Source organism: Centroberyx affinis, unplaced genomic scaffold, assembly GCF_046629955.1.
Source record: "Centroberyx affinis isolate AG114_WGS23_722 - 3 ecotype Tasmania unplaced genomic scaffold, CSIRO-AGI_Caff_v1 ptg005694l_1, whole genome shotgun sequence".
NCBI lineage: Eukaryota > Metazoa > Chordata > Actinopteri > Beryciformes > Berycidae > Centroberyx > Centroberyx affinis.
Window position 1 is genome coordinate 1 of NW_027282871.1, and position 52,474 is coordinate 52,474.

Below are 52,474 nucleotides of genomic sequence, written 5' to 3' on the forward strand. Positions count from 1 at the left end.
TCCCTATTCACTCACTACCTTCTGATTAACTGAAGACAAATTAAAAGAACAATTTTAGCAGATCTTCAGATCTAGAGAAGGTCGTCTGTGCTTTCATCTCTTCTCTTCTAGAACAGTGGTTCTCAACCTGGGGGTTGGGACCCCCCAGGGGGTCACAAGATGATTTATTTAATAAGGAGAAAACATTTCTATTATATGAATTTATTATCATTTTTCTCTAATTTTTGCTTTTTTTCTTGTGAAATACTGAATAGTTTTAGCCTCTCTGCCTCCTCTGATAATGAATCAAATGAAACTACCTGAAAAAGGAAAATCAAGTAGGTACTGCTTCGTTTTAGTGCGTCACAAGCCAAAAAGGTTGAGAACCACTGTTCTAGACTACTGAAACTCGCTCTATTTCTGCCTCAGTCAAAAGTCTCTCTGACGTCTCCAGCTGGTTCAGAATGTGGTATTTTGGGTTTGTAATCCCCAAGAGCCTGTCATCAGCTCCGCCAATCAGAGGTATTGTATAAACATGAGAGTCAGTTAAGGCCAAGCTGACTAGCTGCCCAAAGTTGAAACATGAGATTATTTACTGGAGACAATAAAATGTAAAACCTCAAATGGGTTTAAATGCACGTCATAGCCAAATTGTTAAAAAAATATCACTGAGATGAATAGCTCACTATTGTCCTTTTACCAACAATATATTTGCATTAATTTGTGTTAATCTGACCACAACTGCATATCAATATTCCTTCACTCTTTTTACTCTTGGTTTCAAAGGCACAGACATCTCCTTCTTGCGCTGGAGCCAACAATATATCAGAATTAGGGATTCCTCAACTTATATGGTTTCAAGATCAGTTACCAGTAATGTGGCCTTGTCTGATATTTCACAACAGCAATAAATAGGAGTGGAGAGAAGTACAGCATGGTAACAATAGAGGATATCATGTTTCTGTATCCAGTGTTACCCCCCACATGTGTGCAGCTGTCCCCACTGAGTAACACTTGAAGAGTGCTGAGGTGTGCAGCTTTGTTCGTTGTTGCTTTGGCCATTGCTTTCGGCTTGTGTGGCAATATGGAGGCAAACCAGTCACTTGCAAAGCTGCTGAATTTTTTGAAGCTCACAGATAGCTCAAAGAAGACAGTCATGACACAGAAATACTGAGCTGAAAAGATTAGATTGTGAATGAGGAAACTTCTCTATACATACATTTCCTTTGCTAGTTTATATAGTGTGCCTGTTCAGTTATATAATTCATCTTAATTGGATGAGAGGTAAAAAAAAAATTCCACACAATTCCCAGCAGAAATGCTTGTAAAACAAAGTACAATCACTGTTCTAATGTAATGTACTGTACTGTATTCCCAGGCAATGCTTATGCTGCCTGCCTCACCCTCAACTCCACAGGGTCACATCTAAGCATGACACATGCAGCAAAAACGAATTAATATAGTAATAATTTGTTGGTATCACAGCTCTCTGTACTTGCCACAAATTTACTTTCTTCAGCAAATGAGTGCATGCATCCTATGGCTAGTTCAAAAAATTTGTAGAAATAGTAAAGAAATTTTTCCTTGAATGAGAATGATGTTCTCATTTTGGGATGGAGGAGGTTTTCCGGGTATTTATTACCCTAACTCTAATGCAGTGGATTTTGTTTGCAAAAACTTTTTTATTTTGCTAAATTAAAATTAGCCTAAGCCTGAATCATGGGGTTTTTTTCTAGACCTATGTTAATATCAACAAATTATTTAACAGATTCAACAGTAGCTCTTTACAGCATTTGGTGCAGTTAATTCCCTTTTATCAGAATAAATTGCTCCTCTGTGAAGTGTAGGAGCAGAGGTCTTGTCTTACAATACCTTTTGAGTCTGTCAGTGACAATTTTCCCAAGAAAATTAGAAGCACAGTCACAAGTCCGTGTGTCTCTGCCATTTCAGAAGTCTGCGCTGAGGTGTTAATCCTGGGAGTATGTACACACTGGCATGCATGTGTGTGAATGCACATTGGTGTGCAGTGAACTGTGTGTGTCTGTGTGATTCCACTTCAAATCTTTCCTTACACTAATGAAACACTGACTAATTAACCAGGCAGGTAAAAGTTTAACCAGCTGAATGGCCAGCCACACAACGGCCTCTACTGAAATAGTTTACGAAAACACCAAATATTAACTGAAAACACAGTGTTTACATGTCATTTTACATGTTTGAATTGAGAAGATGCCTAAAAAGTATTTATTTATTCTTTAATCTTTTGCGCAGTAGTTCACCAGTGCAGCACACAGGCTAAACCCAAAAGAGAAAACAATAGTCATCTCTATTGTTTGGAGGACAAAGTTTTGCACACAATTTGTTTTAATTTGTTTTAATTGTCCCAAGAATTTTACACTGAAAAAGGAAACAGCCCCCCTTCCTCTATCCAGTCACATACCCACATAGGAAGTGGTACTATGTTTTAGAGGTTACTATGTGTCTCTATTCCAACATATTCCCATGAGATTTTGCCAACTGAAATGAACATCAAATGTGTGAAGTGAAAGGAAGGGGGGTCCAGAGAAAGTGTGGGTGTACCTGGGTGGAGGCTGGCTGGTTAAAGGGTAGCAGAGTTTTAACAGCAGGAGAACCAGACTGTGATGTAGGATGTTAGGATGCTGCTGCAAAACACTGAGCCTCCTCAATTGCCACATGAAGAACATCATTTGTTGAGCGTTCTTAATGAAGCAGGAGATGTTCTCATCTCATTTGAGGGTATTGGTGATGGTGGAGCGACTCGGAGTCCATCCTCATATCATCATTTTGATTGTTTTCAGCTCCAGGTTGTGAGCTGGTCCGCATCTTTCCCTGTACATGGACTCATCAGTGGTGGCAGTGCACTCTCAGAAAACAAGGTACCTGAATGTACTTAATGAGGTACAAATGCTTGCCGCTGGAACTGTACCCTATTAGGTACGAATATTGTACCCTTAGGAATGGTCCATATTTGTACCCTCTGTACCTCTGAAGGAACAACTATGTACCCCAAGTAAGAAAAATGTACTTTGATACTACGGTACACAAATGTGCCCTTTGAAAAGGTACAGATATGCTCCTGGTACCGCCCCAGTCATTTGTACGTGGCAAAAGTATACCTTGAAATTCAAAGAACACTATGTTCACAATATACATATACGTATATGTACCTTTTGTTGTCAGAAATGTACCATGCACCTTTAAGTGCAAAAGAGGTATTCAGTTAGGACTACTAGCATACCTTTGAGGGTGTATTTATGACAAGTGCACCTTTGGGGACAGAAATGGACCTGTACTGTACCCCTATTTCTGACAGTGTACATGGACTCATCACTGAGGACAGTGAGGGGATCAGGTAGATGGGGTTAGGTAAGGTCGCAGTGGCACTAATTACCCTCTGTCTGTCAGGAAGTCTGTTACCCATTCACAGATTGAGTGGCTCCGGTGTGATATCTTCCTTTGTGCTGGGTTCTTTTCCAGCAATGTCTGAGGATGGTGTTTTCTGTGCATATTGTTTCAGAGTAACAGGCTCTGACCTGATGTCAGAAGAGGACAAGTAAAAGGAAGAGATGGAGCACTCTTATTCTTACTGTCCATATTGCCCATCTTTATTAGCTCTGGAACTGCTGTTAATGTTCTACTACTATGTATATTTTTGTTATTCTTGCCCTTATTTGTGACTCTTTTTAACAATTTAATATTTGATTTTTTTTTTTATGCCTCCTATGTAGTTGTTGCTTGCCATTGTCCTAAGAATTTCATTGTTCAGAATGACCTTGTGTTATACTGTGCATTTGATAAATAAAAACACTTTGACTTTGACTTTGGAGGGAGCAGCACAACGGTTTTGCTGGAATACACATTCCTGATTGGACTGACCAACAAAGGCATACTGCAGTCATCTGATCCCTTTCCATGTAACCACACACATCTGGTTATGTGCTGTAACTTGGAAAGGAATCTTTTCTTCTCATTACATCCACATTACTCTCTGAGAACAATTGACTTATCTTTTATATTATGCATTTCTTGGGCATGTGTGCACATGTGGTAAAGTATTGTGGTGATACTCTATGGATATGGATACAGTGAAGATTTCAGCTTGTTTTCAGCATGTTAGGCTATGGCCCATTTTTACTCTTAAACCCAATAAAATGTATTATATAGCTTTAATATTGTATTGGAATGAAACATATGTAATATACTAATATATTTTATTAAAATAGTATAGCCTAGGCTTATAGCTTAATTGTGATGCTGAAATTCCCTTGAAAAGCTATAGGCAAGGAAACACATCAAATACATCAAACACGGGTGAAGGATTTTGGGTATTAATTAAATATTTGTCAAATGCTTACTATATATATATATATATATATATACACACACAAAAAAAGCTTAAAATAGCCTATATGCCTTTTGGCAATTTTTTTGCAAAGGTGATGCACAGTGACAGGACTCACTGCAAACCCCAGTCCCCTGAAAGTTTATTTTGAAAGCACCGCACACATGCAGCTCTAGTCTGAATATAAAACACTTTCCCTGCACTGTAAAATAATGCCCATCTTATGTCATGTCAGAAGTCATTCAGTCTCATATTCAGTCTTAAAATGTTGTGCAGTTTCAGTGCTTTTATCACAATGTACTTTCCATTTAAATCATATCACACTGCTACAGAATCCAAATTGAAAAACTGATTTAGCTTTTGTTCATACTAGTAGGCTGAAACAGAGTTTACTCATCATTAATGTTTGGTAAGTTCAAACAAGGTACATTGAAATGTGCCCACAAATGCAATGAATCACCCCATTGTTTCACAGTGGTGACTGCATGTTGTTCACTGATATAAATCTAGCTCAAAAATAATGAAACAATGCCTTTTGTAGAGAATACATCTAAAACTTTGGAATATAACTATTTCTGATCGTGTTCAAACTTTAATATCAACTCATTAATTTTGTCATGACCCCCAGTTACACCACATATATGAGGTTTTGTTCATTAATAAAAACTATAAAGCTCATGAAACTTTGGGAGAGGATGACCTCTAGAGGGTGGAGTGGAGAGATGACACAGCAAACGGAGCAGAGTAGCCCCGCCCACTGACCCGGGGTTTGACTCTAATCTGTTATCTCATACATTAGATGTAAACATATGTATGGCTGCCTGTCATCCACAGGCTGTGGGATCACATGTGCGAGGGAACAAGCTCCATGTGCACGAATCTTTAAGATGGCACGACTCATCTCTGCCCTCAATCAACTTTAATCCCAGATTAAAGGGACCGTGCCACTAGAATGGAACCATGCTGTAGTTGATTCTGTACGAGTTTCTCCTTGTCTGCTCCTGGTTTTCATTCCCTCCTCCATATAATATAGTATAGTAAAATTTATTGATTTATTGAGGACTTCCATTGCTTCAATTTATTGTTTAAGCTATATCTCACGTGGATGCACATAGGGCATTAGCACATAAACAAATCTGCCATTTAATTCTGTTAATGTATACCGATGTGTAGTGTACATGTATATGTAGACTGTATGCCGATGACTTCATGGTTGTTATACACATTAGTTTCTAGCGCTTGGAGATCTTTGGAAAACAGGCACAATCACAACATTGTGCATCAGTCTTGTTGATAGGGCGTCCTGTCGATACATGTAGTTCTACCTAGTTGCTTTGTGTGTATGTGTGTGTTTGTGCGTGTGTGTGTAGAAAATGTGTTGTAAATGACACCTTTTCACTTTTGTGTTCAAAAGTCAAAAGTCATTCAAAAGTGTGAACTAGAAAAAGGAGTTTTTCAAAGTCTCTTGAAAGTTTATATTGTTTTGTCCATGTTTTAAAAAAACCAAGGGATCGAAATTAAGAGTGTGTAATAAAAGTGGCTTTAGTTGTGTGTACTTCAGAATGATCAAAAGCCCCCTGCCCAAGAGGCTTACGAGGTCTGTGATCTGGCATGGAGCCTAAATGGCAAATAAGCCTAAAAAGTAATCAGTAAAATGTTAAACTAAATTGTAACCTAAAATGTGACTAAGACAAAAAAAAAAAAAAAAAAACATCAATATAACAATAAGACAGATTAAATTTGTCATATTTTCCAGTTTGATAACCACATATCTAAGCACAACATGACCACATTCTCCTTTCTCCAGATTTGTTTATCATTTGTCATGTAGGCCTAAGGACTGGCACTTTGGGCACGGTGGGAGCCTGAAGGTTAGAGAAGTGTTTTTTTCCCCAGCTGGTTCAAATCCTCGAAACAGCTGGGAAAATCTGGGTGGGGAAAGTGGACGAGTAACGCTTTCCACTCCCTCAACAACTTCTGAGAAGCTGCTCAGTGGCCGACAGTAGAGGACGGTCATATGAGCTGCAATTGTGGGAATGGGGATGTATTATATTTTCAGGCTTTTTTTCTAAATATATTTGAAACCTTTCATATGCAACATTTTTTGACCTTTAGCTACAGCACCCTCCTCTGAAACATTGGCTCCATATTGTGGATAATGTTGTTTTGCATTGGATTAAACATGGCTGTTTCACTGATAGAAAGGCATTAGAATGATTATTATTATTACTGTTATTATGACTGTTACTATTATTGTTGTTGTTCTCATTTGATTGAAATAACCAGTGTTACCCAGGTTGGGAGTCTCAGTTTAAGACACAGATCAACTGACTGGAACAAAATCTGAACAGGAGTCATAAGTGCAATGTTTGCTGATGTGGCCCAAACATATGTTTACATCTGTCTCCTCTCCAGTGGGATCATTTGTTTCCTCCCACCATCATAGTACAGCTCAAGGGAAAATCCTGCAATGTACACTTTGAAAAAGTAGGCTACGGGCTTTTTATTTTTATCTGCTCAGAATGATGATGAAACTGCTGGTTGTATTATCCCCACCCCGCCCTCTCCTGCCTCCAGTTTGTAGGTTACTGAAAGATTTCACCAACCGCAGATAAGAAGATTAGAGAGGAATTAATGGCATTCCTTTGTCATTATAGGAATAAATTGATATTTGGTTTTAAATCAGAGGGAGGAGACAACGGGGAGCCGGGGCAACATGTTGTGCCGGGAGACATAAGCGGTGGGATGGCACAGTGACAGCCAGGGGAATGCCTGTGCGTCGGAGCTAAGCATTGGATATCTGGACTGATGTACACCATGTTATAGGAGATGAGAGGGTTGGATAACACAGGAGTTACTGGGCGTGTGCGTGGCGAGGCAGAATGAGTACTGCTGGGATATGGACGTGCCGGTAGACGGCGGGGACAGCTGCGGCATTCCCGGGGCGAGAAACTGACGCAGTGGGAGGACCTTGGTGGTTCCTCCTGTCTCTCCAGCCCCAGCTCAACCATGAATGTGGCCCTCCTGGCCCTAAGACTGATGTGCTTGGCCTGGCTGTGGCCCGTCACCCAGCTCAACAGCAACCACTTCCCAAATAAGAGGAGACACAAGGATGTTTATCCTGGAGAGAACACCAAGCAAAAACATGGAGGGTGAGCCAAAGTGGGATTTCTAGCGGACTCATTTCTTGGGTTGCTTCTGCTGCTGACATTTGCTTTTCGACAGCTGGCAGCTACTGTTTTGTTGGCTTTGTTGGAGGCTTTGTTCTGTTTAATAGCAGTTAATAGTTTGCTGCTTTAGGATGTCATTAAACCATGGCTGCATGGTTAGCCTTGATGCTTTCCATTAATGTCTTGGTGGATCAAGGTAAAGGCAGGTCATGGGATCATGTGGGGTGACAGGTGATGCATATAGGAGATCACAGCAGTGCTGATGTTCAGGTAATTTTAGATGGCTTCAATTGATCAGGGGGTTGAGTGTGTAGTTATGATTCTCAGTCTTATTTACAATTAAAAATGAGTTAAACATACTAGGAAAATGGTTTGTTTTGGGCAGACATTGATACTACTCAAGTGCTGTAAGCTTGATGGATTTGTGTTGCCCAAAATTTCATGTGGATTGTTGTTGAATGAAATCTAGGTTCTCTACAACAATAAGAGGACTCATTTTGACCTTTGACGTGACATCAATTATTATATGAGGATTTCTGGGAAGGCAGTGGAGGTCAGGTAGGCCTCTCAGTGGAAAAACTCAACTCATGAGATATTCTGACTTAAATGGCAACATAGCAAATATTGTTGGTCTCCATGATAGCAGCGAGGCCCTGCAGCATCTCTGACCCAGTTGTGAGTCTGTTCATGAAAATCAGTGCAGACAGAATGTCAGGAAAAGAACTTTCATTTCCTTTATACCCTTGCTTTTGGTTTTAATCAGACTGCTAAATTTCAAGTAATCATCACTAACTCCAAAGACCAGATGTCAGTCGTGCTTCAAGTGTGTGTGTGTGTGTTTGTGTGTGTGTGTGTGTGCTAGAAAGAGAAAGAGAGAGAGCCAAAGAAAGAGCTTTTTTGTAAGCTCTCGTACATCCACAGAACAGCTGATGTGCTGATTTGTGTCTCCTTTGGTTCCCAGACGAGTGGACCTTAAGATGAAAAAGCTGGACAGCACCAAGTCCCTGCTAATTAAATCTGAGCAGCTGCTTCGTATTGAAGACCATGATTTTGCAATGCGGCCGGGCTTTGGAGGTAAGGCCAATATCCTAATCCAGTTGGCTGGAATGCCATACAAAACAATGTTCACATTCGTGTTATTTTAGTATGTATTCATGATCTATCTATCTATCTATCTATCTATCTATCTATCTATCTATCTATCTACCTATCTATCTATCCTCAGTGTTCAAGTTTCACGATTATTCATGTACATGTAAAATAAATAAATAAATAAATAAATAAAAGCAGAGTGCGTTACACCTGTATTAAAAGGACAGTAAAAACAACAAAACAACAATCGCATAAAATGGAAGGAGCTAGCAGTCTTTGTCAGGCTTCATTTTATTAATAGATTTTGCACTATTCCTCTTCTTCAAATTATTATTACTATGAAGCATGTGCTTGCCTGGCAACTCAGTAAGCTTAATGTAGGTTACAGTGCCATCTTTGGCATTACGCTACCCAAAAAACCCTTACTGACCCAGATTGTCTCCAATGTTAAACAGACAACGACTGCAGCCGGTAATACAGAATTTTTTTGATACAATAATCTGGACTGTGTATCTCATTTTGAGGAGAAAAAAACAAATAAATCCTGAATGCTACAGGATATTCAAGGAACTGCTATAATACTTAAGTTTTGTGCCCATCAGCAAACTCATGAGTGGTAGAATGTTTTGTTGTTAGTTTCCATATCAGATGGTATATATTATATATATAATTTATCTATGTTGTCCTGGTTGGGTTGAGCTGATGTGAAGTTAATCCTGGTAAATGAGGAGCATGACTTTATGGAATGAGATCACCCAGGTAGAAGAAAACAATACATTCAAAAAGGGCATTCAGTTCAGTTGTCTGAGGCATTACGTTCAGTCTCTTTTAGGATTCCCTTACTTTAAAGCAATCATTTCTTTCACACTCTTTTTCACATCCAGAGCCTTGTAACAGCCAGACTTAAAAGCCCCTTTTCTCCAGTGAGACAAGTTTGTAGGTTCAGGTTATGAATGAATGATTGCTGGGTTTTCAGAGCAATAATACATCTGCAGATACCCACAGTGGGCAGTTTTCTCAAGCTGAATTTCTGTAAGATTCATTAACAAAAAGACATTTTTAAAGTTGAGCGACTTTGCTGCTGCCACAGGACTGTTGTAGAATCATGATTTCTCTCATCGACTTAGATGTTTCAAAAACAGATGACAGTGTACCACATGCTTGTCTGAGTCGTGTGCAAACACTGTCGGTTTTAAGTGCTTACCACTGGATAATAATACTCACAGGATGGGACAAATAGGACACATTTATTCTGCCATTAGGGGAAATGGCACAAGGATCATTCTGGCTAATATATATGAAATATACTTACAGTGTGCCAATTTTGATATAGCATTGGAGCAGTGTGTCAATTTCTTGAGCAAAACTTTGAACTTTTGAACTTTGTTATACAAATTTGTGTTATGAAACTGTTACTCCTGTCCTTTTCATCCTTCTCTCTGGACATGTGCTTGCAGTCTAAGTTTAACTAATTTGTTGGTACTAGTTTCCAAGTGATTTCAGGGCATAGGTAAGCATTTTCTATTTGTGTCATTATTGTATCTACAACAGGCGGCACAGTGCCTCATGTGGTTAGCACCGCTGCCTCATAGCAAGAAACATCTGTCCCTTTCTGTGTGGGGTTTGCATGTTGTGCCTGTGTTTGCGAGGGTTTCCTCAGGGTGCTTCGGTTTTCTCCCACAGTCCCAAGACCTGCAAGTCAGGTGAATCAGAGACTCTAAATTGTCCACATAGGCGTGAGTGTGAGTGTGATGGACTGTCCACGGTGTTTCCCTGCCTTACTCCCATTGCATGCTGGGATAGGCTCCACCCCCTCGTGACTCTTAATACAATAAGCGGGTAAAGACAATGAGTGAATGAATCTCTACGTAGGTGCTCACCGAAATAGCACAAGCGATAGTTACATCAGAACCTGTGCACTGGTAAATACTTGCTTATTATCAACTGACTTTTGTTTCAGTGCATAAGTTCTACATCATGGACCACTGGTTTATATTGTACTTTAGGATGAGTAACTGCTAAAGGTTTTTATCAGTTTTCTCTTGGACAAATCTCCCTCTCACCAAGTTAACCAACTGATCCTTGAGCACTGATGAAACTTTAACCACACACTGCTGGACCTGGAGTGTCTGAGGAAGGTTCTGAGAACCAAAAAGTCATGTTACACCATGTTTTCTCACAGCTCTACTGATTTACTCTATATTATTATTCTATAGGAACATTTCTGGAAAACAATGAATTTTCACAATTAACGTTTTCTGACAGAAACGCTCAGTGGACTGCAGTAAATCAGTGTTATTGACAGTGAGCCACATCTCACAAATACTGTAAAATCAGCTTTCGATCTACTGTGTAGTGACTGTCTGTGGCAGTCTTAGTTTACCATGATTATAATGAGATAGGATTTAATGGTGCTTTGCTGTACCCTAATGTGAGCAATCACACAATGTTGGTGAATTAATTTAATTTTACATGCTCTCATAAGATACTTTAGCTGCAGGTTTTATTCATTGTGCAATCAGTTATCTGCTCAAAACATACTATTTTTTAATGGAAGTAATACAGGCAATCAATGAGAATTTTTCTTGGTTCATTATCTATATATTAAAGCCGAGCTCGCATAATTTAATTTCTCCAAAATATTCAGTTTTGATATTCTAAATATAGCAGCCAAGCCAAGCATTTATTCCTTATACATTTGATGAATCTCGTTCAGAAATTAAAAAGTTGCAAGTACAATTTTATGAGGATGAGGATGAGGATGAGGATGAGGATGAGGATGGGAAGGAGGTAACGGACAGGATTAGTGCTGTGTCCAAGGGCAATGGTGGAAAGTAACTAAGTACATTTACTCAAGTACTGTACTTACGTAAGTACAATTTTGAGATACTTGTACTTTACTTGAGTATTACCATTTGATGCTACTTTATACTTCCACTCCACTACATTTCAGAGGGAAATATTGTACTTTCTACTCCACTACATTTATTTGACAGCTTTAGTTACTTTTCAGATGGAGATTTGACACAATGGATTATATAACAAGCTTTTAAAATACAAGACATTGTTATAGATTAAACCAGTGGTTTCCAACCTTTTTGGCTTTTGACGTCCTACAGAAAGCAGTGTGTAGTCGGGGTCACATTTCAGATGTCTATGAGTTGTTAACAGCTCCACCAAATAGTGATTTTTCCCTCTAAACCTCACATGGTTTCATTTCAATAAATGTTCAAATGATCCAATATTTCAGCAAAAATCAAAGATTAGAGAAAAAGTCCAAAAACTGAAAACAGATTTGTGTATCAGAACTTTGTTTTTTCTTCTTTCCTCTCCCATTAATCATCTCACGACCCCTCAGATTTATCTGGTGACCCTTTGGAGGGGCCCGACCCCTAGGTTGGGAACCACTGGACTAAACTAGCTAACTGTAAAGTAGTTCAAACTAGCTCCACCTCCAGCAGCTCCAACAGTAACATGCTGCTTACATACAACAGTAACATGCTGCTTACACACTGATGCTTCAGTATTAATAATCTAATGATGTCATATATAATAAAATATCAGTCAGAGGGACCAAACCACTACTTTTACTTTAATACTTTAACTACATTTTGCTGCTAATACTTATGTACTTTTACTTAAGTAGGATTTTTCATGCAGGACTTTTACTTGTAATGGAGTATTTTTACATTGCTGTATTGGTACTTTTACTTAAGTAAAGGATCAGAGTACTTCTTCCACCACTGTCCAAGGGGCTGTGTGTGCACCATTATGTTGCAGTTGTGTGTTGATGTCACATAAAAAGACGATATCAACACAACACTAAGCTGATGCATGCAAGCCAGCATGACGTCAGGGTCGTTGTTTTCACCCAACACAATGTGCTGACAAATCCTTTCCGCCTCTGTTTTCTCTAAGACTTGATGTTTGCCTTGTCTTTCACTTGTAGCTCAACAGTGGGATTTACAAACATTGTAATCTTTGGCAGATGTGGAGGCAGATGATTCATGCAGGATGAGATTGTCCTGAACCTGATCCATTGCGATGTTTGACCTTTTGTAGGGTCAGCTATTCCCGTCGGCATAGACGTCCAGGTGGAGAGTATTGACAGTATATCTGAAGTAAACATGGTATGTGCCTCTGGATTACTTCTAATATACCAATATACAGTGTCTCCTTTTCTCCATTGGGCTTGAGCACCCGTGTTTTTTGTAGGATTTCACCATGACTTTGTACCTGAGACATTACTGGCAGGACGATCGCCTGGCCTTCCCCTCCAGCAGCAACAAGAGTCGCACTTTCGACGCCCGTCTGGTGAAGAAGATTTGGGTTCCCGACGTCTTCTTTGTCCACTCCAAGCGCTCCTTTATCCATGACACGACCATGGAGAACATCATGCTGAGGGTTTATCCTGATGGCAATATCCTCTATAGTGTCAGGTAAAAAAAAAAAAGGGTGTTTCTTTTATGAAGAGTTTTCTGCAGAGTGGTAGTTGATGCCGCTAAAATGTTCTGAAAATGACCCATTAGTGCACACCTAACATTTTCTGTTACAGTTACTGATGTTGCTTATTTTCTGTGGAGGTTTCTTTAATTGTACGCTGTGTTTTAGGATCACTGTGACTGCTCTTTGTTCAATGGACTTCAGTAGTTTCCCTCTGGACACACAGAATTGCTCTCTGGAGCTAGAGAGCTGTGAGTATCAACCAACAATTATAAGATATCCAATGCAGTTTGCGTAACGTAGATTTGTTTACATTGTAATTAACACCCAATTAAACATGTATAAACAATGTATATTGTGCATGGGTGACAAATCTATAATCTGAATTTCTTACCTTACGCCTCACCTCTAAAGTATAGACCAATTGATCAGAGGTGTGAAGGTGTGTTCAAGCACAATCCCCCGATGAGCAAAAGTACTATTTTAAATCATTCCCATGCTTGTGGAGTGCTTGCTGAAAAAACATAAACAAACATGTTACTGAGCTTTTGACACTAATATTTAGTTAAAAATCACAGCAGTCAAACTACCCGTCAAAAATGCCATTGGATATCTTTACGCATTGCATCTCTGCTATACCGATAGCACTGAAACACTCACTGTACAATTCACAATGCATTACCTTACTTGATGAACACACAAAACCACTAACCATCACCATCCTCTTTTTACATAGAGTAAATAACTGGTAATCCTCAATCAGGTCAATCTCTGTCCATTATACATGTCTGTCTTTCTAATGCAGGATTTACTAGGGATTAATCATTTTTTTCATTCTGTTCTGCTCATGACAGTCAGTAAACTTCAAGTTGGTTGTATTTTACCAGACACAAACAGATTTTAGAGTCTGGATTGCCTTCTGTGCAGACTATGTTATGTAGTTTTGCCTGTCTGGACTGGATCACAGGTACTTAGAGATATAGTAGTAGCCAGATATAGTATATAAACACATCATTCATAGGATCATCTCATATGCATGTACACACGGTTACTCTCTCTCTTTCTCTCTCTCTCACACGCAACACGCAACACACACACACACACACATACACACACACACACACACACACACACACATAATTAAGCATGGATCCTGACCTTAGAGGAGAGTTGGGAGTCCCATTTCTGTGCGCTCTCTGCTCTCCTCTGAGGAAAACATCCATGATTCTTCTAAGAGAGGCAACATGTGAAGGTGTCACTGCTGCCCCCCTTCCAACCCCTCCACCCCCCTCTTCTCCTCTCTTGAAGATGCATACAATGAGAACGACCTCATGCTCTACTGGAAGAATGGGAACGATTCATTAAGGACTGACGAGATCGTGCTCTCTCAGTTTTTTATTGAAGAATTCCACCCTTCCTATGGGCTTGCCTTCTACAGCAGCACTGGTATGTTGGTTCCCTGCTGTCAGCGATGTGTTGAAGTGTTGGGGCTCTCTGCGCTGTCCCCCCAGATTCGGGAACAACCAGAGAGCTCCTGATATCATCACAATAAAACAATATCGCCTTTCTAAGAGGGAAAGTTTGGCATTTTTATACCTATATATATTATGTTTCCCTCACCTACACAGACCTGCTGGTAGCCAGAACAAACATTTTGACCCATGACAGCTGCATGTCAAACAGTGCAACTCCAGTATTAGTCATCTTTCAGCTAGCAAAACACCTACCTAATACCTAGTAGTTTCCACATAAGAATAAATAATACATTCCTATATGGTTGGGGGAATAAAGCCAATTCAGATACTTTCCCCTCATAATCCAGCATGATGATTATGAGTTTATTGTCTTAGATTCATGTATTCTCTTCTGCTGTGCAAAAATGTACCTCCCTTTCTGGAGCCCAATCAAGTCAATTTACAGAATTTATCTGCATCAATTCACTGTGCAGACTGATAGTGATGTGCAGAGGCAGAGAGAATGGTTACAGAAAGTATCATGTGTGAATACCACTGTAGCTGTGAAATTTTGGTCTGAAAAATAATTGAAAGGATTGACTTACTGCAATGAAACAATTGTCATATATAAGTCTAAACATCCCAAACTTTCCCTTTATTAATATTTTGCAGAGGACTAAAGCTCTGATTCACTAAGATTGTGTTGCGTTTGTGTGAGATATAGAGTGCAATATGCAGATCCAAGCCTTAGTGAAATAGGGCAGCGAGATTTTGTCTGTCTGCCTATCTCTACTATATTTTTTTTTGTGACGGATTAATCTGGACCCCTTTGTATTGAAATTCATATCTATGATTTGCAATTTATCTCTTAAATTTTACTGTTTGCCTGTTGTAAAATATTGAAAAAACATCCTTTAGAGGCCTTGTTAATTAATTATACTGAGAAAAAAACATGAATCCATTACTAGATAAAATTCAACGAATTTCAGACTTTCAAGCTCCATTTTAAAGATCTTTTTTTTTCAAGAACATATCACAGAAAATCACATGACTTTTTATCTTCAGTTTGAATATAAATACTGCTATTGTGAGCTTTTTTACTTCATTATGTAAGTCTTTTAGACGTGTATGACCCTGCCTGCTGCAGTGCTCATATTTTCAGTCTGAGAAGAGCGAGAGAGAAAGAGGGTCGAGGAGATTTCCTTCTCAGTGTGTCAGTGTGGAATAATCTCCTGAGGAGGCATCCTATCTACGAGGGTGTTATGTAACTTCAGCTCTAGACATATCTGCCTCATGCAATTAATACTTTCTCATTCGAGTTCTAGGCTCTTCCAGTAGGCCCACCGTGTATTCCTTAGATTCACAAGATTTACGATACTGAGCGGTTTTCACAGCGCTGCCCAGAGTGACAGTCTCTTTTCTTCCGCTCATGGTGTTGTCCCGCCTCTTTATCTCTCTTTCAGGTTGGTACAATCGGCTCTACATAAACTTCATTCTCAGGAGGCACATCTTCTTCTTCATGCTTCAGACGTATTTTCCCACCATGCTGATGGTGATGCTATCCTGGGTGTCCTTCTGGATAGACAGGAGGGCCGTGCCTGCCCGAGTCTCTCTGGGTACGGTGCTAAGGTTACATTTACTAAGGCCCAAGTGAGATGAGAAGTTCAAAGAATATCTGGAAACCTAAAGTCTAGTCTAAAATTAAACTGGATATAATGTTTATTTTGGGGTATTTTTTTACGATGCAGTTTGGTGTTTTCCTGGTTGGACCATGCCTACTAGTTACTAATCACTACCAATGAGTGGTGTGTTGGTGTTGTGGCTAGTTTCTCTACTGATTTATATTTACCAGGGGAGGAAGCTGAATTGTTTAAAGGTCCAGTGCAATGAGAATTGCATTTCTCAATGTCATGGTATGATTTAATTTGTTAATGTAAAGTTACCCAAATTATTACTAAGGCCCTTTGAAAAACTCATAGGGAAGGTTACTCAGTCCTACAAGCTTTGTACCATCTAACCATTAAAATCTGAAAAAAAAAATAAAAAAAAAATGCTGTAGCGGCTCATGATGGCTAAACAAAGAAGACGATCTACAATCAAAGTTGCTTTATCAGTGTCTCATTCATTATGTGCTTTTCACTTTCAAAACAATGAAATAAAACATTCTGTTTTAAAAGTTGTCAGGTGTTTGTAATGTTAGGTGCTTTGTTAGGTGTTTATTAAAGGGAAGGTTCAGTGATTTTATAAGCCTACCCTATTAATCACTAATCAAGCCCCCTCTTAGAATGTGCTAAACGTTGTTACATTAGAGCTGTTAAATTGGCAAACATTGTCCTATTACTAGGCTATTTGTTAGCAATGCTAGCACAAGTCTGTGGGATATGAAACCAAACCTCTTAAAATCACTTGCAAGCTTATGCAAGAAGCAATACTTCCATAGCTGTAGTAATAGTAAGAATACATAACAGAACTTGCTCAAAGCACTTGAATAGGATTTTGAAAGCAGTGGTTTCATACCCTATTGACTTGCTAACAAATGCTAACAGGAGGCTGGTGTTGATTTCTCAGAGACAAAAACTCATTTGAATGTTATAACAATGGACATGGTTAATGATAAACAGGATAGGCCTCTAAAATTACTGAACCTTCCCTTTAAGGATGGTGTAAAGACAAGATTGGGCCTCAATATCTTATCCTTGTCCAATCAATGAACACTATTTGCGAAGCAACATGTGTAACATCCATGATGTGTTGTCCTGGTTGTTTCTGTATCCAGGCATCACCACGGTTCTGACAATGTCCACCATCATCACTGGTGTCTCAGCCTCTATGCCACAGGTGTCTTATGTCAAAGCCGTAGACATCTACCTGTGGGCTAGCTTCCTCTTTGTCTTCCTGTCCGTCATTGAGTACGCCGCTGTCAACTATTTCACCACCGTGGAGGAGATGAAGAAGCTCAAGAGGGCAAAGGTCATTCACATTTAGCTGTTTCTCACCCTGTATTGTCTCCTTACAAAAAAAACCCCTTGAAGTCATTCTAAATAATTGCCTCCCATCTGCAGCTCAGTGGATTAAAAATCTAACCTCTTCTCCTCGCTCCCCGCTGTCGTTACAGGTCCCCGCCTCCTTCAACGCCACCCAGGCGATGGTCTTCGACGGGTGTTTCCATGACAACGAAATCGACCTGGCATCTTTTCCAGAGGTCTCCAGCACCCCCAACACGGAGAGGACCACCCAGTCTCGGAACTCGACCGCTGACTCCCCGCCCACGGAGGGCACCCGGCTACGTCGCAAGCACCCGTTAAAACAAAACCTCAGCTTCATCATGAGCAACAGCTACATGATTGACTCCTACTCCAGAGTCATATTCCCCATGGCTTACCTGCTGTTCAACATCATTTACTGGAGCATGTATGCATAGGACATACGCACAACTCCCTGCTGTTTTGCGATATGCAGCGGAAGATACAGTACTCTTTCTTGACTGTTGTCGACTGTATATACAGTGTAACACCAAACAGACTGCAGTAACACACCTACGTTAACTGTCAACTCACAACACTCTGCTGTCCTATCGGATATGACCTTAACATTCTTGACCTCTGTAGTCAAGAAGAGAACAGCTGGAACTTGGAGAAAATCCGGGTTCAAATGTTGCCGCGATATCCTACCTAAATACTATTTTTTTGTGTGTGTTTGTGTGTGTTCTTGGCTGTGTGCGTGTTTTATAACGGACAAAACAGAGTCTTAACCAAAATATATATATATATATATATATATATATATATATATATATATACATTTTTAGGATATTATTTTATGGATAGATTAGACACAAAACATTTAATTGTATAATTATTGTAAAAACCTCTTGGAAAATAAACATATGCTGTTAAAGGAGTGTGTCAAGCCACTCATTATCACACAAGATGCAAGCAGAAGCCTTTTATAGACTGGAACTGCTGTTGAGGGTTTTCAAACACTAAACTGGGGATGTGAACACATGGGAGTTATGGATTGTCAAGGACCATACACTGTAATGTGAGTCATACAATAACATTTTGATTCATTGCAGTTTGGTATTGCTTGTTCTCTCTTGAACCACGTAGGTATGCATTAATTATATTTTGATATTCAAAGTGGTGCAAAATTAAGTGCACATTCATAAGGCTTTTTAAACATTTTGTCCAGCGTGCTCTAAACTTTGTACAAAGCCTACGATTATAATGACCACATTTTAAATTAATCAGATAAGCAGCATGAACCTGATGGAGGCAGGGCTTAACATAAACTCATCAATTAATCATTATTTAATGGCATTTCTGTTTTATTAAATAGTAATTAGAGGAGATAGTAGAGTGGAGAGTAAGCCACAAAATGAGTTATATTCAGACGCATGATGTGATGCTGTATATGATATGCAACCACTAGGATGTTATTTTCATCAGAGGCGATTGATGAATAACATTATGAAGAACTGTGATAAATAAACTGATGAATAACTGAACATGAAGTGAAGACATGCCACAGCTGGAATGAATGATTCTCTTCAGATTGCTAAATTGTAAAAATGACTAGCTCCTCAGTGTTGGACAGCAAATTTGCAGTGGTTAATGGCAGGGCAGCTGAGTTAAAAACATGAGAGTGGATAAGTGCACGTTGGTTAGGAGTGGGATGAGGTAAAAGAGCACTGACAACAACAGCTTTGTGGTCAGAAACACAAAAATAGCCCAGAGGACAGAACTAGATCAGTATATAATATAGCAAATTGCCAAGATTCTGTCATACTTGGACAACATGAATGAATAGTTTGGAAAATTCTTGAATGAACTCATTGTTCTGCTTGGGTGGTCTATTGTACAGCAAACACAGCAAGGGGGCCTTACCAGTACTTATAAAACCAAGATATTCAAATTAGGTAAAATTACCACTTGAGGTTTGGCGAACATTTAAAATTATTTCTTTGAATGACAACAACCCTCCTTCTCTGTTAGACAGGCTGGGTTGAAGTGTGTGAAATCAGGAGTTAAGGTTTAGGGTTAGGGTTCAGGAGTTCCTTCAATTAGAGGAATAGAATCACCCTGCCATAAGCCAAGTCTTTGTGATCATAATAAATCAAACTTATTAAAAGTAATAAACTTGTGGAAAATAAAGGATTTGTTTTAACAGCCCAAATTCAACAGATTCTTGTGTAGGCACAGGGTGCATTACAGCATTCATGCAAATCCATCCAAGAGGGGCCAAATGGTGTTTAGCCAGTCACAGTGATACAAACATGGATGCACTCCTGACAGCCTTAAATCTTTAACATTCCCAAATAGGCTTGAACTCTGGAATCACAGTCTAGTTTTGCTGTTCCAAGGACAAGAGCCGTGTGTGTTGTCTGCACTGCTGAGTGGGCGACTGGTAATCGGCTGCCTTGTATTTTTCTTTTTTTTAACTGGGAGAGCACAACTCATTCATCTTCCCTGCCTTGATTTTCTCAGCTGATGAAGGGATGTGAACCAGCAGCATTCTGCACACAAGGCTCTCCCCAAAATGCATTATGCTCCAAAACATTTCCACTAGGAGGTGCAACTGCTCCAATAACACCACCACCACCTACCTTGAGCCCAAAGTGTCGCTGCCAAAAGTGGTATTTGCAGTGTTTGGCACCACTCTCAGTGTCTGCAAAATCCCCGATATATTTATATTTATACAAGTAATGACATATGTGGTGTGATGGAATGTAGTAGAACACGTACGGCTCATCCAGTGTATTTGTGGTAAATCGCACAGGATGAGGCCAAAACATCCTGTGCTTTACGTACGAGGATCAGCAAACATAGAACAGATAAAGACCGTAATCCGGTTGCATCTCATTTCAAACAGACTGGTCGCAATATTACTGCCTTAAGATCCACTGAGATTGAGAGAATGGAGAAGCCACACAAGGACGGTGATCTTGAAAAAAAAAAAAAGCTTCTACAGTGTGGAACTTTTTGGATCTATTCTGCTAAAACTACTGTATGTCTCCCAACCCTTTCTTTAAAAGGAGAATTTGATATGAAAACCTGTGTTGTGATTATTTTTGTCTCTCTGACTCCCCCTGGTGCCCAGACACAGAACTTACAGCGTTTATTCCTCTTTTTCACATCTTATTCATAGAGAGCATTCTGATATTGTATTTAACATTGTGGTAGTTGTAGTGTGTTGAAATGGCATCTGATTGACTGCAATTTTGATTTCATTGATGAGTTTTTCAAATATGCCCACATTTCCCATCATGTGTGTGATTGCTTGATAATAATTTTGCTGGCCAAAATGTTACAATAAAGCAATTGTAGCTTGAATCCAGTATAGTATATTTTTCCATTTCTGCTACAAGCCTACTTTCCTCCAGCACCAGGATGAATGTCTAGCCTACACTTCTGCTCTAACATGTTCTATTATTAGAAAACTTGCCCAGGTGTGTGTGTGTGTGTGTGTGTGTGTGTGTGTGTGTGTGTGTGTGTGTGTGTGTGTGTGTGTGTGTGTGTGTGTGTGTTTTCATACTCAACTGAATCTGCAATTAATACTGTTATGGGTTCTCAACTTGCTTGGCTAAATACTGGTTAAAAAGCCAGTAGAAAGAAGGAAGTGAAACAGTAAGCATGCCAGGTGTGTGAATGAGCACAGTAGTCCAGGTGAGTGACAGACAGGCTCCTCCCACTTGGAGTCCTGAAAAGCAGGTGCGCAACATGACAGGTATGATGCTGGTGACCTCTTCTGACGCAACAACAGCCTCAAGCACGAGTTCACTGTTGTGCCGGGACTCGGCTGTGTTGCCGTGGAAACACCTGTACAGTCACCTCTGTCATTCACAACATTCACACAGCCTGAGGGCACACCCTTAGACGCACCTTAATGCCAAACCTAATAACTCTCTACACCAAAACCATGGGGATCAGAGTGGTGTATAGTCATTATTGAGGCTGTTACCAGGTGAATACCCCTTTGGCCCTTCATCAGTGATCTATCAGATCAGCTGCATAAATTCAAATAAATGGGCTCCAGATAATTTTCTATTCAGGGACTGGAAAATGGTTGAGCAAGATCTGTGTGAAGTGAGTGAATGTACGAATGTGTTTGTCACTCAGGTCCACCTGCGGAGAGTGAGGTTGACGTTTCAGGGGCGTGTCACATATGTCAGCTATTGATCCTGGGAAAGAGACTGTCACCTCTTACAACCTGCCACCACCAAAAGCCAGTTAATCTCTTTTAGCTGAGTTAAAAATCTGCCACACGCAATATACACTGCTGGAGATACGATAACTCAGATTCCTTCAATCTATTTTTAATTCTGTTTGTTTTGGTGCGGCTCCGGTATTTAAATTCGGATTTTTGACTTGCCAAAGAGAAACTTATGCTGTGTGGAGATGAAGACAAAGTCATGAAAGCTTCAGGCACATTCTATAGGGGACCTCCATGTTTCCACACCTCCTATTTTGTCAGGTAACGTTTTGTGGTGCTAAATCTACTTTTCCTTACTGGGGAACACTGATTATAAGAGATCAAAGCTGTAATGAAATACAATAATCAATCAAATTTTTTCAAGTTTGTTTTGTCTATAGTATAGTAGCATATCTTCATTAAGGTACAATAATTATGTAATGCAATATGTATATGTGTAGTGAGTGTTTATCTTAGGTAGATATACAGATATATCTATATCACTTATTGAAACCTATTTTTATAGACATGCTTTCATGTGATGTCTTTACCCTGCTATCTTTACCCTCATATTGTCTTACTCTGTGTTCTTGTCTTTTATCTTTTGGTGCCTTGTTTTTATTTTTTATTTTTTTTTAATCTTATTTTATGATGATGCTGTTTAATTTGATGCTCAAATAGCATTTTGCAACCTGCATTTTAAAAACGTGCTACACAAATGAAGTTAAAACAAAAATTAATAATAATGAAAATTAATAATTATTTACAACAACAACAACAACAACAATAAAAATAACAATAATTTTTATTATTATTAATATTCATTATTATTATTATTATTATTATTATATACATTAAGTATCCATTCATGCTGCAAACATCCTGTTCCACCTCGTCTCTAAGTTGCTCTATTGGGTTGTGATCTGGGAACTGCAGTAAACTCAAATTATGTTTCTGGAAACATGTTGAGATCCATTAGAAAAAGGGCAGACTGTGGCCATGAAGGGATGCACCTGGTCAGCAACAATGTTTAGGTACGCTGTGCTGTTCAACCGATGCTCCACTGGTACTGAGGGACTTAAGAAAAGAACAGATTCCCCACACCATTACAAACCACTAGGCCAACCAGGAAGGATGGATTCACGCTGTTTATGACAAATTCTGTCTCTGTCACAGCATGTTGCAACAGAAACTGGAATTTGTCGGACCAGGCAACATTTTTCCACTCTTCAATCATCCAGTTTTGATGTACATGTACTGTATCATCTTCTTGTTCTTAGTTGACAGGAGTTGAACCCAGCATGGTCTTCTGCTGCCGGAGCCCATCTGCTTCAGAGTTGTATGAGCTGTGTGTTCTTCTGCACACCACTTGTTGTACTGAGCTCTTATTTGCAAACTTGTGGCCCGCTTATTACCTTTAATTAGTCTAGCGGTTCTCCTCTGACCTCTCTGAACAATGAGGTGTTTTTACTGCCACTGACCGGATGTTTTTTGTTTAACTCACCATTCTCAGGAAACTGTAGCGTGTGAAAATCAAAACAGTGCCGCCGTTTCTGTGATGCTGGAACCGGTGTGTCTGGCTCCAACAATAATACCATGTTTACAGTCACTCAAACCATGTGTCTTGGTTGTTTAGTCCAGCAGTAATAGAAGCTCTCAATACTTTATTTATATGTGATTCATTGTGTGGAGGAGCGAGCTGTTTGTTTAAACCTATTTTTTACAGTCTATGGTTAAAACAGGGAGATGTAACCAATAAAGCGTATTAGAGTGTATACTGTATATGCACATTGTGTGTACAGAGCACTGTAGGAAAATAATCATGAAGTAAAAAATATTGTCTTCTGCAACCACAATATTCTTTCATTCACAGCATGATAATATCACAGCTTCATGACAAAGGTAAACCATTCAGAAAAGCCCGGCCCGAGCAAACATTTGCCCTTTATGCCTGCATACCAATGTGTGTGTTTTTGTACTATATTTCTATTTGCAGTTTCCAAAAGCTGTGATAAAGGTAATTAGATTGTTCCAATGTATTGAGGCATGATTTTACTGAAAGGTGTGTCTGAACAGGAATGCACTAAAATGTTTGCTTTAGGATCATTTATCTCTTAAAAGGGATTACGTGATATACTTAGTTGATTAATTGAACAGAAACACAGATATAGCCACAAAGCTATCAAAGAATTGCAAAGAGGGCCTTCAGTGTGTATCCTGAGTTTCCCCGGATTAGATGTTAAGTGCCGTACGTGTTTTGTCAGGTCTGGGAATTTTCAGTGCGACTCGCTCCTTGAGACTTTTCTCCAAATGTCTTTTGTTGAACAAAAGCTCAACAAAAGTGCTGAATGTCTCATTCAATATAATTAAGCCTAGGCCTGATGATAAACATGAAATCATAAAAGGTGATCAAATGATTCTGTTTGTTATATTACAGAGTGAAGAACAGCAAGCCAGGCACACATGTCAGATGTCCATGTTGGTTCCAGATAGCTCTTCTAGTCTTTCTACTCATAGGTAAGCTTTGATGTGAGGAATGGCAAAGTATTTGAGAAGCTTTCGAGGGTAAAAGATGACAAAGGTTGTATGCAGACATAGGACAGGAGGCTCATTAGTCTGTCAGCTGTTGGAGTTATCTAGACTGACATCTCTGAACGTCTATTCAGACATTACACTCTCTGAAATGCCAGTCATTCAGTGTCAGTCATGTAATCAACACAAAGACCCATCCACACACACACACACACACGCACGCACACATGAACACGTAGAATGACTCCCAAATATAGATAACCTGCTTGTCTGGTCTGAGTACTGTCTGTTTCCAAAAAACACAAAAGTTGACAAAGCTGTAGCCTCCGTGCAGCGGAGGTGGAAAATATGAGTAACATGAAAACAAAGAGGAAGAAATGTAAGCTGGAACATTAGTAGTAGTTACAAGTAGACCGTGATAAGTCAACACATAACTCCGTTAGAGCGCTACCTTAACACTACATACTAAGACCGAATGATATCACTACTCACTAAAATTTTGAATCTGTGTACCAATTTCATGACAAAAGTATCTATAATAATATTGCTATGGGTCACAAAATAACAATGAAGTGTTTGTTCTTCATTTGATATTTCTCCTTTTTTCATTTAGTGATCAATGACCAAAGGAGAAATATCAAATTAGTTAGTTCTCTGCAGACAGAGGTAAACCTTTCTGTTTCCCCCATCAGGTCATGCTTCATGCAATCACACTTCAACTACTTCCCTACCTCCCCTTACTCCAACATCAACAACCACCCTCGGGACCACAAGATCCACAGTAACTTCTCCTGCCGTAACACCCGTCCTGTCACACACTAACACAACAAATGTGCCTCAATCAGGTAAACTGGCAAAAACAAACAAAATAAGTCCATCCACAGAGCTATCAGTGCAAACATCGGCAATGACCGAGGTCATATCTCATTCAGCAGCACTCACTCTATCAAAAAATTCCCACACTATCCCTCACAACCTCTGACAAAGCATAATAACTAGTGTCTCTGTCCTTCACAATTGTCTTTCTCTCTGTTCCCACACTGCTACCGTTGACCACACCCATTGTTGCTAACAGTGTCTCATAACTCTGCGGTATGTCAAATGTGGTTGAAAATGTGGTTCATTGTTCAAAAATCCCCTTTTAACATTCAAATTATTAATTTAATGTCGATACCCTCTGTCTTCCATTCTAGTGACCACAATAAAAACATTCAGTGGAGCTCCGCAAACAACAGTCATTCATAACATCACAAAAGGTATGCAAGAAATACTCTCACTACAGTTGAATGGGTGCAGCATAATAGATGAAGACTAATGACAGGACGTACAGGACTTATAACAGAATACGCCCCATGATATAGTTGAATTCTTGGCACTTGGTGATACTGTACAATACAGGAGACGTATGTTACATTGAGCAACAACAGTTTCTCTATAGAGAAGTACAGTAATTCTCACCAGACTATTGTATCTCTTCCTCACCTTTGTCTCTTGCTGTGGATTCAGAGCCACCAGTACAGGTGCAGTGCAACTCCTCACAATCCTGTACTAATCGATGTAAGTACACATGTCCTTACGTACATAAGTCACATGTTGAAATATATATAAATTTAGCATCTTAATTTGTTTTGTTTGATTTTTTTTTACTTCAAGTATGTCCCATGTTTTTTTCCTTACAGCAGTGTACTACTGGCTGGAAGTCACTGTGTATGTGACAGGAGAGGAGAAGAATGAATCAGACATTAGTACCTGGGTATGTAGCCTGGGGTGTGGGCAAACTGGCTATAGACTACAGCAGACTACAGTCTCTCATCCATGTTGTGGATGTCTGCTTCTTAGTCCTATGATAAATATAATGAGAATGCTGTTCCTTTTTCAGCTCCATCATCTGTTTCAAAACCAGTTGGAGAGGTGCGTGTCCCCAAACCATACAGAACCAAACGCCACAACCTCAGATGATGACTTTCTACAAACCACATCTGTCAGCCCCTCATACGAGCCGACACATAACATGACGACGTCGTTACTCAGCTACAACACAACTACAACAACACCTTACAATGTTACCACGGCAACGCTAACGAACTACAGCCTGACAGCCTCATCAACCAACTTCAGCATGATGACGACGCTTTACAGCAGCACGGCGACGATCAAGCCTTCGACAAATGTCACGTCTTCATACAATCACAGCACACCTCTTGATGCTAACTACAGTATGATGACAAGTAGCTGGCCACACAACACAACTGGGTATCACTGCTATGATTTCTTGTGTATTAAATGAATGAATGAATGAATGAATGAATGTGAACTCAGGATGCTCAAACCTTTTCACAATATGGACCACAAAATAGATTTTTTTGTTTACTTTTTGAATACACCCATCTGCTGATTTTACTTATGATTTAGTACAAAAATGCATCTCTGTCTACACTGTAGGTAAGGAGAGAGTGAAACCTATGAACAGCATTTTATCTTATCATTCTTAAGTCATAGTAATGAACTCATGACTGAAATTACACCTCTATTTGTCTAATTTGACCCCTTTAAGGACCTTGAGGGGCCCCAAATCACATCTGGGGACAACTGACTTTTAATTCATTAATTTTGTCACAATTTCTTTTTCAGTGAAATGGGTGATGGTGGAATGACTGGTATCAACCTATTTCAAGTAAGCAATATCTTAATGTGTTCATGTGGGTTACCAGTGAAGAGAAGGATTGTGTTAATCAGGATAGATCCATCTGTTTTAACAGGGAATTGAAGTTTCATGCTCCACAAAAACTGCGATAAGGTCAGTGGAATATTTAACTGTTTTCAAATGACTATCCAGTATCCGTTACCTCCTAATCGTTAACACTGCCACTCAACTCCAGGAAGACTAAATGTACTGTACTGCTGAAGCTGAAGCAGCCCACACGTCCATGTTGTATCCTGCGTTCTCTGTGTCGGGGTGGGAAAAACTCCACGCACATCCATGTGGTGGGAGAAAGAGCGGAAAGAGTGGGTGAGTGTGTTGCATATTCTGAAATACATAATAACTTACATATTGAGCTTCCTAGGGATGAGTTCCCATTATACAAGCAAGGGTCTTTGTCATTGTGCAGGGAGGCTGCCTCAAACAAATGGCCACATGGAGTGCAATAGCTTCACCCAAGATCCAAACATATGCTTTTATACCGGTGCTGTGAACGGATCATGGTAAGCTGCTCTGTATTATTGATCTCTCTTGTTTTTTCGTTTTTTTTTTTACCTCACCCTTCTCTATTATATTGTCATTTGTTGCATTATTGTAAATTGCTCTGGTGTCAGCTAAATTCCTAAGGTAAAGGTAAATGTATATGACAACGTAATGTTGTTCCATACATTTTGTAACATTTTATCTCTCATTGTGTGTGGTTATCTTACAACAGTGAAGAGTCGGGGACTGTATATGTGGCACCTGAAAAGAACTCAACTCATTGTGGCATACCAACAGGTGAGATAATAGCATTTTGCCTAAACATCTATAACTGCAGTACACAAGTTTTTCTGGTGTGCGCGGGATCATCCAAGTTTTGTATCTGTAACTACAGTGTCTTCAGAAAGTATTCAACCCCCTTGACTTTTTTCACATGGTGTTGTGTGTTGTGTTGCCTGAATGTGTCAGGCACATGTCAGCAGTCTGGAGTTTGCAAAAAGGCACATGGGCGACTCTGAGAGCAGGAGGCCAAAGAGTCTGCGGTCTGATGAAACAACAGTTGAACTGTTCAGCCGTAATGCAGAGTGCTCCGTCTGGCAGAAACCTGGCACAGCTCATCACCTGTGTAACGCCATCCCTACTGTGAAGTACGGTGATGACAGCAGCATCATGCTGTGGCAGGGACTGAGAGACTTGTCAGGAGAGAGGGAACTATTAATAGAGCCAAACACAGGTGGATTCTTGAGGAGGACCTGCTTCAGCATGCCCAAGATCCTACATGTTCCCACCAGGACAATGAGACTAAGTAACAATGTTAAAGTCCTTGAGTGGCCTAGTCAAGTCCAGACTTGAATCCCATAGATAATCTGTTGAATGAATTGAAGATAGCTGTTCACAGATGCTCCGATTCCAACTTGAACAGAGTTGGAGCAAATCAGTAAGGAAGAATGGAAGAAAATCTCCAAATCCAGATGTGCCAAACTGATACAAACATATCCAAAACACCAGAGTCCATTTTGAATTCAGGCTGCAACATCACAAATGCAAAAAAGTCAAGGGGGTTGAATACTTTCTGAAGATTTTAAAATGACAACACAAATTTCATGCAGAGTCATAAAATAAAAGTTATTTTTGATGTATTTTTCTGTTTTGCTGCTGTTCTGTACATATTGATGAATTTACCTATGTTTCAGTTAAGAAGAAAGCCTCCTGCAACTGCTCTGCATACTGCAATGGAACTGGTTAGTGCATTATCAATTAACAAGACCAAATTATTATCGCAATAGATATCTGAAATCATATCTTTTGCAACATCACAAAACTTTTGTTATTAAAAGTTGTTAATTTTGTTTCTGTGTTTTTAGCTGCATACTATTATTTGCAAATTTCAATACAAGACCGCACAATGAACTTTTCATACGTCTCCTCTCTGGTGAGTTCCTCTGTGTGTGTGTGTGTGTGTGTGTGTGTGTGTGTGTGTGTGTGTGTGTGTGTGTATTAAGTATTTGTGCTTAATGATGTAACTATCCTTTGCATCAGTTGATGCCTACCAATACCAATAACCTCTCGATTCTCTACAGATTTCTCGGCTAAAAACCCCGCCACCCTGCTCCACAAAGACAAAGTATGTTATTCAATTATTCTGGCATATTCAAATCCATTTGTACTGGGTAAATATATTATGATGAAGAACTGACAATCCTGGTAATGTTCCTTTACAGCAGTTCATGTCCATTGTCCATCATCGCATCTGAATATACGGTAAAGAGCCTCCAAAGCACGTTTATATTGCTTAAGCCAAAAAAAACACATGGCAAATAGATAACTGGTAATAACTGTGTAGAATATTGTGACATTCAGATTATTTCCACTAGCCTACAGCCTGCTCTGACTCTGCGATCAGAGAAACCATACAGAAATCTCTGATTCACCCTCATGGTTGTACATTCATACTCTAACTCACAATTCACAATTATAAGGTATATTATAAGTTATTATAATATACCTTATAATATATAGTATATTATGAGGTATATTCCTGTTACAGGCCTGATACAGGCCTTTTTTTTTTTTTTTTTTGCAATTGCTTCGCACTTATGCACTGCTGCACTTCTTTTAAAATGTTGTATTTTACTTGATTTTATACATTCTATGTACTCTATTTCTTAACTTTATTTTTATTATTATTCAGTGGGTTATATTTTCCATCTTATGTTATGCTCATTCCATGTCTATTTTCATGCATGAAATTTCTTTGTTGTAAAGCACTTTGAGCTGCATTTCTTGTATGAAAGGTGCTATACAAATAAAGTTTAGTATTATTATTATTATTATTAAGAAGAATGAAGCATTGTAAGTTCAAACACCAAAACATACCTGAATGTATTAAGTTAACATCGTCACATGACCTAGTTTTCATACTGTGTGTCTCATTTTCACACAGGATTCCTATGTGAACTGTGGGGGCGGAACAACAAAGTGAGTCCTATCTTATTGTCATATTACCTTTGGGGGAACTTGCCATGTGCTGATACTGAACTAATCTATTCTCTTGTTTTATTTCTAGTCTCCATAGCTGCAATGTGATTGTAAGCTTTGCCCACAAGGTCCCTGTGTGCGCTGTCTCCACGGCCTTACTGACTGTGCTCCAGTCCGAGGAACACATCCACTACGATGGAAAAGTGACTCGAGCAGGTGCGTGCATTAGCCACAGCAGGGAAACAGCTCCACGCACGTGTTCAATATCAGTTCATACAGTGAAACAAAATAACTGCAGGTGTGTCCTGTAAGACTTATCATTTGTGTTTGATCTTCTATGTCACATAGCAATTTGTGGGGATTCAGGAGTCAGCGGAAATCCACTGAAATCAAACTTCACATGGGTTTTCATAGACTTAAAGCCCTCTGAGTTTTGTTTGGCGGAGGAGTATGTGGCTGACATCCTCAGCTGGTCTGTATAATCTCCTTACATTCATATCTTCTACACTAACTTAACTAAATCTTAAAAAGTCAGTGGACATGATAGTAATTTATTGCAGGGCTGTTTGTACTGTTATTGCACAGAATGTGCAACTTTATGTCGGATTTCTAAATGTATATTCACTTAAGATCTTATTTGTCTCCTTCTCTTTCTAGTCAAAAAGGACAAAATAAGTGTGTCCTCCTGAAACAACAGTGTGATAAGAGCATCATACCACCGTTTACTACCGCCAGCCCAAATGCAACAACCTCTACTCTGATTCCAACCTCTGTACAGCAAAACACCACCTCCCCCTCTGTAAATGTAACTTCATCCCCACTGAATACAACAGCTGCAGCCCCCAATACTACTACTGCTGCTAATGTCACAATCACAGTGACAGCAGCACCCAACACAACTACAGCCACTGGAAATGCAACGATTTCTTTGAACACAACGACTTCTATGAGTCCAACAATTTCTATGAACACAACGATTTTTATGAACACAACGACTTCTATGAACACAATGACTTCTATGAGCCCAACGATTTCTATGAACACAACGACTTCTTTGAGCCCAACAATTTCTACGAACACAACGATTTCTGTGAACACAACGATTCCTACGGGCACAACGATTTCTACGGGCCCAACAGTAGTCCCTGCAACCAACATAACAGGTTTGTTATCATCTCAGCTGTGTGTAGGACTGTGTTGCAACATCCATGGTGCTAAACTTTACTCTGAAGTATTTTAACCACACTCAGAGGAATTGTAATTGCAAGTAATCGTAACTGAACTCAGAAAAAGTGTAACTGAAAGAGAGTAACTGTAACTGTATTCAAAAGTGGTGTAACTGTAAGAAAATGATGATTCACAAGTGTACATCTTAAGTCACATATGTGTTTTTGGTGTTGACATAAGCATGGAACTTGCACACACACCATTACAATCTGATTGGTTGGCTCTGTAGCCTATGGCCATGTGCATAATCAAAAACGGTGCCACCTCAACTGACAGTGAATTGTAACTGTGCTGTGGGAATCTTAAGTGGGGAGATCATAATAAAATCATAGTAAGTAATAGGTGAGTACCAAATCTTGGTGTGTTGGCACAGTTTCAGGGCAGATTTTAATTTCTTTTCTCTGTCCAGCTGTGGAACTCACAATCAAGTTGACATAACGATTACAATTTGCAATGGTGTGTGCAATTTCCATGCTTAAGTCAACACCTTAAACACATATGTGGCTTAGGATTGTGAACCGTTTTCTTTCAGTTACAATGTATGTATGTATGTAAACCTTTATTTATACAGGGAGGGCCATTGAGAGCAAGCTCTCTTTTTCAAGGATGCCCTAATTACAGCACAAGATTAAAAAAACACATTACAAACATTATAGTACAAAAAACAAAAAAAAACAAAAAAACAAAAACAAAAAAACAATACTTTTGATTCAGTTACAATCCAGGTTTAGCTCCATAAACATCTAAATCTGACAACAGCATGAGCCGGGAATTCACTTTGGATTCCTGCACTTTCACATATCATAAGCTACTGTACAGCAGTTCTAAGTATTGTTTTTCCCCCAGAACCGCTGACTACAGCAGGAAGCACAGAAGGACAAGCCAACGCGCTGCTTGAGCTGACTAGGAACGTGTCCAACCTGAACTCCAGCCAGGTGGATCAGCTCGTGTCTCAGCTGGAGGCTCTTTTGGCAGGTCCGACCGTCAGCCTGGCACTGGGAAACACCTCCATCCACATTGTCAGCAACCTGCTGGATGCTTCTCCTGACACAGTGGCCGACTCCTCCAACAGGTGAGCTCTGCTGAAGGAAATTATTTGTTTGCATTTTGCCAGAACTACAAATTGTCTCTATTAATTTGACATTCAAATACATTTTCTCCTCTATTGTGCAAAGTAAAGAGTGTGGATGGAATGACCGAAAAGCCTTTAATGAAGATTGGCAATATTATTAATATGCACAAAAAAACCCTCCCATTTGTTGTATCAGGATCATAGGGATTGTTGATACAGTGGGGTTGAAGCTGGAGATTGAAGGAGAAGCTGAGACCATCCTGTCCCAGGGTCTGGCTCTGTCTGTGAAAACGACCGATGGCAGTAATTTTGAGGAAACGTCGTTTTCCATCTCGGACCCCAATAATGTACAGGTATGACACAAATATTCCAGTTTATTACACCTGTAATACGTATATTATGAGTCTTAAATCATGGGGAAAATATTGAAAACATCAGTACTGCCAGATTCAAAAGTGCTGTGAAATGCTGGTTATTTTGCAGTAAGCATTGTGGCTAAATTTAGGCCACAGGTACACAGGCTTTCACCTCTGACCTATGACTAGTTCCTGTTTACCACCCCTCCCCCTTGTTTGACGGACAGCCTGCAGCTCCTCCTACAAACCCTATTGTTCTGAAGAACCATGAAGGTTCAGGGCTTCTGGAAGTTCATTTTGGGAGGTTCTCAGAAGCAGTTCTGAAGAAGCATATCCAGGCCTTTAGTGATTAGAGATCTTCTTAGAGATTCATCTTAGTCAGAGACGCCCTCTAGAGGCCATCTCACGAAGCGACATCTCACTAGTGTTACCTGACTAATTGACTGACTGCCTGACCTGAATTTGCCGCATGATGCCCTCGGCTACGCCGTGGGAAAAAGGTCTATTTTATCATGAGCCTTGCATCAAAAAATGATCTACAAATCCATCCTGTCCCATGTGTGTGTTGTGCTGCAGGTCCGTGGGGATCCCAGGACCAGGAGAAGTGTGAGAACAAAGTCCTCCATCCCTCAAGGCTCCATCAGGTTGCCCCCTTCTCTCACACAGGACCTCACCACCCAGGAGCAGCAGCAGGCCTCCAGAGTCCAGTTCAACTTCTACCAGAAGAGCACAGTGTTCCAGGTCAATACATACAGTAGCTCCTATACAGTATATTTGCATTAGTAGCTAAGGCAAAGCAGGACCACACCCCATCATTATCAGTTGTGAAGGCTAGGACTTTTTGCTTGTTTTGAAGTGAGATGTTTTTATGATACCCTTGGTTTTTTATTTCACCTGTAAAAATGTTTCTCTTCTGTTCTGTTTTTTTTTTATCGTTTTACCACTGTTTCTATCCTTTTGCTTCTGTTTTATCACTGAACTACATTTACATCTTTACAAATTTAACACTTGTGTTGTTTCCCAATGGCGATGCAGGACAGATCCTTGGGAGAGCGCAGGCTTATCAGTGGGGTCCTGGGGGCGAGTGTGGCCAACCTGTCAATTACAGGACTGGAGGAGGACATTGTAATTCACCTGAGGAACACAGAGCCCATTCCAGTGAGTCAATTTCATAAAACTTTCAGAAAACTGCATCTAACTGTATAATATGTTCCGGAATCTATTTAGTGTTATATCCCACTCAAATAAACTAAACAAGAAACAACACAATAAACAAAAGGCACCTCTAGGATTGATATATAATTCTGTCAAAAATGGAGAAAAAAAAGAAATAGAAAACCAAAAGCACAAGAGAATTTTTTATACAAAGCAACAACTGGAATTCAAACACAAACAAGCATCTGAACTATGAGGACACATCAGTCTGTTCCACAGGCTGGGACTGGCCAGGATGCATGATCAACACATCTCTCACATTCCACCATTCAACAAGATGGCCCCCGCAGGGAGCAATAAATCCAACATGACACCCTATAAACCTAACCCCAAAATGGAAAGATAAAGTTCAGCTCACCAGCAGTCACTCAGAACAGAGAAGAAGAAAAAAAAACAAAAAAAAAACACAAGGTAGTGATAATAAACTGATACACTCTGTTTTGCATTCTCCAAAATCACAGGCTAATTTTGTGGCTTCGTGTGTTTTCTGGGACTTTACACGGAATGGTAAGTTTTCTACTGCTGTCTATCGGAATGAAATGAAGTTAAATGAACCCTGATGAAAATGTGATTGATCTCCTCTCCTGTATTTTCTACCTCTAGATGGATCAGGCGGTTGGAACCCAAACGGCTGCTTCGTCCGAAACAGCACGGACAACGAGACAATTTGTGGCTGCAACCATCTAACCAGTTTTGCTATTCTGCTGGTAAGATGGTTACTTTCCTTTCCTTTCCTTTCCTTTCTTTTGTTTTCGTGATACTCTATTGATTCATCCCCAAAGGAGAAATCCATCCTTTCGCTTGCCCCACACCATTCAGTGTCTTGCTCAAGGACACTTCAGCAGAGCATATATTTACTGATAATTGTTTTGTTTTTCTTCTTACAGGACCTCTCTAGACAGCCTCTAACCAGTCGCCTCCAGGCCACCATCCTTACTTACATAACATATATTGGCTGTGGAATATCCGCCATCTTCCTAGCCGTCACCCTCCTCACCTACTTGGCCTTCGGGTGAGTCAGAGAGCCAAAAGATACACCCAATCAAGACCAAACATTATAGACACATTGTGAATGACCTGATGATTGGGAGGAGTCCGTTGAGAAGTTCTCTTAACCATTTGAACACTTGCAGGAAGCTGCGTAAGGACATCCCGTCTAAAATCCTCATCCAGCTGTGCCTGGCTCTGCTGCTGCTGAACCTGGTCTTCCTGGTGGACTCGTGGCTGGCTCTCTACCCGGAGGCCGTGGGCCTCTGCATCTCCACTGCCTGGTTCCTCCACTACTTCCTGTTGGCCTCCTTCACCTGGATGGGGCTCGAGGCCATCCACATGTACCTGGCCCTCGTTAAGGTCTTCAACAGCTACGTGTCGCGCTACATGCTCAAGTTCTCGCTGGTCGGCTGGGGCATCCCACTCCTGGTGGTCATTATCGTTATTGCAGTTGACAAAGACAACTACGGCCTCGTCACCTATGGGAAATTCACTGATGGCTCTACTGATGACTTGTGAGTCTTTTTGTGAGATCTGTAAGATGCTATATTTGCAGTAACATGTACATTATTCTTTAGAAAAATGTGAATTAAAAAATATATCATCAAGATACATGATATACGGAAGAGTATTAGGGCCATTGTAGGTGATTTTTATTTTATTCTGAGAAAAAAACTCAGAAATTTGCAAGATTTTTTTTTTTTTTTTGCAACTTTCTGACTTTAATCTCAGAATTTCAGAAATTTTTCTCAAAATATTACCACCCTTCCCCCAGCTGTGGTAAAAAAAAGAGAAATACTAAAAAAGGAAAATACTAAAAAAGAAAAATACTAACGCTTTGATTCTCTCCCACAGTTGTTGGTTGAAAAATGACATTGCCTTCTATGTAGCAGTGGTGGCCTATTTCTGTGTCATTTTCCTGTTCAACCTCATCATGTTCGTTGTGGTGATGGTGCAGCTGTGTCGGATCAAGAGGCAGAACCCCCACAACGTGCAGCACCGCGGCACGCTGCAGGACATGCGAAGTATGGCGGGGATAACCATCCTCCTGGGCCTCACCTGGGGCTTCGCCTTCTTTGCGTGGGGGCCCGTTAACCTGGCCTTCATGTACCTCTTTGCCATCTTTAACTCCTTGCAAGGCGAGTTGCTGACTCATCTAGCTCTAGCTACTGACTTGACAGAAGTCCAATACAAACATGGGAGCCATACCAACTGAGGCCTAGACGACATTTCAATGGCACGTCTATGCTTTAGCTCTCATATAGCCCAAGATCTTTTTTGGCTATGTATAGAAAGTTTTACACCAAGCAGCAAATACATTATTACATATTTAAACAATTCATACACAACTGTAAATATCAGAGGACTCCATATGTACAAGATAATACTGTTTTTGTAATATACCCCAGAAAACGCAATCTATAATCTAGACGTCTACTAAACTTTCACTTTTACACCCTGTGTAGCCTCATTTTAGCATCTATTTAGACGTCTTTTAAACGGCTAATCAATGTAAATTTTCTCAGTTGGTACTGTACCTTCTTTAATTATTAGGGTCCACAGCAATAATAATAATAAGAATGTGTTGGTTTCTTTATAAAGGTTTGCTATTTTTGTTTTGTAGGGTTCTTCATATTTGTGTTCCACTGTGCGGTGAAGGAAAATGTGAGGAGGCAGTGGAGGACCTACCTGTGCTGCGGCAAACTGAGACTAGCAGAGAACTCAGGTCAGAACCGCTCACTTTAAACTTTGCAGCCTGCCAAATCTGGCAGGCTGCAGATTTGGCCTTCCAGTAGCCCTCTTACTGGTTTATGATTATTTAGCCTCTTCTGAATATGGAGATCTTGCTCCTTCAAAGTAAAAGATGTGAGTAAATTAGATGCTTGATGATTGTAATTAATCGCATAACAAAAGCTTTACACTCATTTTGCCTTTTGCCTGATTCAAATATCTTCTCACAGAATGGAGTCGTACAGCAACACAGAAGACCGTGAAGAAGTCATCAGTGACCCGAGTTACATCTCTTCACTCTTTCAAGTCCTCCCAGTCCAACAACTCCTCCAGCTCCTCCTCTTTCCTTGTCAGCGACTCTTCAGAGCAGCTCAGTGGCGTTGGTGAGCAAAGCAAATCTTTGTTTTTGAGCCATGGGAATGTTTCTGTTTAGAAAATCTGCATAGAGGGAACATGTTAGGGAAGACAGATAGAGACAGAGCATTCTTCTTATCCATGCTGATTCACTTTATGGCTCTGAACTGCCACTGTATTACGATAACCATAGTATGTAGAAAAGTGCATGGCTTACTAGGGCCATTTCAATCTCAGTCACAAGCAGCTGATCCTCTTAGCCAGGCTCTATGTTTCACCTTTCACCTGTCAATGTGTCACTGTGAGTGCGAGTCAGGACGGCTAGGCTGGGAGTTGTGTGGTCACTGCTATGTCAGCGCTTGACTGTTTTTATATGTATGACTGTATTTATATTCTCAATATTTAGGAATGTGTTTTAGTGAGTGCAGTAATCTCAATAGCAGGATTTACTCAGCCTAGCTCATTTAATCAAAAACAGGTTGTATCTCGCTGCAGCTCCTTCAATATGTCTATTTTGACCAATGCTGCCAGCTGACTTTATGCAGTGGTTCTCAATCCTGGTTCTCTGGACCCAGAGTGCTGCTGGTTTTCTGTCCAACCAGATAGTTCACTGCATTCACCTGGTATCCCAGGTGTAAATCAGTACCTGATTAGATGGCTACAATGAAAACAGGCAGGGCTCCGGGTCTTGAGGATCAAGATTGAGAACCACTAATGTGGAATATTACTGATCACTGGCTTCAAGTTATAACAAGGAAGTCAGAGGATGCACCGTCCTTTGTTCCTTCACACACCTAAGCCCTGAAAATGAGAAATAATACCCCAGGCACCCACATGCACAAATCAAAACCAAGCATTAGATTTTGACAAATACTTCAAAGTGTGTACCAAATTTGATTAGTGACTCAAAAAACAGATTGTTAGCATTTGAGGTGCTCTCTACAGGTCAGTTTTAAAATGCCTCTGCACGCATGGTCCTCTGCAAATTTATCAGAAACAGCTCTGTAGTGACTTGCATTAAGGAGAGGCAGTGACTCAGTTATACCCGTTGCAGGCAGTCCATTTGAAGACAGAGCCATCACAGCTGATGAAGAGCCCAGCTCCGATGTGATCCTCAACGAGCTCAACAGGCAATACAGAAATCAACAAACACCCTGACCCAATAAACTCAGAGGACTGCTTGATTTATATTGAAATATCTGCATGTAAATGCTGCATTAATACAGAGTAACTCATGTTAAAACCTTCTGTATGTCAGATCTATGATGATGACTTGGAATGGGCCGTGGAAAACCTGCTTGAGTTATGCATGCATTACTGTGCTTGATTTGCACACTATTCTATATTTTTAAGAATTATTTTTTTACTGCATTTCCAAGAGGAACCCTCAACAAGCTATGCCATTGTACTGTGATGTTATGTAATCATGTTCCAATTGTACTTTAAATAAATATATTAATAATAAAAGAAGAAAACACTCTGGACCACACAGGAGAGTGACACACCGATGTCTTTGCTCCATACTGTTGAGATACACAGTCCAGTCCTCACACCAACCTCTGGCTGCTGACTCATCAGACATGAGACAAAAGCAGACTGGGGAGAGATGACAGATGTTGTACTCATGGGTTAGTTTTTTTCAGAACAGAGAACCTAAAAACGTCAACACCAGGCAAAGTGTGCAGAAGACAGGCCAAAGTATTGCATAATTTTTTACATTTTTGTTAAATACAAAAATGGAATTTATCAAACGTGAAAATGTAATGTCAAAATTTGTCACAGTGAATTTGTGACATAACACTGGCTAGCTGTTAATTAATATCTCAAGTAACTCATAAGAGTTTTGCTACTGCAGTTTTACATGGCAGTCATGTTAGCGCCATAATCCTGCTTCATGCCAGCTGTTGAGGGGCTTTCTGCAGAGCGGTGGATTCACTAGCTTCCTCTCACAAGTGCTGTAACAAGTGCTACTAATGTAAGAGCAAGATAAATCCACCATATCTTAATGTGACAAATCTGCTCAGCTGTGATAGCGAGCACAGAAAACATAAAAAATGCTCCACATTTTTTTAAGAGAAATCCACTTCATTGCACACCCAGGCACATTTGAGTAGGGACTGTCAATCATTAGGTAACACTTTGCATTAAATATGGTGTAAATTCATAACAGCTGAACAAAACCTTCATAATAACTATGTCACATTCATGAAGATGAATGTTAATGTTAGTTTTAATGAAGTGTTCATATCATACTTGTGGCACAGCAGTGGCAGTGTGTAAAATTAGTGATTAAATAAAAGTCCTCCTGACAATTGTCTGTTTAGGTAAAAAAAATGAAAGCTTTGTCTTAGCCAGGAATGTTATGAAGCTGTTATGATTGTTTGTGCCCCTCCATCCCCACCGTCACCCTCCGGTTTTACCCACTTATCCATGTGCCCAACTGGACTCTGTTCCACTGATTTGTCACAATTTATGAAAGTAATGAGCACCTAATAGAGCTGAAATAAAAAATGTATCCTTATCCAGTAATCTGCCATTTAGCTGTTCAGGTGTCATCACTGTGCCGTGATCTGTGTGAGGTGTTACCTATCTAGCTATGTTACAAAGCAATATCTACAGCTGCATGCTCTGATCTGTGTTCATATTTTTTCCCCCAAGAGTAAAGAGCTTTCAGAAGGGAAAGTGTAGCACTAGATTCTTCTGTGTTTTTTTATGCTGACTTAACTTTCCTGAGCCCCAAGTCCATCTCTGTGCAAATATCACCTAAGTGGTCTTCCCACGGAAGAGAGAAACTCCCTCCCAGACTGGTCACAGATATCTGCTGTTCTGTCCTAAAGCTCCCCCATGTGAAGATTCATGTCAGCTGATTTTTAGTAATGGTTGTCTCCTTCTTGCGGGGTTACACATTAGCAGAAAACACTTGTTTGACTGAAGGAAGTCACCCATACTACAGCCATACCAAACTCTATCAATGGTTCATGCTTTATGTAATATTGCTTTTTTAATCAAAATGTTCTCTTAAAGCTGCAGTAGGTAACTTTTATGGATTCATATTTATTTAGAAGTAATATAAATACATTGCTGTGTTTGGTGGCCAAAGACGAGCGGGATAATATGTCAGAACCTCAGAAACAGCAGTAGCCTCATTCTTCTGCTACTCTCTTTTCAATGTGTGGAAACCCATCCGACCAATGAGGAGAAACCTGAGACAGAGGGCGTGACTCTGTTCTTCAATCAATCGCTCCTCCTGTCACTCACTAGGAGTGTGAGGCGTGGTTGGAATTTCCGGAGATTTGAACTCTTTCCAAATTTACCTGCGGCAGCTTTAAGTTGGCAAAAATATTGCAAAGGTATCCTTGATTACCATTCGCCAATTCAATTTCCCTTTGGAAAGAATTAGTTGAGATATTTGTTTTCCCCAATCACTTTAATTGTAGGTGGCCACTGCTTAACAAAAGTTACTTTTCTCAATAGGGATAGAACAGCATTTGGTGAAATAAAATTGAATAAATAAATGTAACAAAGCCCCACAATATTGACCAAAGGTGTGAATGTGCTGTATATATGCAAGCTACATTCACTGTCCTCTACATGCACTTAATACAATTTTAGAAAACCCAAAATGTAAAAGTAAAACGCAACAGGAGAAACAAAAGGTGCTAATAAAACATCACATAAAACCAACACATGCACAAAAGTCATCATTGTGGAGAAGGATCCTTTTCCCTTTTAAAATACATTTGGACTTTAGCACTTCAGTCTCGCTGGGCATGGTCACATTGCTTTGATACAACCTGGGATAATCAAATCACACTTTAGTGGCAGTAACAAAAACAGAGTTGACAAAACTCAAACAATTTCAACTGGGCTGAGAATATGCATTTGCCTATCACACACACAATATGAGCTTATGACTCAGATTTGAAGAGTAAAAAAAAAATATATCAAGAGAACAAACGCCTATTGTAAGATGAGTGTCACTCCACATTTCAGTGTATCAAATCAGCATGGCGACGCCTATCAGTTCTACAGTTCCTGCTTGAGAGCACATGCAAGCCAAAAATCTCAACCAAAAATAAGACCCGACAAAAATAAAATCTGGTAAGTTTAAACATATAATGGTAAAACCCAACATCTAAAAACAGGTAGAGCAGGAAGCGTAGGGTCGGGTGGGTATGACACAGAGGAATAATAAAACAGTGCCATCTCCCCCCTTAGCGCTACAGCAGATAAGAGAAGAACCTTCACATTCCAGCAGCCGGGAGAGAGAGAGAGAGAGAAAGGGAGGCCTTTACTTCTTCCACACCGTGTAGAAAACCCATCTGATGCAGCTCATTGAGGAATGTAAAGAACAAAATACTACAGCAGGTAAGTACAGTATGTACAGTGTCTTGCATGCCGGAGGCAAAACAGCTCCACTGTATTTTGTTTCTGGTCAAATTTAAAGCAAATTTAAACACTTTTTCACAAGGATTTAGATTTAGGTTTGTGTGAGTTTTATGCAAGCTGGTATAGTAAATATGATGTGAAAAACAAAACGCATACTTCTGTAAAAACTCTAGCAGAGTACCATTTCTGAAATCAGGCACTGTGGTTTGTTTTTGAGCACCAGTAAACTACTGTGTCAGAAGGTTTAGCACCAATGAAAGGATACAGCTCCATGTAGGAGGGCACACACACCACCTCCTTGGAGAAGTCCACGGGACACGAGAGCCGTCCCAGCTGTTCCTCATATTGACTCAGTGCCTCTGTCAGATTCGCACAGTTGCCCTGACGACCAGCAGAAGACAAAGATTATTACGAGCCACACACATGTAATGCTTTGTAAGGCAAAAGAGGAGGGTTAATGGGTCCTCCAATACTTTAACATTCATCTACTGCATCACACAGCAAAATGGTTGAAAATGGACAAATAAGCATTGGACAAAGCACCATTATAAATTATCACACGATTATTCACATTCAGATTTCAAGAGAACATACACCCCTGTCCAGTACATCCCTGTGTAGCCAACAATACATCTAAACCAATGTCTGTTGAACAAATGATGTGGGTGACCTAATACAACTATAACAATAATAATAATAATGATCATTAAAATACCAACAGAGATACTGTTTTTCTTAACAACTAAACATGCTCAGCAGTTACTACAGCGAAGAGTCTCACCTGTGTGAAGTATTTCCCACTGGGACGCAATACTTTGATTGACAGATCCAAGATAAGACGCAGGAACTCCCATGTGGAGTCTGTGGAGACCAGTTAGACAGGTTGAGACACACATGAAAAACAAACTCTCTGTATTATTTATGTTACAGCTTTAACATCTCTTAGGATGATAATTCACAGACCTTCTTCTGGCGCTGTGGATATCGGGACTGCAGTGAGGTCATTAATGACGTAATCAAACGTCCTCCCTTCCTGAACATACTTCTTCAGCACAGGGACACAGTCTTCGACTAGTATCTGAAATGGATGGAAGAAGCAAACAGAAACCAGTTTACCTCAAATGTCATCTTATCTTTAATTCCATCCGTAAATCTTTGTAAGTGACCAGCTAACCATGCACATTTGCTCTGTAAACCTGTAAAGGAGTTTGCAAGATGCACACTTGCACATTCTGTATACTGTATATGTTCTTGCACTACAAACATCTGTAAACCTGTCAATGATCACCAAATTGAGAATTCTTTCTAGCAAATAGGAACACAATTCTGGGTTTTTTTTTCAGTTATTTTCAATGGTTTGGTGGCGCCAGGCAGGTGCACTATGTCAATGTCAGACAGAGAGAAATATAGCAGCGCCTGGGGGGACAGATATGTTTTCCTGGTGAGTAACTTAGTAATTTTATTTTATTTTTTTTTTGGCATTTTTATGCTTTATTAGATAGAGACAGACAGTGTGAGAGATAGACAGGAAGGTATGGGAGTGAGAGAGGGGAGGACATGCAGCAAATGACCGCTGGCTGGGTCACCGCAGGAAGGATCCTTGGTATGGAATGGGCTCCTCATCCTCTTCTTTCTTTCTCCTGTCCATTTTTGTTGTACACCAGGTTGACCTATTTTTTTTAACCTCAGATTAGCTAGCTCATTCTCAGGTTAGACAGATGTAGTGATGTAATGCTCCTTGCACCCTTTAGGCTCTTGCTCTCTCTGTTACTTGTGACACTCAGAGCTGCGCCTTGCGCTCAGCAGGACAAAAAATGTGTCCCATGTGATCACGGGAGACCACCCTTCATCTGGGGGAAACAGATTAAAACAAACATCCGCCTGAGCAAGACACTGAATTTGTTCCAGTGGCACTGCTGTGTAGTTGTCCCTGTACAGATTCATATTCCTTTTGGAACTACCATTGAAATTACAAATAGCAATTAGTAGTTGCTGCTTGTGTTTGCAAACCATAACACATACAGTATTTAAACACTGCAATACACAATTGCACATCATGATGTACATCTGAAACTTTTGATACATATAAACAACTTGGTCATCTTTCAGTTACATGCTTTTGAATGTGTTAAAAATTATAGATATGATCCCAATTCACAGTTAGATTTTAAGTGAAATCCTACACAGCTTACCGTTAAGACAAGAACAGGTTTTCTTAATGATATGGAAATAATTTTTAAACTCAGTCTTTTTGAAAACTGAATTTGTATGGCCTTAACATTGAAAATCATTTAATCCGATTTGAATGTCCATATTCAATACTTACTTGGTAACACTCTCCCTGCAGGTTGTCCAGTATATTGCCACAAGTCTTCCTCATGTGCGTTCTGCAGCCATCTATCACCATTTGGTCAATGTACACACTTTGTCAAGGCATGATCACTCAAGTATAGATGTACAGTAATAGACAAACACAAATAAATTAGTATTTGCATGGCCATAAATAACTCAGTCACTAGGTACATGTGAAGAGAAAGATCGGCAGTACAGAGCCATTTAAAGGATATCTCCACCATGGTGATCATCTTTGGCTTGAGCTTGACCACCTCAGCAAGGATCCCTCCATCACCGCCACCTAAAATCAGCACTTCCTTTCCAGCATAGTTCTCCTGTCCACTACCCATGATGGCTTGGGTGTAGGCCAAGTCACTCTCTGCCAGGTCTGCAAGGTAAACCACATTATTTACAGATATGACTTGCTGGAACATGACTTACAGCACTTAAATTATTCATCATTTCTAATAAATAATCCAAAAATCAAATGTAATAAACACAGAGGGCTAAACACAGCTGCCAGTGAACTTGCCGTTGTATTACCAGTCTTTTCTATTTGCACGACCTTATTTCTACAGTTAGTTTTATGTCAGTTTAACACGTTTGTAACAATGTACACTTTTTAAAAATAGTGGACTCAACCATTCGAGTCAACAGATGTTAACACAATGGTTTGTTTTTGAAGAAAAGAGTTAGTAAGTGACGAACAACCATCAAACCAATTACAAGTAGAAAGTGCACATTTCATTCATTTATTTACTTACAATATATTTACGTTTACTTATTTACTTTACTTACATTTACTTATTTACCACATCATATACAACAAAGAACAATAATTTGTTTTTACCTGACACACCAATTAGATGCCTCATTAAATACATTAAACTTTGTGAACTCTGCATTGAAATTCGTCTGTTGATTCTCTATGACTAGTGATTTTCAGCTGAAATGACAACTAATAAGCCATGTGTTGTAGTGTTGTGTACACTTACTAACATCTCCATTGAGGACTAGGATATTTCCAAACTGCTGAGAGTGCAAAATCTTTATGTTTTGGTATGCAGAATCTTCATCGTACACCACCCGGTCTATGTCATACTCCACCATTCTGCCGTCTGCTGTGGGCCAGTATCGGTCAACTTGTGCACCTCGGATGAGAGCTGGGAGCCTTTGGGGGAACGGTGGACAGTACAGTATAGTGTTAATGCATCACGCAGGATGTGGGATGCGTGAGCTATCGACATCACCTTTCAGCAAACACATGCATCTCCAGACACTTACCTTTTGATCCTCGTAATATTGCCTTGTAAGAGAGTTTTCAACTTCTTTTCCAGTGCATTTAAAAGCTGTGGAGAAACAAGTGACTCTTTAAACACCATAAAAGCTCCATTAAAGTACATAATAATGTTTGTCAAGCAGTGAGATAACTCATAGTGCTGACTAGGAAGCGTTGTATTACTGAGGGAGGACAAATTCTAGTCTTAGTAAATTGATAATGTATTGTGCTTCTTTTATCACCTACATTGTCTAATTGTGCAATGTTATCCTCTTCGTAACACTGCAGATCAATGGTGACCAACCCATGGGAGTGCACACGCAGAATAACAAACCTGAGTGACAAAGAGAAAGAAGGAGGGACAGCGAGGGGGATAGAGAATCAACAGTAACAGGGGCAGCGTATTTTATTTCCTTGACATATACAGTTACTACAGTAAATGCAGTGTTCGACATCAACGGTTGTCCAATTGTCTGTGACAAGTGAAAGAAGAAGTGACACGCATCTATAACTGTAAATCTATAAATGTAAAAAAAAAACCCACAAAAAAAAACCAATCACATCTGCATGGCTGCAAAACAAGTACTTTGTTCTGAATTTAGCCGCATGTTCTCTCTGCGTGACTGTGTGTATCTGTGCTTCAGTATTTCAGTATATAGCAGTAGTATGCCACAATAATGACAATGTCCCACATAACATGTACCATGGTGGGTTAGGGTTAGATATAATAAGCTAGTAAGTTTAAATTTGGCTAACAACAAATCTTGTTCTTACCTGCCCTTCTTGCCAACAAAAGTAGCAAGGTAGCCATGCCCCTCTGTGTCATGGACAGTCTCTGTCATTTCATGCTCCTGAAATATGGATTGTAGACCACGAACTGTTGAAGGACTGTCAGCTAGAGAAAAAGAAAACAGAGGAGGAGACGGAGTGAGAACATTGTAAATGACATAATCAGCACCCCCTTTTTCCCATTCTCTGTATTTTAGAAAAATGTTCCCAAAATAAGTTTGTTATAATGGCACATTCTAGCCAGATAATTATTAGAGTCGACAGCTCTTCCGTTGAGGGAAAAAAGTCGATGCAAAGATTTCATGACAAAATTTGAAATTGTGCAACCTGGAAATCAAATTTGGGCACACTGGTGCGCCTACAAATTACTGGGCTCTATTTTCGTAACAGCCCATTGCCTGTCTTTCCATCACCCTTATTCTTGTAATGGTGTCACTTCGAAATACATCTGTACTGTACTGTAAATGTAAACTGTAGCTTCTGTACCATGGAAGCAATAGAACAGTTACTTTGTAATTGTATTTACAGTGAACTGCTCTGAACGAATGGGAAAACGTTTTTGTATGACACAATTGGGTAATGTGTGATCCGCCATCTTCATGTAACGCCCATCTTTGTTCCATCACATAGTGTGAACAGCCTCCCAACCGGACTGAGAAGTAACGTTAACTGCTGTAGTTGGGCAGGACTGAAACTGTCTTGTAGTCTGTCCAAGCCTTAATACAGTATGTGTTGTGTTCACTGTCTAAATTACATCTTTGATGTTTTGCAGCTGGATGCCAGATCCAAGGTTTTACAGACAGCTTCATGTGGTGCAGGGCAACTGTATGTCGGATGAATGAGACACCACATTGTTATGGCTTGATTGGAAGCAGATCCTAAATACCTCTACAACCATCATGCAAATGTTCTGACAGAGGCCACCGATGCCTAGTTAGACTGGTTAGCCAGCAAAACTGCCACCCAAAAGTAATGGTTGTACTGCAGAATTGTAAATCCTAATTTTATGTTTTAACCACTCTTGTGACTCTCGTCACCACATGGCGGTGTGAATAAAGACATTTTGTTTCACTGTCAATCTTTTTTTCCATTTTGTCACGATAAGCTATTTTGAATATGTGCATAGAGACACATACATTATGAATATGAATACAATAGAGAGGCTAAGCTATGATTGCAACCAATAAAAAACAATTTTAAGAGAGGACAGTAATCAGACAGTAGCCAAAAGAATCAGTAATTTTACATTGATTTTGTTCCCTGTAACAATTCAGACGTTATATGCATATGTTTCTAAGGTGTGGAATGTGGTTCCAGGTGTGAGAGCATTCCTAGCTCAAGGCCCGCAGGGGATAATTCACCGTAGTAACTGATAGCTGCTCTGCAAAGTCAACTGGCTGACTATTTCTTTAGACCATAGACCTTGAGCAGTATCAAATTTTCGGCAATACTTTTTCCCCTGAAAATAGGTGGACAATGAGCAAAGTTGCAGTGTGTGCAGACATTCACCGTGTCATTTTGAAGGCTTTTCGTGCACTGATAGTTGAATTACCGAATGGCCCTTAGTAACAAAAAGCAATACATTAAGTACCACATCATTTTGTTACTGTGCAGTGACATCTTTAGCATCATCAGGTTTCATATAGCTAGTATCCTATTGACTAATGGTAAAAAAACAAATAAAAAAACAAATAAAAAAAACAGTTGTCAAGCTAGCCAAGTGAAAACAAAAATGTATCAATTCACAATTGGTAGGCCATGTATTTATTCGAATTAGTCATTTCTTATTATCGTTATTATTGTTATTAATCTGTTGTAATTACCTCTGTACAATCAAGCTCACGTCAAAACTTGGACTCTCATTCAGAAAACCTGCAATGTATACGGCAACGCTAGCTAGCTAACCCGCTACTGACAGGAGTAACTAGGGTAAAATGAAAAGGTCAAGCCTATAGGTTCTGAGGTTAACCTGCTAGTGTGCCCGTTTGTCAATCTTGCTCAAACATTTCTCAAGCCACTGCTTGTCAAATAATATTTAAATGTCTCAAGTTCTGTCTTGTTTCATCCGAACGTATGACACGTTATCGTTTTGAAGTGCTGGTGGAGACTAGGCAGACTAACTAGCAGGTTAACATAAGCTAGCGAGTTAGCACGCTAGCATTCCGCTCTGCTGCAGTGACTGTGACCGTACTGTAGTCAATACGCTGCACAGTGCATCGGTACATTCGTGCATCTTACCAGCCGCAGAGAGGTTGAAGTCAAGAGTATAATGTCGCAGTGCCATGTCTGAGTGCAACCGTCAGCCATGCCGGGAGTAGACAGCCGGCGAGAAAATGGTACTTGTCTGCAGAGACAGAGGGGGCAAGGTCCTGGCACTTCCAACTTGCAGCCTAGAGAAGAAGCTAGTTTGCTTGAGGGGGGAGTGTACGGTCAGTTATACCAGAGAGAAAAACATGACGCAAGAGAGAAATCCCGCACTCTCTGTCATCCTCATTTAAATACGGCTAACTAGGGCAAACCGCTTCTGCTTTGGCAAGAGAGTACATGCAATTTGCTCTCGAGTCTGAACATGTTAAAAACCCTGGCGTATCTGGCCCACGTATTATTTTGTTTTGATTTTACTTAATTTGATGTGCTTATTAGAAGCAACGCGTGCACGCGACACATGGACGCAGACAACAATGAACATGAAGTTTCTAAGACGCCCAAAGTGGGAAGAAATCAAACTTTGCGCGTCTATTTTTCTCATGTATCTGTTATTTATGATAAAGCCACTCATTAGATCCTGTCTTCCACCAGCTGCATCTTGCTACGGCTTCTCACTGACTGACTACCTGCAACAAAAATGTCTTGTGAATAACCATGAACTCGATGAACTCTCACGCGCGTGTGACATACGTCCTGCTAGTGGAGACGTTTCCGTAGGCTAGAAGAGACAGATTAAATCTTGTCATTTTAATACTCTTTGGTGATGCCACCACTTCTTTTGGCAAGAATCGCGATGCTTACAACAAGGTTGGGGGTAGTAGCGTGACTACACCAATCCCCGGAAATGGTGCCATTTTATTCATAACCCCTGTTTATAACACTTTTCATAAAAACAAATCATAAAGCTCCAGGAAAAAAGATAATTAAAACCAGATGAAATGCAGCAGGGAAGAAAATGAAATGGCAGGATCTTTACTAGTTTGCAGAAAATGCCTCTCCAATGTTTCCTCTGTAATTGTATACAGCTGTGGTGCTTCTAGTTTTTGTCCCATTTCTCTCTGTAGTTGTATGAAGCTGTGGTAATGTTTTGTCCCATAGCCGTGTTGCTGTTTGTGTCCAAGTTATGTTTCATGTTGAGGTTGTAGTGTTAAAATTATATTTTTTTAATCACAATAAAATCATTACTTCTAAAACATTTGGACTACACTTATTTTAATTTTAGCGGTTAGTAAGATAGATAGATTTACTTTATAATGAATTTCAATCAATGCTATTTTTAATTTCACATTTTTTCTAGCAGTCGTGGTAATTTCCTTGTGGTGCACCACTGCCTAATGAATACAATTGTTTTTTATTGGTTGAATGTTTGCTGCTCTGTGAAGGAAAGGTTTTTGGCCCGTTTTAAAATAGCCCAGAGTATATTACAGTACGGAGCTTTTGATCCTATTTTCTTACATTCAGAACTATCTAGGTGTAGCCATCTAAATCTAGAAATTAATCATGGTAATCTGGAAAATCAAATGACAAAAGCCAATTACCCCTATTGTATTTTAGCTACAATATCCATATAGTCTTATAGTTATAAGTATAGCTTTGAGAATCCTGTGTCATTAAGCTTTGTTGACATTCTCACCTTGCGTAGACACTCGGTCAGCCTACACATAAAGTGAGTGAAAGCATTCTTTGTGCATGAACTTTCAAAATGTCAACCAACAAGAAATTGACCACAAGATGGTGCTAAAGAGACAGGTGTCAAACGTGCCATAACACCAAGTCTTTTCTGTTGACACAATTGCTTCCAATGTGTGAGTGCTTTGAAAGCTTCATTCTGCCCATCCAGTGCATGGATGTGTGTATGACATGGTGGATATGTCGTAAGGTGTAAAACCATACCAAAAGAAACCAAGAACAAACAAAACAGAGTGGAAGCCTCTGGAGTGGGAGAGAGTGAGTCCACATGACCAGCCTTAAATACAGCCAGGCGTACAGCAGGAGGCCTGACGACCCACAAGGAAGAACAAAGTAAACAGGACCACAGACAGAGTGGGACCCTAACAATAAAGTGGTAGCACCCTAAATACAAAAGTGATGCTACCAACAGAAATTTGACTTTTTTCCCCACACTGCCAATTTTTCTTTTTCCCCACTATCAATTTCTTTTTCACTACTTAACTTTTTTTGAATTTACACTATTAACAATGATGCCCCCTTTAGCTGATAAGCTAACATGATTACAGTAATGGCCATAACACTAGCCAGAGTAATAGGGCACCTTACTTTAAACCACTGACCCATGCCCTCTGTCTCAACCATGGTCTCAAAAAGTAGAAAAGGTGGGAAACCGTATAATGCACAAAACAAGTAGTTTATTTGCTAACAAAGTGCAAACAAATACAAGCACTTAACAGCAATAAATGAACACAAATATAGGCTTGGTTTAGCAGCTACTTAGATGCAACATGTTTCATCATGGTCTCAACACCCTCCCTGCAGCTTCATCAGCTGGCAAAACCTTGTCAAACAGTTCTTTTAGAGAAGAATCAGCCCTTTGTTCCAAATCAGTACGAGACACAGGAGCTCTTCAGGCAAAGGTGAGTCAAACTGATCCACGACATTACCGTTTCAGATCAGACTCTGATTCAGCGGCTCATGGCCCTTGTGACAGCACAAGCTGTAAAGACCTCAGGAAGACTCAGTGCACTATCAATAGATTCCCCTGGAGGAAGGGAGAGAGATGGTTATTGAGTGATCACATCAGGTGGTGGAGCATCAGCCCAAACACAGCACCCTGCCAGATCATTTCCAAAAATAACATCGACACCCTCAACTGGCAACAGGGGGCGCCACTCAATCTGCCACCCCTCTGTTCCCATCTTGTTCACCAAACCTAAAGGGAGTCCCATTCTATGCACAGGAGGAACAGACAAGACATTTAACAGCATCCCACAAATGAGAATACAGTTTTCTGTATCCGAGTCAGGAGAAAAGTGCGACAGTGACTCGCACACACGCTCCAGTGTCTCGCAAAATTCCCCCAGGAACTGTGGAAAACTCCCCACAAGAGACACACAACCCTTTGAGATAAAAGCAGTAGCACCACTTTTAGAAGGACAACAGTTTTCTGAGCTGAAGGAAGAGAGCTAACTGAGCTAATGATAAGGCCAGCTAACGCAGCAGGATTTTGGATTTTGATTTAGACTTAAGGGCAGGGCACTCTCTTTTCCAGTGTCCTTTTCCTCTGTGTGTGACTCTGTATCCCCCTAATAGTTGGGGATCTTCTTCTAGTTTCACAGTTGCATCTACCCAGTGCCCAACAAAAAAGATGGGCATGGGCATGGCCCTGGGCTTAGCCACTCAGCAAGTATAGTCAAATTGGCAGTAGGGGCTACAGGTCTCTGACATGTCTCTATTTTGTAGGTTTTCTGGCAGTACCTTCTGGGTTAAGTGCAGGGCTTACCTCTCCAACTCTCTCAGGAGATCATCCACTAATTGTCTTCTCTTCTTCTCTGCTAACTGAAGGTCTTGGTCAGTAGATGGTCTTGGTCCTGCCAGGCTGGACTGCAGCTCTGCTTGTGATGCCTTACTCCAGACACCTCTGCTGGGAAGTTAAACATCTGTGGACCAAACTCTCCCCCAAGACTCTTAACCTGCCTGGAAATATGCCGGGAAAGAGTACTAAAACATTCTACTCAAGTAGAAGTACGGTTACTTTGCTGAAATTTTACTTAAGTAAAAGTAAAAAGTAGCTAATTTAAATTGTTACATTTTAGAAAAGAGAACCTTATTACATATGATCTGTCTCATGCAATTCAAAAAGGATGAGAGGACACAGTTGAAACTAGATTCTTTTAATTGGAAATTTTGAAATTACCAAAGAAAAAAAAGAAAATAAGCAAAGTAAAGCAGGATTACTCTTCTCTTCTTTGCTGGCTGAAGTTCAATTGACCAAAATATGAAAAATCAAACAAATTAGGCTAAAGTAAGAAAGAAAAATTAGGTACAGAAGCAGGTAAAGAGAAGTATTAGATGAGGAACTTGTAAATAAATTGTTGATGAGAACAGCAGTTATAGTTTTTGAGATAACAGTACAGAACATTATTATTAATATTCAAAATAAGACAAGTGATAGTGTCAAAGAACAATGTCAAAGAATTGCATCAACCATAATGAAACCACATCAAGAGTGAGGAATACTTTACTCATGTGGCATCATATGTGCATTAAAAACATATTATGAGTACATTATAATAACGTTAATAGTTAGGTCTAAAATATTTACAAAACAGTCACCCACTTGCTACAATAGGGATAAAGTGCCTCAGGGACAAAAATGCTAAATCTAGCTAAATTATATAATATCATTCAAAATCCTTAGTCTGTAACCACAGGTTTTGCAGAGTAAAATTCACTCTTACTGGCAATCAAAGCTATTATATGTTTGCTTCAATACATGGGGGATTTTAGCTGTAGGGTGAACTGTGCTTCAGAATGCTTAGTGGAATATATAATTCACTTACAGATGGGATTTGAATCTAGTCCCTGAGGTTTCAAAACAAACATAATCATCCTCCTGTCACAATATGTAAAAACAGAGATGGTACACCCACAGCATTATCCATAAGAAACACAAATGATAGTGGTATA

At 39.8% G+C, this 52,474-nt stretch overlaps 3 protein-coding genes across 3 annotated transcripts; 2 read left to right on the forward strand and 1 right to left on the reverse strand.

The window, feature by feature from the left end:
• The first annotated feature begins 7,351 nt into the window (after window positions 1–7,351).
• On the forward strand, window positions 7,352–17,922 carry gabrr3a (gamma-aminobutyric acid type A receptor subunit rho3a). Its single transcript, XM_071547153.1, has 9 exons — window positions 7,352–7,494; window positions 8,474–8,586; window positions 12,667–12,734; window positions 12,820–13,043; window positions 13,216–13,298; window positions 14,356–14,493; window positions 15,965–16,117; window positions 17,278–17,471; window positions 17,617–17,922. Exons 1-9 carry the CDS (start codon window positions 7,352–7,354, stop codon window positions 17,920–17,922), a joined length of 1,422 nt encoding a protein of 473 aa, XP_071403254.1.
• A 3,834-nt stretch (window positions 17,923–21,756) lies between these two features.
• Window positions 21,757–39,511, forward strand: LOC139667664 (adhesion G protein-coupled receptor L3-like). The gene is made up of 32 exons (XM_071547149.1): window positions 21,757–21,974; window positions 24,130–24,209; window positions 24,917–25,069; window positions 25,418–25,480; window positions 25,731–25,781; window positions 25,904–25,977; window positions 26,104–26,477; window positions 26,856–26,898; window positions 26,984–27,021; window positions 27,104–27,234; window positions 27,335–27,428; window positions 27,641–27,705; window positions 28,602–28,649; window positions 28,773–28,840; window positions 28,989–29,032; window positions 29,130–29,169; window positions 29,852–29,886; window positions 29,975–30,102; window positions 30,235–30,358; window positions 30,544–31,049; window positions 31,960–32,185; window positions 32,382–32,538; window positions 33,118–33,282; window positions 33,577–33,699; window positions 34,218–34,263; window positions 34,360–34,463; window positions 34,644–34,768; window positions 34,890–35,261; window positions 35,602–35,885; window positions 36,371–36,472; window positions 36,708–36,860; window positions 37,886–39,511. Exons 1-32 carry the CDS (start codon window positions 21,886–21,888, stop codon window positions 37,987–37,989), a joined length of 4,209 nt encoding a protein of 1,402 aa, XP_071403250.1. The 5' UTR covers window positions 21,757–21,885; the 3' UTR covers window positions 37,990–39,511.
• A 724-nt stretch (window positions 39,512–40,235) lies between these two features.
• On the reverse strand, window positions 40,236–48,015 carry sms (spermine synthase). The gene is made up of 11 exons (XM_071547150.1): window positions 47,861–48,015; window positions 45,608–45,728; window positions 45,080–45,167; window positions 44,839–44,903; window positions 44,550–44,725; window positions 43,788–43,942; window positions 43,547–43,636; window positions 42,184–42,298; window positions 42,002–42,081; window positions 41,486–41,601; window positions 40,236–41,153 (listed from the first exon to the last, which is right to left on the reverse strand). The coding sequence occupies exons 1-11, from the start codon at window positions 47,904–47,906 to the stop codon at window positions 41,123–41,125; spliced, it is 1,083 nt and encodes a 360-aa protein (XP_071403251.1). The 5' UTR covers window positions 47,907–48,015; the 3' UTR covers window positions 40,236–41,122.
• Window positions 48,016–52,474: the final 4,459 nt, after the last annotated feature.

Coding starts and splice junctions, on each gene's coding strand:
- LOC139667664 (XM_071547149.1), top strand. CDS start 21,886: ATGCTGTGTGGAGATGAAGACAAAGTCATGAAAGCTTCAGGCACATTC. Junction 28,841..28,988: donor TTTCATACGTCTCCTCTCTG/GTGAGTTCCTCT, acceptor GATTCTCTACAG/ATTTCTCGGCTAAAAACCCC. Junction 33,283..33,576: donor AGAAGAGCACAGTGTTCCAG/GTCAATACATAC, acceptor ATGGCGATGCAG/GACAGATCCTTGGGAGAGCG.
- gabrr3a (XM_071547153.1), top strand. CDS start 7,352: ATGAATGTGGCCCTCCTGGCCCTAAGACTGATGTGCTTGGCCTGGCTG. Junction 12,735..12,819: donor GTATATCTGAAGTAAACATG/GTATGTGCCTCT, acceptor TGTTTTTTGTAG/GATTTCACCATGACTTTGTA. Junction 13,299..14,355: donor CTCTCTGGAGCTAGAGAGCT/GTGAGTATCAAC, acceptor CCTCTCTTGAAG/ATGCATACAATGAGAACGAC.
- sms (XM_071547150.1), bottom strand. CDS start 47,906: ATGGCACTGCGACATTATACTCTTGACTTCAACCTCTCTGCGGCTG. Junction 43,637..43,787: donor AGATGATCACCATGGTGGAG/ATATCCTTTAAA, acceptor CAAAGTGTGTAC/ATTGACCAAATGGTGATAGA. Junction 42,082..42,183: donor ATCCACAGCGCCAGAAGAAG/GTCTGTGAATTA, acceptor TGGTCTCCACAG/ACTCCACATGGGAGTTCCTG.